This window comes from Peromyscus californicus, unplaced genomic scaffold (genome assembly GCF_007827085.1).
Source record: "Peromyscus californicus insignis strain IS unplaced genomic scaffold, ASM782708v3 Scaffold_8__1_contigs__length_139910024, whole genome shotgun sequence".
In the NCBI taxonomy this organism is placed as follows: Eukaryota; Metazoa; Chordata; class Mammalia; order Rodentia; family Cricetidae; genus Peromyscus; species Peromyscus californicus.
Window position 1 is genome coordinate 137,044,437 of NW_026294606.1, and position 72,089 is coordinate 137,116,525.

The 72,089-nt window shown below is 38.8% G+C and overlaps 1 non-coding gene across 1 annotated transcript; it reads right to left on the reverse strand.

Moving 5' to 3' along the window:
- Positions 1–24,326: 24,326 nt before the first annotated feature.
- LOC128104844 (small nucleolar RNA SNORA24) lies at positions 24,327–24,451 on the reverse strand. The gene has a single exon (XR_008216139.1). It is a non-coding gene; the product is annotated as a small nucleolar RNA SNORA24 (small nucleolar RNA).
- Positions 24,452–72,089: the final 47,638 nt, after the last annotated feature.

Here is a 72,089-nt window from a genome sequence, read left to right on the forward strand (position 1 = left end):
ATAGGGCTGGTGGTAATTGTCTATTTTTTTCTCCAGTAACTTGCTCCTTCTCTGCTTCCTCCAGGAATGGATTCATAAGGTCTCCTGGGTGGTGGTTAACCAAATGCTTCATTACCCATATCTCCTGCTGAGCACAAATCTGACTCCTGGTGGCTACAGCAGCTTCCCCCTGACCACCAGAAGTTGCCAGCCACCCAAGTCCCTGCCTGAAGTGTTCAGCTTTTTTTTTTTGGGGGGGGGGGGGGTTTCAAGACAGGATCTCTCTATGTAGGACTGGCATCCTGGAAATCACTCCATAGACCAGACTGTCCTTGAACTCACAGAGATCTGCCTACATCTGCCTCCCAAGTGCTGAGATTAAAAGCATGTGCCACTACCACCTAACAAACTACTTAGCTTTTGACCATACGTGGTCACAAACCCAGATTGTGGTGAATACATCATTGTAGGTAGAGGTTTCTATCCCCAAAGCCATTTCCCAAATAACCAATATAGATACTTAATATTAATTATAAATGCTCAGCTGTTAGCTCAGGCTTGTTACTAGCTAACTGTTAACATTTAAATTAATCTATATTTCTTATCTATCCTCTGCCATGTGGTTCATGGATCTTTACCTCATTTTCTACACATCCTGCTTCCTGGGCGTCTGGCTGGTATCTCTCCTGACTCTTCCCTTGTTCTTCCCATCATTCTCTCTGACTCCAAAATCTTAGCTATTGGCCAGATTTTTGTTAAACAAATTCAAATGACAAATCTTTACAGTATACAAAGGATTAGTCCAGAGCACATCAACATGCTTTACCTACATCTTAAAAAGTCTCCCTGTTTTCATTTGTAGGCATGGCTTCTCTGGCCTCAATCTCTGGGACTGGAGAACCCACCTAGGAGTTGCTTTGCTCAAATAAATCTGTTGTTATGCTTTTTCAATTTGACTTGATCTGGCTTACTGTGTTGGCCAAGAAACCTATTAATGGGCAAGGCAGAAAACTTATTAAAGTTCTTGGAAACTAACAGCAAAGCCTCATGAAAAAGTCTGATGGCCTATGGGTTTTGCTCATATAAGCTCCACCATTTTTCTAGGTGATGGTCCTGACCAACATTCCATCTTGGTCAGTATTTAATATTTTTAATAAAAGCTTGCTTAAATTCAGAAGGGAAAAGGAAAGTATTTTTAGCTCAATAGTGTAAATATGTTATAAAATGGCATAGTGAAGAACAAAACATGCATAACAGAAAAAATTAACTTGAAAAAGCAAAGATCCTACACTGGAGAAACTTCAGCTGCCACTGCAATTCAGTGCTGTAAATAATTGCTTTAAATGCCTAAGAACAATAAGTGCATACACATGTTACATGGCATGAGCTCTCATTACTCACTTGTTGACTTAATATTTTTGTAATAACTATAGAGTGAAATCCACCATTGTAGATGAAGTTTTTCTGTGTCCCACCTGGCCTGCTGTGAGGACAAATCTCTCTCATCCTCCAGTCCCACAGTCACTCAGACCCAAGTAAACACACAGAGAATTACATTATTTTTAAACTATGGCCATGGCAGGCTTCTTGCTAGCTAGCTCTTTCATATCTTAAATTAACCCATTTCTATAAATCTATACTTTGCCATGTGGTTCATGGCTTACCAGTATCTTTACATCTTGCTTCTCCTGGTGGTGGCTAGCAGCATCTCCTCTGTTCTGCCTTTCTCCTTCCTTTCTTTCTAGTTGGAATGTCCCACCTAACCTTGTTCTGCCTCACCATTGGCCAATCAGCTTTATTTATCAACCAATCAGAGCAACACATATTCACAGCATACAGAATGATATCACCCATCACACCATCATCCAAATATATGTTCTCAAAAACAACAGTTACAAACCACTTGATATTTGGCACAGCTACAGAGGTTGTAAAACATTTTAGCAGGACAGTGTCCCATAAAGAAAAGTTCACTTATAGCCTAGGGTGGGTAGATGATACTAACACTGATTATGGTAATGGCAATGCTGATGGTATAGGATAGCAAAACAACTACAATTGTTAATGCTGAATGCTTAGCAACTCTGGAATAATTAAGATGCAAGCTTTATTATACCAGTTTCAATTCAAGATGAAAGTGAAGTGATTTCTTTATGGTCAATTAAAGTAATAAATATGAATGAGCTAGAACCCAAGTCTTTGGATTGTCTAGTGCTGAGCCTAGTCTCAGTACCAATATATAAAGATCTAAAGGCAATCACATAAGCTTTATCTTTCCATTTTCTAATATTACATTGGAAAGTTAGTCAATAATGATTAAAACTGCCATCTGGGGCCTACTCTACTTTATTCCTATTCTTTGTCTAAAAGAATATAAATGGAGGGAGCTAGAGAGAGTGGGGGGAGGCTGAATACTCTTCCAGAAGACCCAGACTCAATTTTCAGCACCCAACATGGCAGCTAATAACCAGTTAACTCTAGTTCTAGGGGATCTGATGCCCTCTTCTGGCCTCTGTAGGCACTGTATGAATGTAGTGCACAGACAAAAATGCAGGCAAACACTCAAACACATTTAAAAATTTAAAAAAAAAAAACTCACAAAAAAACTTCTTAAAAAGAAAATATATGGAATTCTATTGTCTTTTGAGATTATGTATAGCATTAATACTCCAGCATTTTCTAACTCAATGACAAAATATCACAGCAAATAACACAATTGTCTGTGAGCTTTCTATAAATACAGAAAGCTGGCCTTCATCTCACACATTCTGAGTCGGAATAAATGAGACTGTTTGCTCTGGATAAAAACAACCTAGAAAGCAGCAAAATGAACCACAGGAGCACTAATATTTAATTATCAAACTTGGGAAGAGCTGCTTCTACCAGTTCCAATTCCCCCAATCTTATCCCCTGAATCAGAAATGAATAAATTCCTTAAAGAAATCAAGGAAGACGCCCTGCCCCCACACCCATCTGCCTGAGACCCCCACCACTTCCTGAGGCTTGGAGACCAACCACCAGCTCCCATCCAGCCCAGAGCTCCCATCCAGCCCAGAGCTCCCATCCAGCCCAGAGCTCCCATCTGGCCCAGAGGTAAGTGACTCAGTTCATACCCAGGGAGGTCTGCCCCTAGATCCCATCCCTGAGCCCCAGCCATTTCCAGGGAAGACCCACCCAACTCAGCCCCAGTTGCCGGCCAGTGGGCAGGGCTCCTGCAGGAAGGTTCCCCTTCTCCAAGACCCCCTCCAGTGGACCCTGCAATCTACATGCCCTGCCCCAACACCCATCCACCCAAGACCCCTGCCATTTCCTGAGGTTTGGAGCCCAATCCTCAGCTCCCATCCCGCCCAGAGCTCCCATCTGGCCCAGAGAGCTCCCATCTGGTCCAGAGAAAAAGAGAGCTCTCATTGGACAAAGAGCCGTCATTGAACCAAGAGTAAACTCAGGAGACAGAGAATCTGCCAGCCCTCATTAGACCAGGAGTAGCTTTCTCAGAAGTAGAATCTGCCACCTTTCATTGGACCACCTCTCAGTGGACCAAGAGAGGCTTCCTGAAATGCAGAGTCTGTCAGCTCTGACTGGACCAAGAGCCCTGATAAGACCAAGAATGAATCTGTGAGTCGCAAAATCAACTAGCTTGGGTTGACCCAAGAGCAGCTTGCTGGGACACAGAAGCTGCCTACTCCAATCAAACCAAGAGCTAAGATTAGACCCAGAAGGGCCCCCTGAGATACAGGCACAACAAGCACAGAGTGGACCAACAGCAACTCGCTCAGATACAGGCACCTCTTATACTATTAGATGAGGAGATGGGCAGATGTCAAGGCAGAAATACATACAACAACATAAAGAGAAATACATCATCACCAGAATCTAGCCCTCCTCCAACAGCAAGACCTGAACATCACAAGGTGGAAGAAGCAGAAGAAAGCAACCTTAAGAATAGCATCATGAAGATGCTAGAGGTCTTTCAAGAAAAATGAAAAATGAAATGGAGGAAAAGATAAAAAAAAAAGTAGAGGAAATCAATAAAGAAAATGAGAAAAAGTCAAACAAAAAATGGGGGAAAAATCAATAAAGAACTAGAGGAAAAGACAAATAAAGAAGTGGAAAAAAGCAATAAATCCCTTAAAGAAAACCATGAAAACACAATGAAACAGGTGAGGGAAACAGTTCAAGACCTGAAAAGGGAAATAGAAAAAATGAAGAAGACACAAACAGAGGGAATGCTGGAAATAGAAAATCTGAGTAAACAAATGGGAAAAACAGTTGCAAGCATAACCAACAGAATACAAGAGATGGAAGAGAGGATCTCTGGTGTAGAGGATACAATAGAGGAAATGGATTCATCACTCAAAGAAAATACCAATGCCAAAATAGTCATAACACAAAATGTCCAAGCAATCTGGGACACCATGAAAAGACCAAACCTAAGAATAATAGGGAGAGAGGAAGGAGAAGAATAACAACTCAAAGGCACAGAAAATATATTCAGCAAGATCATAGAAGAAAACTTTTCCAACTTAAAGAAGGAAATGCCTATGAAGATACAAGAAGCCTATAGAACACCAGACAGACTAGACCCCCCCATGAAAGTCCCCTCACCACATAATAATTAAACAACTAAATGTACAGAATAAAGAAAGAATATTAAGAGCAGCAAAGGAAAAAGGCCAAGTGACTTATAAAGGCAAACCCATGAGAATAACACCCGATCTCTCAATGGAGACTTTGAAAGCTAGAAGGACCTGGACAGATGTAATGCAGACGCTAAGAGACTATGGATGCCAGCCTAGACTAATATACCCAGCAAAACTTTCAATCATCATAGATGGAGTGAACAAGGCATTCCAAGACAAAACCAGATTTAAACAATACTTATCCACAAACCCAGCCCTACAGAAAGCACTAGAAGGAAAATTCCAACCAAAGGAAGTCAAATTCACCCACAAAAACACAGGCAATAGATAACACCACATCAGTAAACCCCAAAGAAGAGAAGTACACACACACTATCACCAAAAGATAACAGGAATGAACAATCACTGGTCATTAATGTCCTTAATATCAATGGACTTAATTCACCTATAAAAAGACACAGGCTAACAGAATGGATACAAAAGCAGGACCCATATTTCTGCTGCATACTAGAAACACACCTCAAATTCAAAGATAGATGCTACTAAGAATAAAAGCCTGGGAAAAGTCTTTCCAGTCAAATGGTCTTAAGAATCAAGCTGGTGTAGCCATCCTAATATCCAGCAAAATAGACTTCAGACTAAAATCAATCAAAAGAGATCAAGAAGGGCATTACATACTCATCACAGGAAAGATCCACCAAGATGAAGTTTCAATTCTGAACATTTATGCCCCAAGCACAAGGGTACCCACGTATGTAAAAGAAATATTACTAAAGCTTAAATCACATATAAAACCCCACACATTAATAGTGGAAGACTTCAACACCCCACTCTCACCACTGGACAGATCAGCCAAATCAAAACTTAACAGAGAAATAAAGGACTTAACTGATGGTATGACTCAAATGGACTTAATTGATATCTACAGAACATTCCATCCTAACACAAAAGAATATACCTTCTTCTCAGCACCCCATGGAACTATCTCTAAAATTGACCACATACTTGGCCACAAAGCAAATCTCAACAGATACAAAAAAATTGGAATAACCTCCTGTGTTCTATCAGACCACCATGGTTTAAAGTTAGATTTCCACAACAACAAAAACTATAGAAAACCTACAATCTCATGGAAACTGAGTAATGCTCAACTGAATCACCACTAGGTCAAAGAAGAAATAAAGAAAGAAATTAAAGACTTCCTAGAGATCAATGAAAATGAATATACAACATACCCAAACTTATGGGACACTATGAAAGCAGTACTACAAGGAAAGTTCATAACACTAAATACCCACATAAAGAAGTTGGAGAAATCTCACACTAGTGACTTAACAGCACAACTGAAAGCTCTAGAACAAAAAGAATCAAACTCACCCAGGAGGAATAGATGCCAGGAAATAATCAAATTGAGGGCTGAAATCAAAAATATAAAATCAAAAAGAACAATACAACGAACGAATTAATAAAACAAAGACTTGGTTGTTTGAGAAAATCGACAACATAGACAAACCTTAGCCAAACTAACCAAAAGGCAGAGAGAGAATATCAAAATTAACAAAATCAGTAACAAAGAGGGAGATATAACAGCAGACAACAAGCAAATCCAGGGAATCCATCAGGTCATACTTCAAAAACCTGTACTCCACAAAATTGGAAAATCTAAATGAAATGGACAATTTTCTGGATAGATACCAATACCAAAATTAAGTAAAGACCAGATAAACAATTTAAATAGACCTATAACCCCTAAGGAAATAGAAATAGTCATTAAAAGTCTCCCAACCAAAAAAAAGTCCAGGACCAGATGGTTTCATTGCAGAATTCTACCAGAATTCAAAGAATAGAATACCAATACTCCTCTAATTCTTCTACACAATAGAAACAGAAAGAATATTGCCAAACTCTTTTTATGAGGCTACAGTTACCCTGATATGCTAGCCACACAAAGATGTAACAAAGAAAGAGAATTATAGACCAATCTCCCTCATGAACATTGATGCAAAAATACTCAATAAAATACTAGCAAACTAAATCCAAGAACACATCAAAAAAATCATCCACTGCTCTGTCTCCTCTCCTTTCCACTCCTTCCTCCCATTGGCCCCCCTCCCCCTCCATCTTCCCCCCTCTCTCTCCCCCTCCCAATAAAGCTAAAAAAAATCATCCACCATGATCAAGTAGGCTTCATACCAGAGATGCATAGATGGTTCAATATATGAAAATCTGTCAATGTAATCCACCATATAAACAAACTGAAAGAAAAAAACCACATGATCATCTCATTAGATGCTGAAAAAGCCTTCTACAAAATCCAACAGCCCTTCAAGGTAAAGGTATTAGAGAGATCAGGAATACAAAGAACATACCTAAACACAACAAAGGCAATTTACAGCAATCCCACAGCCAACATCAAATTATATGGTGAGAAACTAAAAACAATTCCAATAAACTCAGGAACAAGACAAAGCTATCCACTGTTCCCATGTCTATTCAATATAGTACTCAAAGTTCCAGCTAGAGCAATAAGACAACAAAAGAAGATCACAGGGATGTAAATTGGAAAGGAAGAAGTCAAACTTTTGCTATTTGCAGATGATTATACATAAGTGACCCGAAACATTTTACCAAGGAACTCCTACAGCTGATAAACATCTTTAGTAATGTGGCAGGATACAAAATTAACTCAAAAAAATTAGTAGCTCTCCTATATACAAATGATAAACAGGCTGAGAAAGAAATCAGAGAAACATCACCCATTACAAATAGCCACAAATAATATAAAATACCTTGGAGTGACTCTAACCAAGCAAGTGAAAGACCTGTATGACAAGAACTTTAAGTCTTTGAAGAAAGAAATTGAAGAAGATATCAGAAAATAGAAACATCTCTCATGCTCATGGATAGGTAGAAACAACATAATAAAAATGGCAATCTTACCAAAAGTAATCTACAGATTCAATGCAATCCCCATCAAAATCCCAACACAATTCTTCACAGATCTTGAAAGAACAATACTCAACATCATATGAAAAAACAAAATAGCCCAGGACAGCTAAAACAATTCTTTACAATAAAGCAACTTCTGTAGGCATCACCACCCCTGACTTAAAGCTCTACTATAGAGCTATAGTAATAAAAACAGCTTGGTATTGGCATAAAATCTAACATATGGATCAATAGAATTGAATTGAAGACCCTGGCAATCCACACACCTATGAACACCTGATTTTGACAAAGAAGCCAAAACTGTACAAAAGAAAAAAGAAAGCATCTTCAACAAATGGTGCTGCTATAACTGGATGTCAACATGTAGAAGACTGCACATAGATTCATATCTATCACCATGCACAAAACTCAAGTCCAAATGGATCAAAGACCTCAACATAAATCCAATTATACTGAACCTGATAAAAGAGAAAGTAGGAAGTAACCTTGAACACATTGACACAGGATACCACTTCCTAAATATAACACCAGTAGCACAGACAACTGAAAGCAACAATTAATAAGCGGGACCTCCTCAAACTGATAAGCTTTTATGGGGCAAAGGACATGGTCAATAAGAGAAAACAACAGCCACGGGATGGGAAAAGATCTTCACCAACACCACGTCTGACAGAGGGCTGATCTCCAAAATATATAAAGAATTCAAGAAACTAGATATCAAAATATTGAACAATACAATTTAAAAAAAATGGGTTACAGAGCTAAACAGAAATTCTCAAGAGAAGAATTTCAAATGGCCAAAAGACATCTAAGGAATTGCTCAACATCTTTAGTCATCAGGGAAATGCAAATCAAAATGACTCTGAGATACCATCTTACACCTGACAGAATGGCTATGATCAAAATCATTGATGACACTTTATGTTGGAGAAGATGCAGAGCAAGGGGAACACTCCTCCACTGTTGGTGGGTGTGCAAACTTGTACAGTCACTTTGGAAGTCAGTATAGCATTTCTCAGAAAATTGTGGATCAATCTACCTCAAGACCCAGTTATACCACTCTTGGGCATATACCCAAGGAATGCTCAGTCTTACCACAAGGACACATGGTCAACTATGTTCATAGCAGCATTATTCATAATAGCCAGAACCTGGAAACAACCTAGATGCCCCTCAACTGAAGAATGGATAAAGAAAATGTGACACAGATACACAATTGATTGCTACTCAGCAGTAAAAAACAATGACATGATGAAATTTGCAGGCAAATGGATGGAACTAGAAAACATCATCCTGAGTGAGGTAACCCAGACTCAGAAGGACAAACATGGTATGTATTCAGTCATAAGTGTGTATTAGATGTAAAGCAAATGATAACCAGACTACAACCCACAGCTCCAGAGAAGCAAGCTAACAAGGAGGACCCTAAGAGGGACATATGGATTGCCCTGCTAAGGAGAAACAGGTGAGATCTCCATGAGCAAACTGGGGAGCATTCATCTAGTAATTGATGGAAGCAGATGCAGAGATCCACAACCAAGCACCAGGCCGAGCTCTAGGAGTCCAGTCGATGAGAAAGAAGAGGGATTCTATGAGTAAGGGACATCAAGATCATGATGGGGAAACATACAGAGACAACCAAATCAAACTTGTGGAAACTAATGAACTGTGGACCAATATCTGTGGAGCCCCCCATGAAACTCATCTAGACCCTCTGCATAGGTGAGACAATTGTTTAGTTTGAACTGTTTAAGGGGCTCCCTGGCAGTGGGATCAGTATCCATTCCTGGTGCATGATCAGGTTTTTTGGAGCCCAGTGCCTATGGCAGGACACCTTACACAGCCTTACTGTGGTGGGGGGCTTAGACCTGCCTGAACTGACTGTACCAGGCTCTGCTGACTCCCCATGGGAGACCTTGCCTTGGAGGAAATGGGAATGGTGGGTGGGTTGAGACAGAAGGTTGGGGGCAGCAGGAGGGAGGAGAGGGAGATCTGTGGTTGGTATGTAAAATGAATAGAAAATTTCTTAATAATAAAAAAAGAAGAAATGAATTGTTTTCTAATGATACAATGGATGGACACCTTTTACAGACCTGATCTCCCACAGTGTCACTTGTATTTTACTCCTGTTTTGTCACAGAAAAGCTTAAAACATTAAAATAGTAATTCATTTATTTAAAAAAAAGAAATGGGTTAAGTTGCAAGAGCTAGTCAGTAACAAGCCTAAGCTATGGCCAAGCTTTCATAATTAATAATAAGTCTCTGTGTCATTATTGGAGAGCTGGAGGTCCAGACATAAAGGTCCAACTACACCCCTTGACACATAATCAATATTCTAAACATACAGAACAAAGAAAAAATATTATAAGCTACAAGGGGAAAATACCAAATAACATATAAAGGCATTTCTATTAGAATTACACCTGACTTCTCAATGGAGACTCTAAAAGCCAAAAGGGCCTGCATGGATGTTCTACAAACTCTAAGAGAACACAAATGTCAGTCTGGAATACTATACCCAGCAAAACTTTCCATCACCATAGATTGAGAAATAAGATATTTTATGATAAAACCAAATTTAAGCAATAGTTTTCTATAAAGCCAACTCTACAGAGGATGCCAGGAGAAAAACTCCAACCTAAGGAAGTCAGCTACAACCATGAAAACACAGAGAATCAATAATCCCAGACCACCAAAACCAAAGGAATACATACACACACACACACACACACACACACACACACACACACACACACACACCATCACCATCACCATCACCATCATCATCACCATCACTACCAATAATAACAATAAAATAATTTTATTTAGTAATCAACAAACATTGGTCATTGATATCTCTCAATATCAATGCTCTCAATTTCCCAATAAAAAGACACAGATTAGCCTGGGGGTCAGGGGAGAGGTGGCATAGGCCTTTAATCCCAGCACTCAGGAGGCAGAGGCAGGCAGGCCTCTGTGAGTTCAAGGCAAACCTGGTTTACAGAGCTAGTTCCAGGACAGCCAAGACTACACAAAGAAACCCTGTCTTGAAAATTAAAAAAAAGAAAAAGAAAAAAAGGACACAGAATAATAGAATGGATATGAAAATAAAACCCATCTGCTTGCTACATCAAGAAAAAAAAACTTCAACATCATTATAGATATAATAGGCAAGATAGATATTACCTCAGGATAAAGGGTTGGGAAAGGATATTCCAAGCAAATGAACATAAGAAACAAGCTGGCAGCCAGGCGGTGGTGGCGCACGCCTTTAATCCCAGCACTTGGGAGGCAGAGCCAGGCGGATCTCTGTGAGTTCGAGGCCAGCCTGGGACTACCAAGTGAGTTCCAGGAAAGGCACAAAGCTACACAGAGAAACCCTGTCTCGAAAAACCAAAAAAAAAAAAAAAAGAAAAAAAAGAAAAAAAAAAAGGAACAAGCTGGTATAATCATTTAAATATCTAACAAAATAAACTTCAAAACAAAACTAATCATCACATATAGGGAAGGACACTACATACTCATAAAAGGAAAAATCTACCAAGATGACATTTCAATTCTTAAAATCTATTCCCCAAACACAAGGGTACACATGTTTGTAAACAATAAAAATAAAAAATACTACTACAGCTTAAATCACATATTAACCCTCATACACTAATAGTGAGAGATTTCAATACCCCACTACCACCAGTAGTCAAGTCATTCAGACAAAAACTAAGCAGAAAAATATAGGAGCTAACAGAAATTATAAACCAAATAAATGTACCTAACAGATATTTACAGAACATTTCACCCAAACACACACACAAAAAAAAAAAACACCTTATTCTCTGCACCTCATGGAACTTTCTCCAAAATCGACAATATACTCAGACAAAAAGCAAATCTCAACAGACATAAGAAGACTAAAATAACTCTCTGCGTCCTATCAGATTACCATGGACAAAAACTGGATTTCAACAACAACAGAAAGCTTACAAACTCATGGAAACTGAAAAACTCTCTATTAAATGGAAAATGGGTCGAGAGAGAGAGAGAGAGAGAGAGAGAGAGAGAGAGAGAGAGAGAGAGAAAGAAAGAAAGAAAGAAAGAAAGAAAGAAAGAAAGAAAGAAAGAAAGAAAGAAATCAAAAACTTTCTAGAAGTGGATGAAAATGAATACACATCATACCCAAATTTAAATGACCAAAAGAAAAAAAAACTGGAGAGATCTCTACTTAATAGCACACCTGAAAGCTCTAGAACAAAAAGGAGAAATCATACCCAAATAGAGTAGATGGCAGGAAATAAACTCAGGACTGAAATAAAAAAAAAAAGACAAAGAGAACAATACAAAGAATCAATGAAACAAAGAATTGGTTCTTTGAGAAAATCAGTAAGATCAACAAACCCTTATCCAAATTAATTAAAAGGTAGAGAGAAAATATTCAAATTAACAAAATTAGAAACAAAAACATGAACATAACAACATGCACCAAGGAAATCCAGAGAATCATAAGGACATAATTTAAAAACCTATACTCTACCAAATTGGAAAATATGAAAGAAATGGATAATTTTCTCAAAAATTATCTCTTACCAAAGCTAAATCAAGATCAGATGATTAATTTAAACATATCTCTAATCCCTAGTGAAATAGAAGCCATCATTTGGTCTCCCAACCAAAGAAAGCCCAAAGCCAGGTGGTTTTAGCACAGAATTCTGCCAGACTTTCAAAAAAGAGTTAATGCCAATACTGCTCAAATTATTCCACAAAATAGAAACAGAAGGAACATTGTCCAATTTGTTTTATGAGCCCACAGTTACCCTAATACCCAAACCACATAAAGACCCAACAAAGAGAATTACAGACCAATTTCTCTTATGAACATATATGCAAAAATACTCAATAAAATACCTGCAAGCCAAATCCAAGAACACATAAAAAAGATGATTCAAAGTGATCAAGTAGGCTGCATCCCAGAAATTCAGGGATGGTTCAGTATACAAAAATCAATAAATATAATCCATTATACAAACAAAAAAGACAAAAACCACATGATTGTCTCATCAGATGTAGAAAATGCCTTTGACAAAATTCAACACCCCTTCATGATAAAAGTCCTAGAAAGATTAGGAACACAAGGGATATACCTAAACAAAACAAAGGCAGTTCACAGCAAGCCCATACCCAGCATCAACTGAAATGGAGAGAAAGTCAAAGCAATTCCACTGAAGTCAGGAACAAGAATAGGTTGTCCACTCTCTCCATATCTATTCAATATAGTACTGGAAATCTTAGCTAGGGCAATAAAACAACTGAAGAAGAACAAGAGGACACAAATTTGAAAGGAAGAAGTCAAAGTTTCTTTGTAGGCAGATGATATGATAGTATACATAAGTGACCCTAAAAAATCCACTAGGAAACTCCTACAGCTGATAAACACTTTCAGCAAAGTAGCTAGATACAAAATTAGCTCACAAAAATCAGTAGCCTTCCTATATACAAATGACAAATGGACTGAGGACGAAATCTTGGAAAGAACACCTTTCACCATAGCATCTAATAATATAAAATATTTTGTGGTAACTATAACCAAAAAAGTGGAAGACTTGTATAATAAAAACTTCAAGCTTTGAAGAAAGAAATTGAAGAAGATATCAGAAAATGGAAAGATATCCCTTGCTCATAGATCAGTGGGATTAACAAAGTAAAAATGGCCATCCTACCATACACAATCTCAGATTCAATGCAAGCCCCATTGAATTGGTGAATTTTGAATCAGAATTGTTCTTTACATATCTTGAAAAGACAATTCTCAACTTCATATGAAAAAATAGGATTGCTAAAACAATCTTGAACAAGAACTGGGCGGGGGGTCTCACCATTCCTGATTTCAAGCTATCAGTGGAATTGAAGACAGACATAAATTCACACACCTATGGACACCTGATTTCAAATAAAGAAGCCAAAATGCACAATGGAAAAAAAAAAGAAAGCATCTTCAACAAATGGCGCTGGTCTAACTGGATGTCAGTATGTATCACCTTGCACAAAATGTCCAAGTGGATCAAAGACCTCAACATAAAACCAGATACACTGAACCTGATAGAAGAGAAAGTGGGGAACAGCCTTGAACTCACTGGCACAGGAGACAACAGTAGTGCAGGCATTAAGATCGACAATTAATAAACAGGAACTCATGAAACTGAAAAGCTTCTGTAAGACAAAGGACACTGTCAATAACACAAAACGACAGCCTGCAGAATGAGAAAATGTTTTTTACCGACTCCACATACAATAGAGGACTAATATCCAAAATATATAAGGAACTCAAGAAACTTGATTTCAAAAAACCAGATAACCCAATTTAAAAATGAGGTACAGATCTAAACAGAGAATTCTCAATAGAGGAAACTCAAATGGCTGAGAAATACTTAAAGAAATGTTCAACATACTTAGCCATCAGAGAAATGCAAATCAAAACTACTTTTAGATTCCATCTTACACCTGTCAGAATGGCTAAGATCAATAATACAAGTGACAGCTCATGCAGGTGAAGATGTAGAGTAAGGGGAACACTCTTCCATTGCTGGTGGGAGTGCATGCTTGTACAGTCACTATGGGAATCAATATGGCAGTTCCTCAGAAAGTTTGTAATCGATCTACCTCAAGATACAACTATACCAGTGTTGGGTGTATACCTAAAGGACATCCCATCCTACCACAAGGACACTTACTCAACTATGTTCATTGCTGCTCTATTCAAAATAGCAAGAAATTAGAAATGACCTAGTTGTCCCTCACACAAAGAATGGATAAATAAATTGTAGTACTTTTACACAATGGAGTAACTCAACTGTTAAAAAATAACATCCAACCATTTCAGGCAAATGGATGGAACTAAAAAAAAATCATCCTAAGTGAAGTAATCCAAACCCAGAAAGATAAATGTGGTATGTATTTGCTTATATCTCGATATTAGCCACTAAATAAATGATAATCAAGCTACAAATCATAGACCCAGAAAGGTTAAGCATAGAGGAAGGAACTAGGGTGGGGATATGAATCTCCCTGGGAAGGGGAAATAGAATATATTTTATGTGTGTACTGGATCTGGGGGAGAGGGACAGGAACAAGAATAAAATGATCAAATGTGAAGGGGAGAGAAGATGGAATTGAGGGAATGAAGGAAGAGACAACTGAAATTGAAGGGCACTTGAGGGGTGGGATAGAAACCCAGTACAGTGAAAACCATATAACATGTGAAGTTGATCCTAATGAAGTTTCCAAATAATCAGGGAGATGGAACTGTCCATCTTATCACCAAACAAAGCTTCCAGTACTGGGACTGGGTTTTATCCAATTAAGTTGTAGGCCAAAAGTGTCCCATGGAAATCCTCAAACAACCCAGGCTATTGCCAAGTCAATAGGTAGCTCTCTACCAACTGACAACAAAGCCCCATTGCTAAAGACAACGCCCACAAAACTCATTGAATATGGAGAGGTCAAGCTGGTAACTCATAGAAGCTTCACCACCATGTCCTAGTGTCTATGACACAGGAAGGCTAGCAGAAGAGAAAAGCAAACACCATCCTAACCACAAAATCTTTGACCTTCGATCTGTCCTTCCTGCAAGAACAGGAAACTTTGTGGGAGTAACCAATCAATATCTGATTTGACTTAAGGCCCACTCCATGAGAGGGAACCCATACCTGATGCTGCTTGGGTGGCCAAGAATCAGTCTAGATAGCCCAGAGACCTATGGTAAAACCAACTACTACTGGTCTATCAAAAAAAGTAACAATAAAATGACTCCTAAGGATATTCTTCTATACTCATAGATATGCAGCTTATTCAGCCATCATCAGAGAGGCTTCCCCCTGCATCAGATGAGAACAAATACAGAGACCCACAGCTCTATACAGAGAAAAACCTTGGAACACACAGCTCTAATTGAGATGTCTCCATCAAATCCCTCTCCTCAGAGCTCAGAGAACTCTGTGAAAGAGGTGGAAGGAGTTGGGGGACACAAAGGGGATAAAGGACACCAGGAGACCATGGCCCACTGAATCAGCTAAGCTGGTCTCACATGGGCTCCCAGAGACTAAAGTTGCAAGCACATGGGTCTGCACTAGGTCCTCTGCACATATACTATAGCTTTCAGTTAGTACTTTTATGGTATGCCTGAACATGTAAATGAGTGAGTCTCTGGTTCTTGGGCATTTTCTTGGGGCACTTTTCTTTTTTTATTGGCTTGCCTTGTCCAACTTTGATATTATGGTTTTTATCTTATTTTATTTTGTCAGGTTTGGTTGCTATCTCTTAGAAGTCTGTTCTTTTCAAATGAGAGACAGAAGGAGAGTGGATCTGATGGGAAAGTAGGTGGGGAGGAACTGGGAGGAGTAGAGGGAGGGGAAACTGTAAAGGAACAAAAAAGAAAAAAAGAAATTTAAAGAATAAATCAACAACTATCAAACTCAGACTCTAACACAGAAATGTTCACCATGCTCAAATACAGATACCATGCTTAAACACTTTACCAGGGAACAGAAACAAAGAGAAACACCAAACAGATTTTCCAAAGCAGAAAAATGCCAAGACAAATGATGACATCAATGAATAAATTTAATTGCAACTTACACAGGAATAAAAAAAAATACTGGCAGGGAAAGAACTGATTTCCAAGTCCCAAGAATTGTCTTCCGACCTCACATGTCTATTCATCATTATATGTGCTATGGTACATGAGGCCTGCACTTGCTCCTACATACACATAGATAAACACATTTTAAAATATGTTAACAGATGAAACTACATAGAGTGAAGTGTGGAGAGACAAATATAGAAAACAAGGAAAGGTAAAAATAAAGAGTATAGAGAAATGGTGAAGAGACCGTGACTAGCAACTGTGTTAAACTAAAGGATAAAACCAACCCATGGATTTAACAAACCCAAACATAGAACAAACAAACCTACCAGTAAACCCAAGACAATATTCCTATAAGAAACAAAAGATAAAAGGGAAAAAATTGAAATAAGCCATCACCTTCAAAGGCTAAAGGACCAATGGCATAATGCAGAAATACATGAAATCTTGAGGAAGACAAGCTAAAATGCTTTTAGAACATTGGATATGCTAGTCTAAAATCACGTTGTAAAAAACCAAGACTGCACACATTTTCCTTTCCCTCTCATTGCTGGGGGAAACAGTGCATAAAGAGACTTGGGAAGGGCTGACTACACTTACTACCTTGAGTGTCAGAGGACTTTAGGAGATTAACACTGAAACTCATTGTATTAACCTCCCTTCTATAAAACTGGTTCAGAAGAAAGTATGGGATGCAATAACCATGATTCAGAGCAAAGTTACAGGGACAGGGACATAGCTCAGGGGCACAGCTTAGTGTGAGTGAGGCTCTGGGTTCAAATCCCAGCACCATAAAAAGTTATAATTCTAAAAATATATGTCAAGAATGTTTCCCATGTTCTAAAGTGATCATGACTTGAAAAGCAAAACCAGAGGAAACAGGGACCTGTTTTGTTTACTAGAGATGAAATCAATACGCAGTTTATATTTGTTGTTTTAAGATTTATAAAGAAAGTATCTCGGTGTTTCTTTCTAGTGTGTGCTGAAGATCAGAAGATAACGAAACACAGTACATTGACAGGTGTGGCCCCTAGTGGATGTTCAGAAGATGGGACCTTCATTATCCATTCATCTGATTATTCCAGACCACTGGACTACATACAAAAGGTCATAGTGAGAAATATTTACTGAAGGGTTCCGGGATGTAGTTCAGTGGCACAGCACTATGTGTGTGTGAGGGTCCTCAGCTTAGTTCCCAGCACTGGGTGTGGGGGGGGTGATATTTACTGATGAACCAATGTTATAAAGTTAATAATGACCCAAAACTTTCTGTATGTTCAGCATCAGCTGCAATCTCTGCCTCCTTTCTCAGTCTTTCAGTGAAGGCATGTGAGCAAACTGAAATCACAATTCTAACAAAGAATACTATAAGACTTTCTGATGTTGACAAAAAGGATGTCTATGAATCAAAGCAGGGGTTCTCAACCTGTGGGTTTCGACCCCTAAGGGGGTCTCCTAAGACCATGGGAAAATAAATATTTCCGTTGGTCTTAGAAACCGAGGTGCCACTCCTCTATCTGTCTCCAGGCAGGCTACCCACATTTAGATACGCCCACATACAAGTACTCTGAGTAATGACATCATCATGCCAAACCCATTACATATACCCCCAACAAATATGTGACAGGGCTGGCACCATAATTTACTTATGTAGACCAGTCACGTGTAGAGAGCAGCTACTATGTTGAAAGCAGCAGTATTGGAGATTTTTGTGAGAGAGCACTTGCACATGCTTACAGATGAAATTTCATCATATTTCAAAATCTTTCTGATACCCCATTTACACCCCATTTGCCAAAATATCACTCACAGTCAAAGTTGAAGATGTTTCTGAGACAGCACAAGAAGAGTTTGTTAAACTTGTTAACAGTGATGCAGTGTAGGCAGAGGTTTCCCATCCCAGTGGCTGCTTCCCAAATAAACACAAAAGAGTCTTATATTAATTATAAATGCTCAGTCAATAGCTCAGGCTTATTACTAACTAGCTCTTATATCTTAAGTTAACCCATATTCCTTATTTACACTCTGCCACATGGTGGTACCTTTATTAGCATGACACATTCATTTCCTGCTCCCTCTGCATCTGGTTGGCAACTCCAGACTCCACCCTTCTTCCTCCCAGCATTCTCCCAGTCTGGCTCTCCTGCCAAACCTTATTCTGCTCAGCTATTGGCCAGTTAGCTTCTTCATTAAACCAATCAGATCGACATATATTCATTCACACAGTGTAAAGGAATATTCCACAGCATTTCCCCCTTTTTGTCTAAATAATAAAGGAGGCTTTAACTTTAACATAGTAAAATTATATACAACAAAAATAGTTATTGAGTAAGAGTTACAGTTACAGTATCCAGCCTATTTGTATTTGGCAAAATTAGAGAAAATATTCAGTTATCTATTTTATCTTTGTGAATCTAAAGTCTTTGGGGGTTTTTTTTTTGCTGTTTTTTGTTTGTTTGTTTGTTTGTTTTTGTTTTTGTTTTTTGAGACAGGGTTTCTCTGTGTAGCTTTGCACCTTTCCTGGATCTCACTCTGTAGACCAGGCTGGCCTCAAACTCACAAAGTGGTGGTGGCACACGCCTTTAATCCCAGCACTTGGGAGGTAGAGGTAGGTGAGTCTAAAGTTTTATACCTAATTTATCTTTTTATCATAACTAAGGAAAACTATAATTAAAACTATCTAGTCTTCAACTCCATCAAAGACCCCAGAAAATTAAAATGTTACCTAATGACAAGGACATCTGGATGCCTGAACAACCACCCTAGGTTCTTTGGAACATTGGGGCATCCATCTTCGGCCTGCAGGCTTAGAATATCTAACAGACTTTTCTGAGAAGCAGGGAACTTTGATGGATTGTCCTACTTTGTCTTGGCAAAGTTTGGCAGTTGCCTTTTTTTATGTTCTGCTGGTCCAATTTAGACAGTATACTGTTAGCAAATGAGGCAAGGGCAGTTTCTTTGGCCACATGGCTAGCTTTTGCAGTAAAGAAAACAAACTACATACTGAGTTTCTTTGATGCCCACCATCTTCTCTGAAGTAGATTGGTGCTGCCAGGAGCAGACTTGTCTCACTGTCATGAAAAGCCTTAGGTTATTAAATATATTAAATGGATATTCTATAGGTCTTTAAGTGTTTGAAGACCATCTACCTATCTAAATATATCTGTGTATGACCTAGAAAACATACCTAACATGACTACAAGTTTGACTATTATAGATGACTATTAATTTGTATTGCTTAATTATATATTATATTTTTAATGAGTTGCATAAGCACAATACCACAAACAAGAGTAGAAACATACACACAATAAAAAAGAAATAACTTAAACTTTGTAACAATAAACTAAAATCCATACCGATGTAAAATATTTTGAGATTAAAAGGTGTTTTTTAGAATAAAGTAGATTCAATAATCTACCCTTTTATCCTATCATTTCTATATCCTACCCCCCTTTTTTCCTTTAGGAAGAAATATTTGAATTTAACTCCTTTGTTTAGCTTTTTTCTTGACTATGACCAATAACAATTTATAACCAACCACCTCCTTAAATGATAATAAATATCCATAACCCATCTTTTGGGAATGTGGATGAAAGACCCTAGCCCTTCAGACTTACACCCCCAAGCCTCAGGAAAAGAGAAACTTCAAGCACCAGGAAATGAGAAACTAAAAATCTAGTTCCAAGGGCCACCTGACTCAGTCACTACTCAATCACCCCTGTAACAACATAACAATGTAAAAAGATTTCTATTAAGAGATGTGCTCAACTGTGACTGGGATAGTTGCAGGTGTTTTAGGAAGGACCACTGTGACCTTTGTGTAAACTCCACTCCTGCCCTGATACCCCCCTTGAGGTTTCAGGGAAAATGTACATGTGGACATGACTGTACCCACTCTGTGATCAGACGATGTTCTTGTGAAACGAAATTGTATGGGAATTGTAATCTTATGGCTTTTGTGGGTTTTTCCTTTAAAAACCCCCATGTGACTGCAGTAAGACGCGACTCTTGCTCTTGGGAGCAGAGGAGCTCTCCTATATAGAAGCTTAATAAATCCTCGTGCTGTTGCATCAACTGGACTGGAGTCTGGGTTCTTGGGGCGCCCACTTGAGACCCTAAACTTTGGGGTCCAACAGTGGGTATAGTTCTCTAAACTGCTTCCTGTTGTTTTTTGGGTGCTTTTATCTTTGGGGGGCCCTGAGAAAATTTAGGGATTATGCTCAAGTCCTAACTGGAGTATTCTGTGAGGCTGTATCATTTCAGCCAACAGCCTTGGAGCTGTTCTGGATGCAAAATTCTGAGGAGATTGTAACAGAGGCATTTTGAAATGCTGGATTGCCTGGGCCATCAATTTTCATTGGTGTTTGGTCTCCTTATTTTGAAAAATATATAAACTTTTAAAGGTAGCATATATTTTATTAATACAAGTATAGACTGTACATTGTACACAAGTCAGGCAAAGATGATTTTTTGTTTTATGTTTGAGCAGGTAAAATATACATCATGTGTTTGTAGGTTTATTTCTTTATGTTTGTAGTCAGAATTTTCAGGGGGTCTTCTTTGATCAAACCTGATTTTCTTTAACCCAGAATGAATCCACAGCTTCTCATTTCCTGTGGAAATAAAAGCAAAACCTCTCCCCCAAAGTAGCACACCTTTTGACTTAAATTTTGAAGTCAAGATATTTTTTAAATATATAGGCTGGTTTAATCTATCAGTTTTCATAATCCAGTGTCTCTTAGCAGCCAAAAAAATTAAAGATAACACAATAACATATAGGATCTGGACTCTGTATATTTTTCATCTTTGTATGGCTTTTTTTCTTTTATATTACTTTACTCTCTTTTTAAAGATTTCATTTTATTATTTTAAAACTACATATTTGTTTTTTATGACTGTCTATACCTTCTCTTTTCTCTCCCAAGCCTATGTATACTTTTAAACTCACTGTAACCCATTTAGAGGCTTTTCCATATGAATCTATCTTTACTGCATATCTGTAACCTTTTTTGTCTGCATTAGCAAAACCCTAAACCTGTCACAAAATGTGCAGCTGGGAGACACCTCTCTCCACCATGGCCCATGTGAGAGACTGTGGGAAGCCTCCTTGTGACTTAGCTCATGGCATATTGGCAGCTGCCAGGAGATGTGTCTCTGTACCACAGCTAGCGTAAGAGACAGCAGAGTAGGAAATTGAGTCTGGCTCCATTTTTGTGTGTTTAGAACCTTTTTTGTCAAGCTTTTTCAGGCTTTATGTGGATGTACATTGCCATGGACAATGACTACCATTTGCAGTCAGAGTTTTCCTGTCCTGGCAGTTGCTTCCCAAATAACCACAAGAGAGTCATATTAATTATAAATGCTCAGTCAATAGCTCAAGCTTACTACTAACTAGCTCTTATGTTTTAAGTTAACCCATATTTTTTATTTACACTCTGCCATGTGGCAGTGCCTTTATTAACATGGCACGTTCATCTCCTGCTCCCTCTGCATCTGGCTGGCAACTCCAGATCCCATCCTTCTTGCTCCCAAGCATTCTCCCAGTCTGGCTCTCCTGCATAACCTTATTCTGTTCAGCTATTGGCCAGTCAGCTTCCTTTTTTTTTTTTTTTTTTTTTTTTGGTTTTTCGAGACAGGGTTTCTCTGTGTAGCTTTGCACCTTTCCTGGAACTCACTCTGTAGCCCAGGCTGGCCTCAAACTCACAGAGATCCACCTGCCTCTACCTCCCGAGTGCTGGGATTAAAGGCGTGCACCACCACCGCCCAGCTTCAGCTTCTTTATTAAGCCAATCACAGTAGCATATATTCACACAGTGTAAAGGACTATTCCACAGCAATGCAGTGAGAACTTATTTCTCTACGATGCCAGTTAGAAGATCCTGAATCAAGTGTTAGCAGTCATACCCCGTTCTGTCCGAGGCTGTGTTGGGCCTTCTCTTCCTCTTCCAACAACATACCTTGGTGAAACAGGGTTATTCAGCTTGCTGGTTATCGAGTCTAATACAAAGGTAGACTTGTTGTAGAAGAGGATCTTTGCTTTGCTCTTGCAAAGACTGCCCTTAGAATTTCTGATCGGGTAAGAAAGAAGCAAGCTCAGCCTCCACAGTGACTTTTGCTTTTTACCCATACTGTCACAACATGTAGCTATGTAGTTTGCTGTTGTTATATGAAGACTGTTACCCATTGCGACACCAATGCTGCAAGAAAAAAGTTAATTTATTTGTAATTAGAAATAAATATTTCACAATATATAATTACATATTGTTTTGTGATTAATCTCTATGTTTTAATTATGTTCACTTTGTAACAATGAAAATACATCCTGCATATCAGACATTTAAATTATGATTCGTAACAGTAGCAAAGTTACAGTTATGAAGTAGCAACAAAAACAATTTTACGGTTGAGGGTCACCATAACATGAAGAACTGTATTACAGTGTTGCAGCATTAGAAAGGTTGAGAACCACTGATTTCAACCATCAGCAACACCACTTCATATCTGAAAATCTAGAAATCAGAACTTCGACAAGGAAGAGAAAATAACATGACCACAAAACACAATTAGAGCTTCTAAATGTGATATAAACATCAGAGAGCTAGATCGGCTCCTGGAAAGCCAGTTGTGCTGGCTCACACCTGTAATCCAAGCACTCAGGAAGCTGAGGCAAGTGGGTTACCACAAACTCAAAGCCAGCCTGGGCTACAGTGTAAGACCTTACCCCAACAAACAAAAAACTATAAAAGTTTCAATAATTTGTGTGGGCACAATCAAGCTATAAAAGTCATATAAAGGATTTCTTTTTACTATACCATCATATTTTATCAGAAAAACAATATCAAAACAAAGCGCAAAACAAAGTCCATATAACTCATTGTTTTAAAATTAATAATTATATCATAAATTAAATATTATTGAGAGGAAAAAACAGCAATCTTCATAATTTTTAATTTAATTTAATTTAATTTAATTCCCTGGTCAATTTTTTTTAATTTATAATAAAAAATTTAGTACATATTTTGCACATTAGATGGTGGCTGTCACCCTCAGCCCACAGAGTCCCTATGGCCTTTGCTGAAGTGATTACCTGCCCACATTACTGGCTCATTATCACAAGAGGAGGTTTATGTTAAGGACATCTACAACACACCTGACCAGAAAAAGACAGTCTGAAACTTCTAACAGAACAAACCTATTGGTGATGGAGCATTTAAACAAAACGTTAAGCAACTATTCTCACATGTCCTGATGTGTCCTACCCCTTGCTGATACTAAGATAGACCTTAGGTAGTGGACCTGAACTAGCCCTTAATAAACATCTTGTTATCTGAATTATCTACTTAGTCTACTATGTAATCATTTTTTCTTATGGCTAAAAGTATGTTCACATGAATACATATTGAAAAATATATGCATACATATTTGAGGCACTTTTGGAGGCACAAATATATTTAAGGCAACCACAATTTAACTGTAGATGCAAAACAAATACATCTTTTAAAAAGCAAGACTATTTTGGCTCCCTATAAAATTTCATTACTGTTTTGTTTTGCTTTAGGTTTGGTTTGGTTTGTAACAGAGTTTCACTATACAGCCCAGGCTGGCCTCAAATTCATGGCAAACTCATGACTCAGAATAAAGAGAACCTCACAGGAACACCTTGAGTTAGAACATTTAAGCATTAAAAGCAATATCAAGAATTTCCCAGGAAATGGGGGAAAGTAATATAATTATAACCTCTCAGATTTCAGGTGGGGAAAAACAAGGCCAAACAAAGCAAAACATTGATGCCACTAAAAAAATTATCCCAATGGAAGGAGATGCTGATATAGACACTGTACTCTGTTCTATAGGCAGCTGTGCATTATACTATATATAGGCAGCTATATACTATATATATATATATAGCACTGAAACAGCTTCATGATAGTTTAGAGAAGCATGCCCAATAACCTGACATCGTGTAGCTTCATCACAGTTAAAAAGGTTACTTGTGCAAGTTAAAATTCAATACCAAGCCTGGTGGTGGTGGTGCATGCCTTTAATCGCACCATTTGGAAGGCAGAAGCAGGTGGATCTCTGAGTTCTAGGACAGCCAAATCACAGAGAAATCCCGTCGCAAAAAAACACAGAAAAAAAAAAACAGTATCAATTAAATGGTGACAGCTTTGCCAATAAACAAGAATCTGCTCTTCACTGGCTAGAACGGGAAGTTGCCACAGCAGGCAAGTCCCAAAGGTACATGGAAATATCTTAAAACGGAGGATGTCAAGGAGGAAAGAGAACCTACTTCCAGGCCATGGGGACAAGGACTTCCCTTCTGTCCTTCCCTTCAAGCAAGGACCCCCAGTAGACAAGCCCTCCTGAGCCTTTATTTATATGGATGGCTCCAAGTCAACCATTTTCACAAGATTAACTCATTTCAGGCCCATCATAGTACTTTGGAAAGTGATGTTATTAATCCCACTTGGTAGATGAAATAAAAGCTCAGCTTTAGAACCCTATTTTAAATACCACGATAATCTGAAATGTCAGTTCTGAAACTTTCAAAATCTCAACAGTTTATGTGCCCTCAAACCATCTTTTAAACCTATTCCTGCCATAACTATAACATACATGCTTTCTAGCTATTACAAAGAATGCTTAACCAAAAACACTCATTCCTCTGGAAGCTGAAAACCACATCTCCAGAGACAACAAATTGAAATAATTATTGATCAGATTTCAGTTCAATGAAAGTGCAGGATTTCCCTGCCTTACAACATTTAATTAAAACCTCAAATAACTTCATAGGTGTTGGGAGGATACCAGGTCCTTCCTTTTTCATACTTCCTGGGGAGGAAAGCAAATTTCTCTAGGAGAAGCAGGAACTATACTCTGGGCTTTTACCTACCCCTTGCTTACAGCTTCCTAGACCAGCAGCAAAGCTGACTGACCCATTACCCTGCAGCCAGGCTGACTGTCTCTGCCATTTTCCTCAATCTTTTTCAGAACCAGCCCCCTTGGAGGATCTAATGCGCTCTTCCAGGTCCTATGTCACAGGGCAGCCCCTTTCTCTCAGCAGAAAGTCTGTGCTGGAACAGGACACTGTTTTCTGTAACTCAGAGGTGAAGTGTGAAATGTCCACTTGGTCACAGACCTATAGAGAGGCCTGTCATAACTTTTCTCAGTAGGAAATTGAAGACAAGCTGATCTTTACTTATCTATTTTCTCATTTCTCAACTACTTACAAGGTTGGGAAGAAAAGTCAAGGATGTTACTCACTGGTCCCCTAAAACTACAAGCAAGAATCAACAACATGGAAAAAGAACTTTCATTTTTTCTCCCATGCTCATTATTTATGAAACCCCTCTACTAAAAATCCATACATGTAAATGATAAGATTGCTTTACTGCACCAAACAAATAGTGTTGGTTCTTTAACCACAGCATCAAGAGGCTCACATGAATACAGCAAAGGTTAAGAAGCCAGAGTGCTTAAGCTATAAAGATGGTTACTATATAGATAGAGGGGAAGAGAGAAAAGAGGAAGAAGAGAAGAGGAGGAGAAGAGGAGAGGGAGAGACAAATAGTATTTGCCTCCAGGAGAGACGTCAGATTTTGAAGCAACCTCTAGTTAGATCAGATGACCTCAATATTTCAAGAATTATTCTGGATTTACATTTTTTATTTCTGTCTAAAAGCCCATGTGCAGCTGGACTGTGGTGGCTCATGCCTTTAATCCCAGCACTTGGGAGGCAGAGGCAGGCTGATTTCACTGAGTTTGGGGCCAGCCTGGTCTACAGAGTGAAGTCCAGGACAGCCAGGGCTGTTTCACAGAGAAACCCTGTCTCAAAAAAAAAAAAGTGTAATTTGCATATCCTGCTACAAGCCACAAAAATATATAAAGTAGGATTTCAGTTGATTATGACTAATACCTGGAAGAAGCCAAAGGCCTTCCAGAGGTCAAGCTGATGCTCAAGGAGCCATGGTGATATTTGGCATTTGATTATTAGCTGTTTCCTGCTATGAGTTTCTCATGTGCTATTGTAACTTTTCCATCATTTATTGGGCACCATTTCTTCTCCACTAATGGAATAGTCAGATAATCTTCTGCGCTAACAGCTATGCACAGTCAGAACCCCAGTTCAAGCCTCCCTGCAATTACTGTCATTAGCAGCATCTGGCCAGGACCATCCCTGGAGGGATGAAAGTATCTTATCAGAGATACCTCTGTACTCTCTAAGAACAGACTTAAGTATCCAAGGCCAAATGAAACAGCACCTGTCTCCTAGGTCAGGCAGATGGCTTTATTTCTTGTGCAATTTAGGGTGAGACTCTCCTTTCTTATACAGCCTTACTAACATTATAGACTCCTAACTTCTTACCTAACCACCCCTAGGAATATAGATTGAGCACATAAATTCCCTTCTTGATATACTAACTGATATTAGCTGTCAGCTGACCTCCTGCCTTAACCACTCCATTTTCAAGTTGTAAAAGAAAGCCTGATGGTCACTGCCTGAGGAAAATTCTTACCTGCCTTTATGACCTTGCAGGAATTCAGGCCTGGTGACCTGGCTGGAGGGGAAGGATTGTGATTGTTTGGGTGTATAACTGTAAAGCTAGAGACTGAGAGAGGATTAAAGTAAATGGACTAAAGAGCTTGGTGTGCTGAGATTCTTTACCCGAAAATAAATCTCGCCATTCGTAGTTTCTCTTCTGAGCCCGTGGGAAGGATATTATTAAGGCTGGTCTTTTAGTGGTACACAAGAATATCCCACTTTAAATCATGATTCTACATGTTTAACAGCTCAAGCAAAGTGCAAGTAGAGAAACTAATCCCTGAATAAACATGGGCCTCTCCTTCACCTGGAGGTGCAGACAGGATCCTCTGCTAAAGTTCCTGAAAGGTCTGACTCAAGTTACCTAAGTGAAAAGGTCGTCAAAACTCCAGGCATGTGGCCTGCTGTGGCGACACATGCCTTTAGTCCCAGCACTCAGGAGGCAGAGGAAGTCCTGGTCTACAAAGCAAACTCAAGGCCAGAGAGAAAACGTCTTTAAAAAATTAAATAAATGACTGAATTGAGTTCCCAGGCATGTGTATTTCGGTTGTCGTTACCCTACTTCCTGCAGCTACCATGTTCACCACCAGGTGGCAGTGCTGCGAAGGTAGTCAACAGTTTGCCAAACTGAACCAGAGAAAAATCTGGACTTCACCTAACTGCTAATATGTAAATAAATGCATAGATTTTTCCTAGCATATGATGGACTACAAGGTAAAACTTCAGACATCTAAAAAGAGAGGCTGAGAAAACTTCCCACTCTGGAACAAATTAAGATGCTAATAATGTCCTTTTTGTTTAAAATCTTAATTCATTTTCATTTAAATATGGATAGTCCCATGAAAAAGGCACTGTGCAAAGTAAAACATCCTGAAAGCTGATTTTTTTTAAAGTGCTTCAACACTTATCCTCTGACCTCAAACTGAGAGACAGGATCTCATCCTCAAAAGTGGAATGTGTCGATACGGGTGGGCTTTCCTGAGACAGAACACATGACAACATCACTTCATCATCCGTTGTAGATTTAGAGTATGCATGCACATAGTCTCACATAATTACAGTGAAAAGACTGTTGGTTCTTAAGAAGGTCCTATAATCTTAGTTAAAGGGAAACAGAATGAATATGACTCAACAAAATTAAATCTAAACCAGAATATCTTGACTTAAAGTTAAAACGACATCGAGACTTGATATAAAATCAAGGCTTAGCGGGACCTGTCCTTGGTGCATGGGCCGGCTTTTTGGAGCCTGGGGCCTATGCTGGGACACTTTGCTCAGCCTTGGTGTAGGGAGGAGGGGACTGGACCAGCTGAGTCTACCAGGATGGGCTGACTCCCCAGGGGAAACCTTGCCTTGGAGGAGGTGGGAATTGGGGGGGGGGGGGGTTGGGGGGAAGGTATGGGGGGAGGGAGGATGGGGGAATCTGTGGCTGATATGTGAAATTAAGTTAATTATAAAATATATGTGTGTGTGTGTTAATATCACATATTTCTAAATAATTACTTGATTATTGTTATAAAAAATCAAGGCTTATGAGACACTGCTTAAATAGAACACTTTCCATTTACAACCTACGAGGACAACGTAGAAAACAAATACAAGTCTTTTTTTCTTTAAACACTGAGATTCTCAAGAACATGGAGAGCAGAGACCATGTGTAAAGACTAAATGTATTAATAATTAAGACACAGCTTCTTCCATTCATTGATCTGGTAAATGAGCAACCATTGGTAAAGAAACTGTAACTCAGAGAAAAGATACAAAAAAGAAAGATACATCCTTCTCAAGGATGTATAGACCAGTGGAAAGCCAGACAGGAAAATACACAGTTCAAAAACGATGTGGGCACAGCAGCACACACCTGCAGTCACAGCACTTACTGTGTGGGCACAGCAACACGCATCTACAGTCCTAACCCTGGTGGACCTGGGACAGGTGCAGCTCAAGTTTGAGTCTATCTGGCTACACAGTAAGGCCCAGCATTGGGAGCTGCGATTGTAGCACAGTGACAGGGCTCGTGTCTAGCAGGTACTTGGCCTTAAGTATAATCCTCAGCACCACAATAAAAGTAAAATAAAACATAGCATGATAAAGACAAGAGGGAAAACTTCTGCTATTGCCATAAATAAAATCCTAAAAAAAAGGCTGGGCAGTGGTGGCACACACCTTTAATCCCAGCACTCAGGAAGCAGAGGCAGATGGATCTCTGAGTTCAAGACCAGCCTGGTCTACACAGTGAGTTCTAGGACAGCCGGAGTTTCACAGAGAAATGCTGTCTCAAAAAACCAAAAATAAAAAAACAACCATTTGCTACAAATTTTAGATGAAATGTGGCTAGTAAGTGCAGGAAACTGATCTATACTTAAGTTTTTTTTTTTTTTTTTTTTTTTTTTTTTTGGTTTTTTCGAGACAGGGTTTCTCTGTGTAGCTTTTGCGCCTCTCCTGGAACTCACTTGGTAGCCCAGGCTGGCCTCGAACTCACAGAGATCCGCCTGGCTCTGCCTCCCGAGTGCTGGGATTAAAGGCGTGCGCCACCACCGCCCGGCGCTATACTTAAGATTTTTAACTGGCATGTGCCCCTAGAATTATCTTTCATATTCGAAAACAGAAGAGTGAAAAAAAATCATCCAACCAATTAGTCTTTGTCCCTTCTGTGAATTATTTGCATCTTCCATTACACATCTGTTGTTTTCCAAGCTGCCATCTCCCTCACTAACATGTTGAGAGAGGAACAAAAACAAACAAAAACCACAAACAGCAATTTATGTCCATTTAATCACACTGTGTAATGGAAGTTCCTCGAGGGATTGAGGCACAGGCTGCAAGTGATTGCAAGTGGTGGTTAAAAAAACATACAAATATTAAAGACAAACAATGCAGCCTAAGAAACAGCTGGAACTAAAGAAGATTAAGATAATTTTTTTAAAAAACACTAAACTTTAACTTTTCATCTCCAAAGGTTACATAACCTTCTTAATTCTGAAACACACAACTGGGATTTTTTAAAAAGAAACATCTGGAGCTGGAGAGATGTCTCAGTGGTTAAGAGTACTAACTGCTCTTTCAGAGGACCCAGGTTCAGTTCCCAACACCCACATGTCAGCTCACAGCCCTCCGTAACTCCAGGGGATCTGTCACCCTCTTCTGACCTCCAAGGGCACTAGAGACATATGTGATTCACAGACATGCATGCGAGCAAAACATTCATACACAAAAGAGAATAAATACTCTAAAAAGAAAAAAAATGTTTTTAAAAAAGAAACCCCGACCATGTCCAGGCTCATACTGATTTATGGTCAAATGACCAGGCTTATGTTTAATGTAACCTTCTTTCAACAATTTCTCCAACAGCACTATGACAGTGATCAGTTTAGTATCACAATCAAAGCAAATAAAAATGACAAACCCACAGGCAAAGCAAGTTAAAAAATAAACTTGTAAGAATCCTTTAAAATTATACCACTGATTCTATAAAATAAAAAGCTTAAAATAATAATTTTACTAATAACAACTTTGCCATTTCATAAAAGATAACAAAACTTAATATACATTGAATTGCCCTATTCAAATTCACTAATGTTTCATGTATGCCTTACACCACAGGCTGAGGGTCATTCTGTACCATATTTGTGGTGTGCTTGTGTTCTGACTGACTCATCACATGGGCTTAGATGCGGACACTTCCCACTTGTTGCATCATGTCGGCTCTCAAACACCTTCAGATTTAGAAGATATTTGAATTTTGGACTTTCAGATTAGGGAGGCTCAACCTGTAGATTTTATGTTAGAAATAAATTTGAATACTTTCAGAAAATTTTAAAAATATTCCAATTACTTCAAATATTTTACGTTTTTTTTTTTAAAAAACACCTTTCAAAGTGGAATGTAGACGAATTTCTAAACAGTCTTATTAAATAAGGAGCACAGAGCCAAATACAGAGTTAATAGCCAAAGAGATCAGAGCAAGAGCCACGACAAGCCTTAGCTTACCACCGTGTAGCTTCCCCCGAGACAGAGATCTCTTCCTGCCTAACCTTCTCTTTTATTGTCTTCCTGTTCTGCCTTCTCATTGGCTCTAAGCTTAACCACATGACTTCCTCGTCACTGCCTGTCTATATAGACCTCCAGGTCTCTATGGTTGGTACTGGGATTAAAGGCTTGTGTCACCACGCTTGGCTGTTTCCTTGACCACACAGAGACTCTGCCTGCCATGTGATCAGATTAAGTGCCTGACTCTGCTTATGGCTCGCTTTGACCTCTGATCTCCAGGCAACTTTATTTATTAACACACAAATAAAATCACATTTCAGCACAAGTAAAATATCACCATATTTCCTCTTTCTATCCTAATAAAAAGAAAAAAGAAAAAAGAAAAGGTTACACCTAATATAAGAAAAACTATATACAATATATATAAGCAATAAATACTTAAACAATGTCTAGTCCATTTGCATTTGACAAACTCAAGGAAAGTATTCCATTATCTATCCTATTTTGGTAAGTCTAAAATATACCTGATATACTTTCCATCCTATTTTATATCACTAACAGAGAATTATCTTATAATGTCTTTCAAATTTATACACTTACACCCCTTTAGTGAGTTTCATTTCTGAAATTCTTAACAAGGGAATCTATAACTATAACTATTAATTTTCAACTAACTAACTATACCATAACTATCTAATCTTCAACTCCCTCAGAGACCCAAGAAGGAAATAATATTACCTAATAAAACAGGAAGTGCAAGCAAGCAGCTTCCAAAAAAAAATGGAGTTGACAGAAACAGCCAGCTGCTTACAGTCACCCGAGGTTTCTCCGCAATGTTGGGGTATCATCTTCAGCCTATAGGCTTAGCATATCTGACAGACTTATTTTTGAAGTAGGATGTACACAAGGCCTACAGGTCAACCTCACATTCAGTGAGAGCAGTCCATGTATCAGATAAACCTGAATTCCACCAGTATCCTGTCATGATTCAAGATTTTAAGTTCTGGAAATTGTTGGTGTTTTTGGAATTCAGCTGTCCATTTTTCTTGGCTTGTGGGTGGCTTCATCTCAGCATCTCGTTCTTCTCCACATCCCATTCTTCTCAGCTTGTGGGTGGCTTCATCTACTTTACTAAATGCCAGTCTACCATTGAGAGGTTAAACTCTGTTAGCCTAGTTACTCTTTCAAGAATAACTGTTTCAGCTGCTGTTCCACTGCACACCAGAAGCCATCGGCCCACTGCCTGTTCAGCTGCCTTCGAAGAAAGGGGCACTGTACCTTTTCCAGATTGCAAATCACTTCAGCAATGGTACCATATTGTCCTGGCCTCAGAGGATACCTGTTGCCAAAGCTGCAACCACACTTGTCTTGGCAAGGATTGGTAGTCCTTGTTTTGTGTCCTGTCTGTCCATTTTGTCCTGTTTGTCAGTAGTCGATTTGAGGACACTTTGTTGTCCAGTGGCTAACTTTTGTCACAGTGAAAGTTAACTCCATATGCAGTTTCTTCAATGCCCATATCTTCTCTGAAGTAGATTGGTGCTGCCAGGAGCCAACATGTCCCATAGTCATAAAAAAAAAGAAAAAAATTCTAAGTTATTAAAACATTTTAAGTGCCATATTCTGTAGATCTCTGAAGCATTTAAGATGACCTGTCTATCTAAAATATATCTGCTCGACCTTGAAAACATACCTAATATGACTACAATTTCGATTGTAATGTCTAACTAACTACTAACTTTCATTTCTTTATATCCTAATAATTGGTAATAATAACATTCAAGGATTAGCAAATTGCATTACATTGTTAAATGAACTGTATAAGTACAGTATCTTGAACAAGATTAGAAATATATGTATAGCATTTTCTAACAATCTCAATCTCAATATATATAATTTGTATACAGTATACAAAAATCCAATCCAATGTGAAGTATTTAAAACTAGTAATTGTCTTTTCAAAGTAGATTCAATAATCTATCTTTTTATCTATATTGTATCTATATCTTCTCTTTACTTTTCAGAGTAGATTCAATAATCTACCCTTTATTCTATCATTTCTATATATCTTTTTTTTCAAACAAAAACCTTAAATCTAATCTCCTTTGCTTAGCCCTTTTCTTAACCATTAACAACAACAACTTGTAACCAACCCTCCTAAACAATGAAAATTATCCCAGACCCAAAACCCATTGAAAGATCAAAAACCACCTTCCCCCACACCACCTCTTTGGGAATGTGGGCGTTGTGTTTTTAAAATTGCTTCCTGCTGGTTGTGGGCAAAGGCATCTTTATTCTGAAAAGAAAAATTCGGGGTTAATTGTCAAGTTCTAGGAAAGGTGGCTATATCATTTGTTGTCCAGTCTCTGCATAATGCCAAAGTTCAGGGCTTATCTCAAGTCCTTGTTCAAGTAGTCTGTGAAACTGGATCATCTCAGCTATCCATCTCAAAATTGCTCTGAGCAGTTTGTAGTCCAAAGCTGATCTGTAGGTGATGTTTGTCAGCTTAGTGGTATTATTATTGTCTACATGGAATTGTTGTTGTGGGGCCCCATCATCTTTCTGGAGACTTCAAATTTGATGTTAGGCCTGGTTGTGATTTCCTGCAGAAAATGATAGAGACTCGAACACAAAAACATGTATAGGCAGATAATTGAAGCCTTTTTTCTAGATTTAGTTAGTGCTCTATATGACCACTAATATCTTAACAAAGTTTATATATATATATATATATATATATATATATATATATATATATATATATCTTGTAAATTTTGATATAAAATTCATACTTTAAGAAAAGTTTAAAGAATCAGAATAGAATCAAAGAATTGAAATTAGTAGCAATGGAATAGTCGCTTAATGTTTTTGTTTCCTCCTGTCCCATATCAGAAGATGGCTCTTTCTTCTGGCATGATACAGGGAGTTTGCATTTTCCTTTTAACAACATGTTTGGGTTTAAAGAAGGAGAGAGCCATTCTCCAACTCCAAAGCCAGCTTTAATTTTTAATTGAACTGGGACTACAAAAAGACCATTTGTGTTAAAAAGTCTTTAGAGAAGAGCAGAAACAAACTTTTAGGAAGATATGAAATTGTATAGATGATATACCAATGAGCCATTCTACTCTTTTTCTTGGGACATTTTTTTTTAGGTGATTTGTCCTTTTTCTTCAGATGTCTCATTTGTCCAGTGTTCTTCAGATTTCTTAGCCTTCATTCTCCTGAAAGACAAAAACAAAAATCTTTCTCCAAGACTAACTTTGGGGAGGTTCCCTTTTGGCAAGTTATATCTGATTAAATGAAAAGGCATGTGTTAATGGTATAAGTTAGTTTAAATTGGATGGTCACGCTGTTTGATGAACTATCACCTCTTCTAATTAAGAGGTCTCTCTTGTTCAAATCGAACCTTTATCAATTTTGGTGGTATCCACATCTTATCTTCTCCTGTAGAAACAAAAGCAAAACCTTGTCCCCAATGTAACACATATCCTGGTTTTCATTCTGAAGTCAGCACATCCTTAAAGTATATAGGCTGATTTAATTCTGTAGTTTTTTTTGTTATCCAATGTCTCTCTGCAGCTGTTGTTCCTTTCTCATTAGCACTGAGAAAATTCAAAGTTAACAGAGCATTAAGTAATCTATTTCTGGGGGGTTTTGTTACCCCTTTCTGTTTATTTAGCATATCCTTTAGAGTTTGATTTGATCTTTCTATAACTGCTTGGCCTGTAGGATTATGTGGTATATCTGTAATATGCTTTATAGTGTAATAAGCAAAAAAACTGTTTCATTTTAACAGAGATATTTGATGGAGCATTGTCAGTTTTAATTTGTGCAGGTATGCCTATGATGGCCATAACTTCTAGCAAATGAGTGATTACAGAATCAGCTTTTTCAGAACTCAAAGCAGTTTTCCATTGAAATCTTGAATAGGTATCAATGGTGTGGTGTACATATTTCAATTTTTGAAATTCTACAATGTGAAACACATCCATCTGCCAGATTTCATTCCTCTGAGCACCCTTTAGGTTACATCCTGCTGGTAATGGCATCTGATTGTAAAAAGAACAAGTAGGACATTTCCTTATAATTTTCTTGGCTTGTTGCCAGGTTATGGAAAAATCCTTTTTTAAACCTTTACTATTGACATGATTTTTTTTATGAAATTCTGAGGCCTCCAGCACATTTCCTATCAATAATGTATCAATCTCATCATTACCTTGTGCTAGAGGGCCTGGCAGACCCATATGGGATTGGATGTGAGTTATATATATGGGATGCTTTCTATTCCTGATTATATCTTGTAACTAAATAAATAGCAAAGTTAATTCTGACTCATCAGGGATAAATTTTGCAGTCTCAATATGTAATACCACTCTTTCAGCATACTGAGAGTCAGTAACTATGTTGAGAGGTTCTGAAAAATCCACTAATACCAACAGAATAGCATACCATTCCGATTTTTGAACTGAATTATAAGGACTTTGAACCACTTTACTTAAATTTTCTGATTTGTAACCTGCCTTTCCTTGTTTGTTTGCATCTGTATAAAATGTATGAGCTCCAGATATGGGTGTTTCCCATACAATGTGAGGCAGAATCCAACCAGCTCTCTTTATGAGTTGAATTCTATCACTTTTGGGATATTTGCTGCTAATTTCTCCCAAAAAATTACTGCAAGCTCTTTGCCAAGGTTCAGTTTCTACCTATGATTTGTGAATTTCATCCTTTGTTAAAGGTACTACAATTTCTTCTGGGTCTAATCCTGCTAATTGATGAAGTCTCAATTTTCCTTTTAAAATCAAGTTAGAGATCTTTTCCACATAAGTTTTTAATTTTTTTATTCTGTTCATTTTGTAGAAATATCCATTCCAATATAATAGCTTCCCTCTGCATTAAAATTCCTGTTGGAGAATACCTAGAGGGTAAGATAACCAAAATGCAATCCAGCTTTGGATCAATGGAAATCACAGCCAGGCCTAACATCAAATTTGAAGTCTCCAGAAAGATGATGGGGCCCCACAACAAAAACAATTACAAGTGGACAATAATAATACTGCTGTTCTCTACACGCATATAAGACAAATGGTCTTTTTCTAGTCCCAATTCAATTGAAAATTAAATCTGGCTTTGGATTTGGAGCATAGCTCTCCCCTTCTGTAAACCTAAGCATGCTTGTTAAAGGGAAATTCAAAATCTGTCTCATGTCAGAAGAGTCACCTGTTATGGAACAGAAGAAAAAACAAAATTAAAGGACTATTCTATTATTACTAATCTCATAATCCTTTGATTTTATTTTTACTCTTTAAATTTTTTCTTAAGATATAAATATTATATCATTTTATAAGATTATTATATATGTATATATGAACTTTTTGTCATGGTATTAATGGTCATATAGAGTACTAACTAATTCTAGAAATAAGCTTTACCTAGCTTCCTATAGGTGGCTTTGGGTTTGAGTCTGAAACAGGTACCTAGGAATTAAGTTTGTGTACCCTGGAAGTACTTTTAACAAACTGTGGTCTTTTAATCTCTCTAAGATCTGCTGAATATGGCATCTAAAATGTTTAAGTTTTCTGCAGTGAACCATAACCATTCCTAACAGCAACCTTTGAAGTCTCCAAAAAGATGACGGGGCCCCACAAGGATGATTCCACTGTATTGTGGTAACACTGTTAAGCTGAAAACACAACCCAAAGACCAGTTTTGTACTACAAACTGCTCAAGACAGCGTTGAAGCTGCTAGCTGAGAGGGTCCAGCCTCATACACTACTCCAGTCAGAACTTCAGATAAGCCCTGTACTTTCCCATGACACAGAGGCTGGACAGCAAATGTTACATCTAGCTTCCCCAAGACTTGATCATTATCTCAATTTTCTCACAGTCCCCTATAGATGCTGTCACCCCTCAGACACCAGGAAGCAGTCTAGAAAACATGATGCTCATATTCCCAAGAGGTGGGGTGGTGGTTTTGGGTCATTCTGTGGATTATGAAAGTTTGTCATCATTTAGGGAGGTTAGTTGTTGCTGGTCATAGTCAGGGAGGAAACTAAGCAACAGAGATTAGATTCAGAAATCTCATTCTGAGAAGAAAATGGGGAATATAGGAATGATAGGGTAAAAGGGTAGATTATTAGATCTATTTTTAAACTATAAAAGCAACTACTAGTCTTAAATATTTTACATTGGTATAGATTTTCATATATTGATACAAATTTAAGGTTATTTTTGTTATACTGTATACATATTTCTACACTTGTTTGAAGTATTATACCTATACTGATTTGGCAATGTAATGTAAATTTCTAGTCCTTGAAAATTATTATTGCAAACTATTTAGGATAATTAAGAAATACAGGCTAGCTGTTAGTCATCTAATATCAAATTGTGGCCATGTTGGGTATGTTTTAAGGTCAAAGATATATTTTACATAGATGGTCTTCAAACACTTTAGAGATCTACAGAATATGGCATTTAAGATGTTTTAATAACATAAGCTTTTCATGACAGTGAAACACATCTGCTCCTGACAGCACCAATTTACTTTAAAAAAAAAGATGATGGGCATTGAAGAACCTCCACATGGAGTTTGCTTTCTTCATGGTAGGAAACTTCCCTTGCCTTAACTGCTGAGAGTATGCTGTCCAAATTTGAAAAGCAGAACACAAAAGAAAATGACTGCCAAACTTTGCCAAAACAAAGTAGGCCAGTCTGTCAAAATTCCTGCTTCACAGAAAAGTATGTCAGAAATTTTAGGTCTGTAGGCCAAAGATGGATGCCCCAGTGTTGTAGAGGAACCTTGGGTGACTTTCCAGACAGCCAAATGTCTCTGTTATTTCTTAGTTTTGGAAGTTGCTTGCTTTGTACTTTCTGCTTACTCATGTAATATATTTTCCTCAGGTCTCTGATGGTCACTAACTATAAGTATATAGTTAAAGTTATAGTTTTCCTTGTTACCAAATTCAGAAAAGAAACTCACAAAAGAGGTGACAATAATATAAGGTTGAAAGGCATAAAAGCTTAAATTGTTTATCTAAGAAAAATGTTTTGAGGTCTAAAAAGAGAGTGGTGGGTTGGTAAAACAAGTTAGGATAGAAAGTAAATTAGGGCCGGGCAGTGGTGGTGCACGCCTTTAATCCCAGTACTCAGGAGGCAGAGGCAGGTGGATCTCTATGAGTTTGAGGCCAACCTGGGCTACAGAGTGAGTTCTAGGAAAGGTGCAAAGCTACACAGAGAAACCCTGTCTTGAAAAACCAAAAAAAAAAAAAAAAAAAAGTAAGTAAATTAGGTACAAAACATTGGGCTCACCAAGATAGGATAGATAATGGAGCAGTTTTCTGAATTTGCCAAATGTAAATGGACTGGATATTGTGAATGTAATTCTTACCTAGTAATTGTTCTGATTGTATATAGTTTACTGCACTAGAGTTAAAACTTTCCCTTTTTATTTACACAAAAAAAGGAAAAAGGTTGTAGGATATTTTGATCACACTCTGACATTCCTGAGACTGGCAATAAAGTTAATTCTGAATCAGAGGGTGGAGCTAACAACTAGCTGACCAAAACTAGCCATAGAGACTTTGGAGGAACAAGGACATATTGAGAGACACAGGAAGTAGTAGGGTGAGATTTATAAAGATTCTCAACCCTTTTTGGATGGAGGAAGGAGAGAGAGTGAGCAGGTTAGTGGTTACTTCTCTGCTGCTTCTCTAATCATTCAGGTTTTTACCCTGATATCTGACTCTATTGATAAAGAATAATTAGATAAACAGTTCACCCTCCTCTGGCCCTAGAGTAACTGCATTTACATGTACATATTCCCACACAGACACACATGTATATATATAATTAAATACAAATTTTGGAAAGAGATGGGGCAAGTACAAGCTGGAAAAATAAAATCAACCAGGCTGTCTTAGGGTTACTATTGCTGTGATGAAACATCATGGCCAAAGAAACCTAGAGAGGAAAGGATTCATTTGGCTTATGCTTCCACATCATAGATCATCATGACAGGAAGCCAGGACAAGAATTCAAACAGGGTGCTATGAGCTGTAGAAATGTAGTAAGAATTCAGCTGAATATGGTAACGCTGTTGGTTAAATGGCGACTGCTCATGGCTGGCTGCCGCCTGTGGTGGCCATGCTGGCAGAGGAGAGTGCTGGTTGGAAGAATTATAGCCATGGTTACCTTTTAGAGCTTTATTGGGAGAGAGAGGCAAGAGAGAGAGAGAGAGAGAGAGAGGCAGACGGAAGGCAAGAGCGGAAAGGAAAGAGAAGGAGAGGGATACACAGAGGGCCCACCCACTTTTAGGCTGGGATGCCGTCACAGGCTGATGAACACAATTAAGGACCGAATCCTTACAAACGCTATACCTGGAAGAATCAAGGAATTCTTCCAGAGGAAAAACCAAATCTCGAGGAGTATTTGTTATTATTTGACTTTTAATGTATCAGCTGTTTACTGCTATGAATTTCATGTGCACCTTCATAGTTTTCCCAATTGATTCTTTTTCCTAAGAACCACTAAACAGAACCAGGTGATGGTGGCACATACTTTTAATCCCAGGCCTTGAGAGGCAGAGGCAGGCAGATCTCTGTGAGTTCAAGGCCAGCCTGGGCTACAGAGTGAGATCCAAGAAAGGTGCAAGACTACACAGAGAAATCCTGTCTTGAAAAACCAAAAAAGAAAAGAAACTACTAAACAGTGTGGCTTGATCATTCTTTCAGCATATACTATTTAGGTAATTGGATACAGTCGCATAGGCAAGGTTTCCTGCCTCCAGGCTTTCTGCTTTTTTTAGCATTAGAATCAGATATCTCCTTTGGCTAACATCCAAGGACAAAGCATTTCAGACCACGTGGTCTCCTGAATTAAAGTAAATATCCATATGGAGGCACCACCTAGGCCAGGCACTTATTAGGTGCATAGCTTTGTTTCTTATGCAAATTAAGCTTAAACCCTCCAGCAATTGACTTAGAACAAAAGGGATTTTTGCATACCAGGTACAATGAAGCTATAAGGCAGGTTTCCTAGCTCTGGGCAGAGTCATCCTGTCCTGCCAGAAAATAGCAGATTGGAAGCCTTGCATGGTATTATAAGTAAGTTACAGCTTGCAAGATTGGAGACTGGTCATGGGAAGAGGAACAGGAAGGAATGAGGATGGAGAAAAATGAAGATGAAGATGAGGATGCAAATGGAAAAGAACTTAGTTGAGTTAGGAGAGTACAGGAGGAGAGGGGCAGAGAGGAGCTAAGTATGAGTACAGAATTGAAGCTGTATAGATAGAATCTTGTCTCAGAGGAATAAAGTGAATGGAGTGTAGCACTCAGTGTACTTAGATTCATTCCCTCAGATTATTTTCACTGTTGGTACCAACTCTTCTGGACCCCTGGGAAGGAGATTATTGAGACTGGACCCCAATAGTTTCTGTTAGCAGGGTAGGAACCTGGAGGCAGGAGCTGATTCAGAGGCCATGGAGGAATGCTGTTTACTGGTTTGCTTCCCCTGGCTTGCTCAGCCTGCTTTCTCATAGAACCCAGAACTAATAGCCCATGAATGGCCACACCGATGATGTTTTGGACCCTCCTCAATCAATCCCTAATTTAAAAAATGCCCTACAAGCCTGCATACAGCCAATCTTATGGAGGCATTTTCTCGGTTGAGGTTTCCTCCTCTCAGATGACTTTAGCTTGAGTCAAGTTGGCATTAAAACTAGAAGTACACAGATATGGTGATATTTTATTTGTACTGAAATGTGATTTTATTTGTATGTGTTGTGCCCAGATCGTGACCCCCAGAGAGACCACCAAAGACGAGCATGCTGGAATGCAAAAGCAAGGCTTAATTCTGGATATCCAAAAGCAATACAAGCCTAGGCAGGGACTTCGTCCAATACATCCAATGCAGTGGAGGCTGGTGGAAGTGCCCGCCTGTCTGCAAGCTCAGCTTTTAAAGGGAAAAATCACAAGGTTACATCATTTAGGGGTGCTAGTATGGGTACAATTCTGATTGGCTCGCTTCTAGGGACTTCTAGAAATTACTTCTAAGGGAGTGGTTGCCTGCCACCATTTCTCATTGGCTGCCCTCAGGTGGGGGCATTTCTGTGGTCAGTTACCCTGGAAACCAGGGAGAGAACATTCCATAGTCTGACAGGCATTACCTCGTGACTGTCTTGTGACTCTGTACTTTTACACTTGCTGGTTTCTGGAATCTGAACTGACTGGTTTCAGTAACTAATGGCCTATTCCCAAAAGGAGAAATCTTAGGCCTTAATTTTAGGGTGAAAGCATTTTGGTCTTATTTTAAGATGGCTCATTTTGGTCTCACAGTATGTTAATAAATAAAATTGCCTGGGGGTCAGAGCTATTAGCAAGCCATAGCGTGCATGCCTTTAATCCCAGCAGTTGGTAGGCAGAGCTAGGTAGATCTCTGTGTGTTCAAGGATACAGCCAGCATTGGAGACACACGCCTTTAATCTCAATACCAACCATAGAAGACCTGGAGGTCTGTACAGACAGGCAGTGACAAGGCAGTCATGTGGTTGGGTTTACAACCAATGAGAAGGCTGAACAGAAAGTCTTTATAAAGATAAACACACAGGAAGCAGCTCTCTTTCGGAGAGGTAGGACCACCACAAGAGCAAGGGTAAGGTTTTTAGCTCTTAGCTCTGACCTCTTGACTTTCTTCTTTGCATTGGTTCTGTGTTTCTTATTGAATAAGATGGTTACTTCTACACATGATCATTGCAAGGGAAGTGTGCGGGGAACATGAGGGTTCCACCATCCGCATTATTGGTGCTTCCAAAACCATCTCCCAACAACACTCTCTGCAAACATGGAATGTTTCACACTTTGAGCTGTTGAATGTGGTGGACTCTAGTAAAATATGGCTTTTGAGCAATTTCAATGGAACTAATACAATTATAAAGGAATCCTAAACTGTAAATGTTTTATTTACTCTTAATTAAAACACCCATGCATAACTATTGACTACCAAATTGAACAAAACTGTAAAAGAGCCATTTGTTTCCTGCTATCCCAGTCCAATTCTCTCATCTTGTAAGTTTCCAAAAGTTCTAAGCCCTCATGAAGGTATTCTCTTTTATTTGTCTCTATACATTCTGATCCTGACTTTCAGAGTTTGCCATTCCTCCTTCAGGCTTCATGTTTGACCATCTTCTCTTCACTGTAGCCTCTTCTAGTCTGCCATCACCAGTTACAAAGATATTTCTAAGTAATTTCAGCCCTGACTTATGGTAGGAATTTTATGCAGCTGTACCCCCAGATGCAGCAGCAGGCTGGCAGGCAGCCTAGCCCATGTGGGCATGGTGGCTGGGCAGTGGGTGGAGATACACAACCCAGATGCTGCATCTGCATGAAAATGGTTTATTATAATAGTGAGATTAAAAGGCAGAAAGACAGAAAGAGGGAGACAGGGAGGGGGGAAAGAGGAAGAGAGAGGGATGGGGGGCGAGGGGTTTGATTGGTGCACACCTCATGGGTGGAAAGCAGAAGGGAGAAGAGAGAGGAGGGGGCAGAGTTTTCCCTTAAGAATAGGCTTCTCTGTCAGGGCATAGGGTAGTGCCATGGGGCGGGATCAGAATATTAACATTTTCCCTGTAAGAAGCATATGGCTGGAGTATAACATCAAGTAGAAGCTACAAAACAGCATCTACCTTTGGGGACGATAAATAAATAAACTACATTATAGAAAGTGGTTGTTGCATGTTCATTCCTTTCTCCTCTACTCTTGAATTCCAAGAACACATTTCCAACTATCTACTAACCAACCCTCCCTAGAAAAAGGTAGATACATGTAAAAATTTAAGTGCTGGCTCCATATTTCAGTGACATAGCACTTGCTTGGTATGCTAGAGACTCTGGGCTCCATCTCTAATACCACAAACACACATGCATGTATACAATCTTATGTATACAGGCCCTCATCTTTCAGTGATATGTTGCAATGGATAGATGACTCCCTGAGTAGTTTCCAACTGTACTGAGACCCTGTCTCACTCATACCATGACCCCAGTAACTTTCAAAACCTTTTAACAATACAATGAAATAAACTGAACTACAATGAAAGGGGATTGGACTTAGAGATAAAATTCATGTTCCTCTACAGGAAAAGCTTTACAAGGCCACCTATAATAAATTTCAAAAGCATTAAACACTGACCTAAATGCCCTTTCCTTAGTAAAACCTTTATCTCAATTTTCCTAAGATGGCATCACTTTGTGATTATATGCAAGAGTTGGCAAGATTTTTCTGTAAATGACAAGATAAATATTTTCACATGGTCATTTATTTATTCATTTATTAATTCATTCATTTATTCATTTATTTAATTAGCAAAACCTCTTAAGGTGGTAAATGGTGTTACTAAGTGGCAGAATATCTGCCTAACCTGCACAAGGCCTTGGGGTCAAACCACAGCAACACATGCACACACACATGCACTTAAAAGCATAAAAATGTTTTTTTAGTTCTTCCTACTTGCTCTGGCCAATGAGCTATTGTTACAGGGAGTCCACCAGAAATGACCACTCAGAAAAAGTTTATACCCATTTGAAAGTCTTTAATCCATCTGGCTGGAACTACACTCAAGTATTCAGGGACCCAGGTGTAGCCCCAGTGTCTAAGGCATGTGGTTTTTAAAGGCAAAATCTACATCCTGGCATCTTGCTCATCAGATGCAGGGGGATTTACAGGAGCAGAGAATTTAGCAGAAGCTAAGTTAGCTGGGGCACCAGTGTTAGTTGCCAGTAACATAAAACAAACTTATTTTTCACAGTGTTAAGCCACCAGACAAAGGGAATTGCATGGTCTCTGCTGCTCAATAATGTCAAGAACCCAGACATAAGTCTACCATCCCTAGTGTATTGATTTTTATTCTCTTTTTTTAAAGTGGAATTTCCATCTCTTTTTATGATTTATTTATTTTTATTTTATATGAATTGGTGTTTTTCCTGCACATATTTCTGTGTAAGGGTGTTGAATCCCCTAGAGCTAGAGTTATAGACATTTGTGAGGTGCCATGTGGGTGATAGGAAATGAACCCTGGTCCTCCTAAGTGCTCAGTCATTTCTCCAGCTCCTCTTTTTTAATTTTTCAAACATTTATTTAATTAATTTGAGTGAGGCATACATGTGGTGCTCAGAGGACAACAGTTCTCTCCTACAGTGTGTACTCAGATCATCAGGTTTGTCAGCAAGTGATTTTACCCATAGTCACCTCACTTCACAGGCCCATTTATATTAGTTCTTTTTTTTTTTTTGAGATAGTATCTCACTGTGTAGCCCTGGCTATCCTGGAACTCACTCTGTAGGTCAGGCTCACCTTGAACTCACAGAGATCTGCCTGCCTCTGCCTCCTGAGTGTTAGGATTAAAGGTGTGCTCCATCATGCTCAGCTTATGTTAATTCTTAATGTCCTCTGATTACAAGATACTGCTGCAGCTGTAGATATTTTGTCCCCATTCTGCCATCAATAACTGAAAAAGAAAGAAAGAAGTAAGAAAGAAAGAAAGAAAGAAAGAAAGAAAGAAAGAAAGAAAGGAAAGAAGGAAGGAAGGAAGGAAGGAAGGAAGGAAGGAAGGAAGAAAGAAAGAAAGAAAGAAAGAAAGAAAGAAAGAAAGAAAGAAAGAAAGAAGTATCTCCAACTTTACATCAAAGAAATAAAATAAAAGCACCTAGGGGGCTTCCCTTCATTGTTGTTGTTGTTTAAGTACAGTCATGGTTGGCTTTAAGTGTCAACTTGACACATTCTAGAGTCACGAGGGAAGAGAGTCCCAGTGAAGCCAGTTAAAAAGGAGATTTTTTTTGAGCAGATATAAAGGAGCAAAACACATTTCTTTTTTTTTTATTTAATGCTGAATGCTGTTTATTGAAGGAGGGAAGAGGTCTTAAATACAGGCTTACAGCACAATGGGAGAACCCCAGAGGGCAGAAGTTCACTACTGATGTTTTACAATCTTGCATCTAAGTTGTTAACGCCCATTATGCAGGATACACAGACAAGGAACTTCCCTTAAGGATTCAGGAGGGTGGAACCCAGCAGGGAATTAGCATAGGGAGGATATCAAAGTCAAGGTCAGCAAGCAAGGCAACAGTTACCCAAAACAGGGGCCAGGACCCTACAGGTCCCCCTTTTACTAAAAATTGAGCTTCTGACTTAGGTTGCATGGGACGTCATCAGGTCACCTTACCTGTCATGGAGACACCTGCCCAGGCCACACAGGCTCTCTGTCTTAGGTTGGTGAGCGCCCCCCAGGCATTACCTGTCTCTGAATACTCATTATCATACAGGCTCAATCGTGTGTGAGCTGCAGAGTTAACTGCTGCCAAAGATCTCAAAGTGGCACTGGGTTTACAATCTGTGTGTTTGACACAGAAAAGACCAACAGAGATTCTATCCCACCCATATCCAGTAGGCTAAAGACAACTGGGCCATTCCCTTCCTTAATGAGCCTTACTGCAAATTGGAGTCCTTGTAAGATGGTATCCCAAAAGTAAATGGAACTTGAGTTTATAAATTTATAATTTTCAAAGCCAATGGAAATGTATATAACTATTGAATTAAATTTATCATGCCCAATAGAATGAAAGATTAACTAACTGTGGTAGCTACTTTTGCTGCCAGGGTCTCCACTGTGGTAGCTGTAGTAAGCAATTATGAAATGATAATCCCAGAAACAGTAGCAGCAGTTGGCGCCACTGTTATAACAGCAACAATGGCAGCAGCAATGTAAAATTCTCTTCTGGAGTGTGTGGACATCCACTGGCATGGATACAACTCCAGGAACACAAACTGCCAAGGCCCATTTTTCTTGATCCCAGCACAACTTAAGCTGGCAGCTCTGCAAAAGAACAACTAAGAACCATAAAGAAAAAACAGGCAGCTCATAAGGAGCATAACTAATGGTCTTATAATGGCTACATTCAGGCTTATAAATTTTAAGGTATCTTCAAAGGGGGGCTAAATGAATTTCAGGAGGCTAATAAATGTTGCTCAGAGCCACTCCTGAAAAGTAGGTACTACACCAGCTTGAGGAGGATTGTGAAAATGAAAAGGCTAAGCTGGCATGCTACTCAAAACACTTATTTCTAAGCAGCTTATCTTAATATGGCCTGTCTCAAGACCTAGAGAAAGGGTTATTCGCATGTGCACTCTCTACATGGGGTATAGTGGCACAGACCTTTAATCCCAGCACCCAAATGGTGGAGGCAGGAGGATTTCTGTGAGTTAGAGGTCTGTGAGTTTTGGGTTATTTGTGACACATGGAATTTTAACTGTGAAGCATTGACCTTCCAAAATCATTTGCTTATTATTGGGGCTGAAGACCTATTTACTTTGCAGGATGATCTTTTCTCCCTGCAATTTACTTTTCAAATAAAAAAGAATAAAGAAATGTGATCTGGAGCAGGCGGCAGTGGCGCACACCTTTAATCCCAGCACTTGGGAGGCAGAGGCAGGCGGATCTCTGTGAGTTCAAGGCCAGCATGGTCTACAGAGCAAGATCCAGGACAGGCTCCAAAACTACACAGAGAAACCCTGTCTCGAAAAAAAAAAACAAAAAACAAAAAAAAAAAGAAAAAGAAAAAGAAAGAAAAGAAAAAGGAAATGTGACTGGAGTGCATAAAAATATTTGAGTTGGCTAATGGAATGTGGTGTGTGATATTTAATGGACTGTAATACAACAATCTTTTAAAACTGCTTCCCTTAACTTCACAGGAAAAAAACTTTTTAAAAAAATTTCATTTTAAAATGATTTGCTATTTGATGGTTTCATGTTGTGAATCTATGAAAGACCAAAAGATACTTCCCCAAAACAGATAGGCTACATATAAATTCAATTTCACATCACCTTTATAATCGCTCTGTGTGTGTGTGTGTGTGTGTGTTTTGGCAGACACATATGTGAACATGTATGAGGTGCACATGCACACAAAAGTGGAGAAAGAGATCAGGTCTTGCTTTATCATTTTCTGTCTTATTCCTATGAGACAGGATCTCTCACAGAACCTAACTAAGCTGATATCCAGTAAGCCCCAGAGATCCTGTTCCATTTGCCCCTCCCAACATATGTGGGCTAAACATAGCACATTCCCATGCCCAGCTTTTTAAGAGATTCTGAAAAAGAGATTTTTTAGAGACTCATATCCTTACCCTTGCACAGCATTGCTTTACCCTAGAGCCCTGTCTCCAGTCCATTTGTGGTCACTTTTACTTTAGGGAATAGACTTCCTGTCAGATCTGAGTAGATAGTCTGAGCTTTTACTTAAATTGTGGCCAACTAAGACAGAATCTAGCAGAATCAGTTTTCTCATCCATGGTTGGTTACTGGGGCTTGAATTATTATCTTTAAGTAGTTTTGGGGATCATATAATAAAAAACCATTTACCAGACACAAAACATCTCACTGAAAGACAAAAAGTGATCCCAGCAACTACCCTGCCCTGCCCATGAGCACCTACCACCACTTCTCACTGCACTGTCTACACATCAGACAAGCAGACCCAGTGAAGACTGCTGTCTATTCAGTCTGTTTGACATGAGTGGAAATTTAGCCTACATAAATATAAGTGGCATTTTCAATACACTCTTCCAGATCCCCTAACCATATACACTTTAAAGTGCACTGGGATGCTTATCTCAGAGGATAATCCTTAGGTAAATGCATCACTGAGTGACCAATATTTGATAAAAATAAAAATTGTAATTCCTGAGCAAAATAGATTTTTTTAACATATGTTTTACCCACACATATGTGTGGTGATGCTTTGTTTGTGTTCTAACAAATAAAGCTTGCCTAGAGATCAGAGTGTGGAGCTAACCACTAGAGGCCAAGCAGTGGTGGCACACACCTTTAATGCCAGCACTTGGGATCTCATGCCTTTGACCAAAGTTCTTGGGAGGCACATACCTTTAATCCTAGCACTTGGGAGGAGGAAACAGGAAGTGATATGGCTGGGCAGAGAGAGGAAGTGATAAGGCAAGGTGGAGACAGGAGTTCGGGCCTTTCAGTCTGAGGAATCCCAGAGGTAAGAAGTCTTTCTAGGGCTGGCTGCTCTGCTTCTCTGATCTTTCAGCTCTCACCCTGATATCTGACTCCAGGTTTTTATCATTAAGAGCAATGATAAGAATTCGCACTACATCTGACATCTAACTTTCGAAGCATGAATTGACAAAAAAGCTACTTGCCTGTGGCTTTGCAGCCACCGGCACAGGCCAGAGCTGCACAAGGCCAGAGTCACTACCCCACCAGCTAAGTTTTCCTTTCTTTGGAGATTTTTCTGTTACAGCCTCTCTGCAGCAAATTCTATAGGCGTTTGGGCTCCAAATGCGATAGGAGTTAGCTGCTTTTGCACATTCCCCTTATCAGACAGCTGGCTCTTTGGCTTCTCTCCCAGTGGGTTATGGGCTTCTCCTAGACCCCCTCCTTGGACTGCTGCCACACTAGGTAGCTGCCTTGAAAACCACTTGGGCTTCTACTGTTCTATGCAGAGCAGTCAGCCCCACACTTCACCATTATCTGAATTGTCATCGTTGGCAGATTTGGTGAGACAATTGAGAATTATTAAAGGGAGAAATTAGTTAAAAGAGAGTTTTTCCCACATTAAAAAAGTGGGAAACACTCTTACAATGGAGAGAGTTAGGCCTCCATATGATAATATGCTGGATGGAATGAAAATGGAACAATTAAATGAGAGGATAATTAATTTAGATGGGATTTATGTAATGTCAATTATAAATATTATCAGTTTTATCATTTTTGTATTATCACTAAAAAAGTTGGTTAATATGAGTGCCAAGATACAAGTTTTAAAAAAACTTATTAAAACAGATCATAGAGATATTCAGGCCCAGACAAAGGAATTTAAAGGAGAACCAACCTCAGCATTGCATTATAAGGTTAGAGAGGAACAGCCTAATGTGGTAGTACTTTATTTATGCTTAATAAATAAAGCTTGCCAGGAGATCAGAGGAATATGAACAGCCATTATAAGTAAACAAAGAAGTCAGGCAATGGTAGCACATGCCTTTAATCCTATCACTTGACAGGAAGGAATCTGCCTGGATCTCTGTGAGTTCAAGGCTACACCAGAAACAACCAGGTGTAATGGCACATGCCTTAAATTCCAACACTAGTTAACCATGGAGGTCTGGAGGTCTATACAGACAGACAGGAAGTGACAGAGCTTGGCAGGAAGAGGAAATGATGTAGCTGGACAGAGAGAGCAAATCAGATGGCAGAACAGCAAGGCATATAGGAATGGATAGACAGGAAGTAACTCGCATTTGGAAGCTGCAGAGTTGGTGAGGTAAGGTTAACTGAGGCTTTCCCTATTTCCCTGATCTCTCAGGTTTTCACCCCTATATCTGATTCCATGTTTTTTTATTTAATAAGACAGTTTAGAAATTCATCTACAATTGGCATTCAACCTGGCAAGAATTCATTAAAAAGCTGCTTGTGGGCTTATAGGGCCCCTGGCTCAGGCCTGGTTGCACAGCTCAGGCTGGAGAACATGGCCAGACTTTCTTTGGCTTTTTCTCTCCTGTTGGGTGGTGGGCTCTCTCTGGATTCCCATCTCAGACTGCCACCACACTAGGTAGCTGCTTTGAAGTTCCCTTGGACTTCTACTATTCTATACAGTGGACAAAATTGGTAAGTCAAGTAAGATATCTTAAAGGGTGAAATTAGTAAAAGAGAATTTTTTCCCATGTTAAAAAATATGAAACATTTTTACTATGGAAGGAATTTGGTCTCTGTTTGATAACACATTAGGCAGTCTGAAAGTGGAACAATTAAATTGGAGGATAATTAATGCTGATGAGATGTATGTAACAGCAATTATGAATATTATTTGTTTGATCATTTTTATTTTCGCATTGAAAAGGTTGGTCAATTTGAGTGCCAAGATAGAAGCTTTAGAAAAACCTGTTAAAATGAATTATAGAGAAATTCAGACGCAGACAGAAGAATTTAAATGTGAAATTATCTCAGGATTGAATTATACCATTACAAAGAAACAGCCTCAGGTTACCAGACAACAAACTTTTATTTACCTGGTAACCTTACAGGAACTGCCAAATGCTCAAGGGCATGTACAAGCTAATTGGAATCCAGTGGAAATGTAAGATTTAAGGAGATTTAACGAAGCTATAGTATCATATGGCATGCATTCTCCATTTGTAAAGCAGATGTTAAACTCATGATCAACTTGTAATAGAATTATCCCTCAGGACTAGAAAGAGTTAATTACAGCTGTCCTAGAGGTTGGCCCATAGTTACAGTGAAGAAACTGGTTTAAAGAGGAGACCCAAACAATAGAACAACAATGTAGGACTGGAGGTGTGGAAATTTCACAGGATCAGCTTCTTGGAGAAGGTGATTATGCTGATATACAAAGACAGTGTTTATATGATAACCAAACCCTAATTCTATGCCGCATGTCACCCATAAATGCATGGAACAGAATTGAGGAAGCAGGAGAAAACTAAATCATTTACAAAAGTTATACAAGGCCCTAAAGAATCCTTCACAGATTTCTTACAAAGGCTATCTTCAGCATTAAATAGAATGATACCAAATTCAGAAACTAGACAGATAATAATTGGATCTTTGGCTTTTGAGAATGTGAATACAGCATGCAAAAGAATAATCAGGCCATTAAAGTCAAGATCAGCACCCTTGAAGGATTGGATCAGGGACAAAATTAATATTGAGTCTAATGACCATGATGATATGTGGATAGGAGAAGCGATATCAAAAGCTTTGAGAAAAAATAATAATATCCAATGTTTTAATTGTGGTAAACAAGGTCATTTGAAAAGAGAGTGTAAAAGGGCCTTCCTAGAAACAATGTTTATTCAAGGAACAATGGCAACAGAATGCCCCTGCCTTCTGGATTATGCAGAAAGTGTGGTAAGGGTAAACATTGGACCAACAAAGGTAGATCAACAAGGGACAGAGAAGGTAATCCTTTGCTTCTGCAGTCAGGAAAATCCTGGAGGGGGCTCACACAGGCCCCCATAGCAAATTCAGTTCAGACTTTTCCTGCCATTGTTAAAAAAAAAAAACACCTTCTCAGAGCAAATGCCTATTGGAATAAACCAGGCTACTCAAGGAGATAGATTCTCCTACAGTGATCTTAATGCAGAGGCAGAGAGAAGCTATTATATTGGAATGGATATTTCTACAAAATGAACAGAGTAAAAAAAATAAAAACTTATGTGGAAAAGATCTCTAACTTGATTTTAAAAGGAAAATTGAGACTTCATCAATTAGCAGGATTAGACCCAGAAGAAATTGTAGTACCTTTAACAAAGGATGAAATTCACAAATTATGGGTAGAAACTGAACCTTGGCAAAGAGTTTGCAGTAATTTTTTGGGAGAAATTAGCAGCAAATATCCCAAAAGTGATAGACTTCAACTTATAAAGAGAGCTGATTAGATTCTGCCTCACATTGTATGGGAAACACCCATATCTGGAGCTCATACATTTTATACAGATGCAAACAAACAAGGAAAGGCAGGTTACAAATCAGAAAATTTAAGTAAAGTGGTTCAAAGTCCTTATAATTCAGTTCAAAAATCAGAATGGTATGCTATTCTGTTGGTATTAGTGGATTTTTCAGAACCTCTCAACATAGTTACTGACTCTCAGTATGCTGAAAGAGTGGTATTACATATTGAGACTGCAAAATTTATCCCTGATGAGTCAGAATTAACTTTGCTATTTATTTAGTTACAAGATATAATCAGGAATAGAAAGCATCCCATATATATAACTCACATCCAATCCCATATGGGTCTGCCAGGCCCTCTAGCACAAGGTAATGATGAGATTGATACATTATTGATAGGAAATGTGCTGGAGGCCTCAGAATTTCATAAAAAAAATCATGTCAATAGTAAAGGTTTAAAAAAGGATTTTTCCATAACCTGGCAACAAGCCAAGAAAATTATAAGGAAATGTCCTACTTGTTCTTTTTACAATCAGATGCCATTACCAGCAGGATGTAACCCAAAGGATGCTCAGAGGAATGAAATCTGGCAGATGGATGTGTTTCACATTGTAGAATTTCAAAAATTGAAATATGTACACCACACCATTGATACCTATTCAAGATTTCAATGGAAAACTGCTTTGAGTTCTGAAAAAGCTGATTCTGTAATCACTCATTTGCTAGAAGTTATGGCCATCATAGGCATACCTGCACAAATTAAAACTGACAATGCTCCATCATATGTCTCTGTTAAAATGAAACAGGTTTTTTGCTTATTACACTATAAAGCATATTACAGATATACCACATAATCCTATAGGCCAAGCAGTTATAGAAAGATCAAATCAAACTCTAAAGGATATGCTAAATAAACAGAAAGGGGTAATAAAACCCCCCAGAAATAGATTACTTAATGCTCTGTTAACTTTGAATTTTCTCAGTGCTAATGAGAAAGGAACAACAGCTGCAGAGAGACATTGGATAACAAAAAAAACTACAGAATTAAATCAGCATATATATGTAGCTAGAGTTTTCCTGCCTGGCCCACAGTCAGGACAAATCTCTGTCACCTGCCAGTCCCACAGCAGCTCAGACCAAACCAAGTAAACACAGAGACTTATATTGCATACAAACTGTACGGCCATGCCAGGCTTCTTGCTAACTGTTCTTATATCTTAATTTAACCCATTTCTATAAATCTATCCCTTGCCATGTGGCTTGTAGCTTACCAGCATCTTCACATGCTGCTTGTCATGGTGGCGGCTGGCAGTGTCTCTCTGACTCAGTCTTCCACTTCCCAGAATTCTTCTCCTCCTTGTCCCACCTATACTTCCTCCTGCCTGGCTACTGGCCAATCAGTGTTTTATTTTTTAACCAATCAGAGCAACACATTTGACATACAGACAATCCCACAGCACTTCCCCTTTTCTTTTTTTGAAAAAAAAAAGGAAGGTTTTAACCTTAACATAGCAAAATTACATATAATTTGGGAATTTGGGCATAGCTTCTCTTACTACTTCCTGTTGGAGGGGGGCTGTATCTTATGAGGACACAAAGAAAATTTTAGGATTATGGAGTAGTCCATGAGGCTGTATTGTCTGAGCCAGTTGCCTTCAAACCATTCTGGATGTTGGATCATCTGGGCCATGGTGTCATCGGAGACCTTTCAGGGGGTCTTGGCAGTCAAACCTGATATATCTGAATCTGGAACAAATCCATAGCCTCTGGTTTTCTGTGGAAACAAAAGCAGAGCCTCCTTTCCAAAGCAACATATCCTTACATCCAAATTTTGAAGTCAAGGTACCTTTAAAATATACATTTTGGCATAACTCAACAGCTTTTGCAATCAAATGTTTTACTTCAATTACGAATATCAAAGAGAACATAATTCCGATTGTCTGTGTGGTAGCCATCTTTACGTGGCTTATTTTTTATATTACCTTGAGCCTATCACTTTAAAGTGCAGCATTTTAAGACTGAAACAGTGCTGTGGCTGCTGGCTCCACTCACTTCAGCTTCCCAACATGGCGGTGGTACATTTCCACCAGCACTGGGAGCCATCAACTCTCAGAAATAGTGGGTCTATGCTTCTATCAAAGCAGCATGTAGCCCATAAACCTCTTTTTGTTTTGTACTAGCAAAGGCTAAATCCACCACGCAGCTTAATGTGCCACTTGCAGAGGCCTCATTCCTGCCATACTGTAGGTCAAGTGCCCACTCCAGGAACCTGCCATAGTAGATAGTAGATCAAACACGCAGGCTGCCGCTAACTTGAAAGAGACAACTAGGAGCTATTTTTAGCTCCATTTTTGTATCTTTTTAATCAGGTTTTAGGTGGAAACTCTTGCCAACACGTTGGGCAGCATTTGTAGCTAGAGTTTTCCTGCCTGGCCCACAGTCAGGACAAATCTCTGTCACCTGCCAGTCCCACAGACCATCCCATAGCATATATACCTTAAAGATGTGCTAACCTCAAAATGGAAACCAGGATATGTGTTACATTGGTCATGAGGGTTTGCTTTTATTTCTATAGGACAACAAAAGCTGTGGATATCACCAAAACTGATAAAGGTTTATTTGAACAAGAGAGACCTATTAATTAGAAGAGGTGATAGTTCATCAAACAGCATGATCATCCAATTTAAATTAACTTATACAACTAACAAATGCTTTTCATTTAATCAGATATAACTTGCCAAAAGGGAATCTCCCCAAAGTTAAGCTTGGAGAAGGGTTTTTGTTTTTGTCTTTCAGGAGAATGAAGACTAAGGAATCTGAAGAACACTGGACAAATGAGACATCTGAAGAAAAGAGATGAATCATCCAGGAAAAAAATGTCCCAAGAAAAAGAGTAAATTGGCCTATTGGTATATGACATATAAAATTTCATAAGTCTTCCTAAATGTTTGTTTCTGTTCTTCTCTACAGATTCTTAACACAAAAGGGTGTTTTTTTTTTTTTTTGTAGCCTCAGTTCAATTAAAAATTAGCTGGGCAGTGGTGGTGCATGCCTTTAATCCCAGCACTTGGGAGGCAGAGGGAGGCAGATCTCTGTGAGTTTGAGGCCAGCCTGGGCTGCCAAGTGAGTTCCAGGAAAGGCGCAAAGCTACACAGAGAAACCCTGTCTCGAAAAACGAAACAAAAAAATTAAAGCTGGCTTTGGAGTTGGAGAATGGATCTCTCCTTCTCTAAACCCAAGCATGCTTGTTAAAAGAAAATGCAAAATCTCTATATCTTGTCAGCAGAAGGAGCCATCTGATATGGGACAGAAGAAAACCAAAATTAAGGGACTATTCTATTGCCACTAATCTCAATTCTTTGGTTCTATTTTGATTCTTTAAACTTTTCTTTTTTTTTTTCATTTTCTTTATTAAGAAATTTTCTACTCACTCCACATGCTTTCCATGGACCCCCCCTCATCCCTCCTCCCACCCCCAGCCCACTTTCCCAAGCCACCCCGCATCCCCACATCCCCCAAATCAAGGTCTCCCATGGGGAGTCAGCAGAACCCAGCACACTGAACCTAGGCAGGTCGAAGCCCCTTCCCACTTGCACCAAGGTTGTACAAGATGTCACACCACAGGCACCAGATTCCAGAAGCCTGCCCATAGACCAGGGACAGATCCCAATCCCCCTGCCTGGGTGCCCCCCAAACAGTTCGAGCCAAACAACTCTCTTCCGTGTCCAGAGGACCTAGTCCAGTCCCATGGGGGCTCCACAGCCACCAGTCCACAGTTCATGGGCTTCCACTAGTATGGCCAGTCATCTCTGCACATCCTCCCATCATGATCTCGATGTCCCTCACCTGCAGTATTTCTCCTCTCTCTCATCAATTGGATTCCCAGAGCTCAGCCTGGAGACTGGCTGTGGATCTCTGTATCTGCCCCCATCTGTCATTGGACAAAGGCTCTATGATGACAGCTAGGTTATTTACTAGGCTGGTCACCAGTGGTCCAGGCACCCTCTGGACCACTGCCAGCAGACCAACGTGGGGTCAACCTTGTGGATTCCTGAGAGCCTCCCCAGCACCTTGCCTCTTCCTATTCCCATGATGTCCTCATCTATCATGGTATTTTCCACCCTGCCCTCCCACTCTGTCCCTGTTCCAGCTTGATCCTCCCATTTCCCTATGTTCTTACCACACCCAGTCCACTCATGTAGATCTCATCCACTTCTCCTTCACAGGGTCATCTATGTGTCCCTCCTAGGGTCTTTTCCTTTTAGCTAGTCTCTCTGGAGTTGTGGGTTGCAGTCTGTCCATCCCTTCCCTCCCATTTAGTATCCACTTATGAGTGAGTACATACTATGTTTGTCCTTCTGAGTCTGGGTTACCTCACTCAAGATGATATTTTCTAGATCCAAACATTTGCCTGCAAATTTCATGATATCATTGTTTTTTACTGCTTAGTACTCCATTGTGTATATGTGCCATATTTTCTTTATCAGTTCTTCAGTTGAGGGGCATCTAGGTTGTTTCCAGGTTCTTGCTATTATGAATAATGCTGATATGAACATAGTTGAGCATGTGTCCTTGTGGTAAGATTGAGCATTCCTTGGGTATATGCCCAAGAGTGGTATAACTGGGTCTTGAGGAAGACTTATTCCCAATTTTCTGAGAAACTGCCATACTGATTTCCAGAGTGGCTGTACCAGTTTGCATTCCCACCAACAGTAGAGGAGTGTTCCCCTTGCTCCACATCCTCTCCAACATAAACTGTCTTCAGTGTTGTTGAGCTTAAGCATTCTGACATGTGTAAGATGGTGTCTCCCAGAGTTTTGATTTGCATTTCCCTGATGACTAAGGATATTGAGCAATTCCTTAAATGCCTTTCAGCCATTTGAGATTCTTCTGTTGAGAATTCTCTGTTAAGCTCTGTAGGCCATTTTTTAATTGGATTGTTCAGTATTTTGATGTCTAGCTTTCTGAGTTCTTTATATATTTTGGAGATCAGCCCTCTGTCAGATGTGGGGTGGGTGAAGATCTTTTCCCATTCTGTAGGCTGCCGTTTGGTCTTATTGACCGTGTCCTTTGCTCTACAAAAGCTTCTCAGTTTCAGGAGGTCCCATTTATTAATTGTCACTCTCTATGTCTGTGCTACTGGTCTTATATTTAGGAAGTGGTCTCCTGTGCCAATTCGTTCCAGACTACTTCCTACTTTCTCTTCTATCAAGTTCAGTGTAACTGGATTTATGTTGAGGTCTTTGATCCACTTGGACTTGAGTTTTGTGCATGGCGACAGATATGGATCTATTTGCAATCTTCTGCATGTTGACATCCAGTTATGCCAGCACCACTTGTTGAAGATGCTTTCTTTTTTCCATGGTACAGTTTTGGCTTCTTTGTAAAAAAATCATATGTTCGTAGGTGTGTGGATTAATGTCAGGGTCTTCAATTTGATTCCATTGGTCCACATGTTGGTTTTTATGCCAATACCAAGCTGTTTTTATTACTATAGCTCTATAGTAGAGCTTGAGGTCAGGGATCGTGATGCCTCCAGAGGTTGCTTTATTATACAGGATTCTTTTAGCTATCCTAGGTTTTTTGTTTTTTCATATAAAGTTAAGTATTGTTCTTTCCAAGTCTGTGAAGAATTGTGCTGGTATTTTGATGGGGATTGCATTGAATCTGTATATTGCTTTTGGTAAGATTGCCATTTTTACTATGTTGATTCTACCTATCCATGAGCATGGGAGAGCTTTCCATTTTCTGATATCTTGTTCAATTTCTTTCTTCAGAGACTTAAAGTTCCTATCGTACAAGTCTTTCACTTGCTTAGTTAGAGTTACCCCAGGTATTTTATATTATTTGTGGCTATTGTAAAGGGTGATGTTTCTCTGATTTCTTTCTCAGCCCCTTTTTCATTTGTATATAGGAGGGCTACTGATTTTTTTGAGTTAATCTTGTATTCTGCCACCTTACTGAAGGAGTTAATCAGCAGTAGGAGTTCCCTGGTAGAATTTTTGGGGTCACTTATGTATACTATAATATCATCTGCAAATAATAATCATTTGACTTCTTCCTTTCCAATTTGTATCCCCTTGATCTCTTCTTGTTGTCTTATTGCTCTAGCTAGAACTTCAAGTACTATATTGAATAAGTGTGGGGAAAGTGTACAGCCTTGTCTTGTTCCTGATTTTAGTGGAATCATTTTGAGTTTCTCTCCATTTAATTTGATGTTGGCTGTTGACTTGCTGTAAATTGCCTTTATTATGTTTAGGTATGTTCCTTGTATTCCTGATCTCTCTTGAACCTTTATCATGAAGGGGTGTTGGATTTTGTAGAAGGCTTTTTCAGCATCCAATGAGATGATCATGTGGTTTTTTTCTTTCAGTTTGTTTATATGGTGTATTACACTGACAGATTTTCTTATGTTGAACCATCCTTGCATCCCTGGGGTGAAACCTACTTGGCCATGGTGGATAATTTTTTTGATGTGTTCCTGGATTCGGTTAGCCAGTATTTTTTGAGTATTTTTGCATCAATGTTCATGAGGGAGATTGGTCTGTAATTCTCTTTCTTTGCTGCATCTTTGTGTGGTTTGGGTATCAGGGTAACTGTAGCCTCATATAAAGAATTTGGTAATGTTCCTTCTGTTTCTATTGTGTGGAACAATTTGAAGAGTATTGGTATTATCTCTTCTTTGAAGATCTGGTAGAATTCTGCACTGAAACCATCCGGTCCTGGGCTTTGGGGGGGGGGTGTTGGGAGACTTTTAATGATCATTTCTATTTCCTTGGGGGTTATTGGTCTATTTAAATAGTTTATCTGGTCTTGATTTAACTTTGGTATGGGGTGCCTATCCAGAAAATTGTCCATTTATTTCAGATTTTCAAATTTTGTGGAGTGCAGGTTTTTGAAGTATGACCTGATGATTCTCTGGATTTCCTCATTGTCTGTTGTTATGTCACCCTTTTCATTTCTGATCTTGTTAATTTGGATGCTCTCTCTCTGCTTTTTGGTTAATTTTGATAAGGGTTTATCTACCTTGTTGATTTTCTCAAAGAACCAACTCTTTGTTTCACTGATTCTTTGTATTGTTCTCTTTGTTTCTATTTTATTGATTTCAGCCCTCAGTTTGATTATTTCCTGGTGTCTGTTTCTCCTGGGTGAGTTTGCTTCTTCTTGTTCTAGAGCTTTCAGTTGTGCTGTTAAGTCACTAGTTTGAGATTTCTCTAACTTCTTCATGTGGGCATTTAGAACTATGAATTTTCCTCTTAGCACTGCTTTCACAGTGTCCCATAAGTTTGGGTATGTTGTACATTCGTTTTCATTGAATTTTAGGAAATCTTTAATTTCTTTCTTTATTTCTTCCTTGACCCATTGGTGATTCAATTGGGCATTATTCAGTTTCCATGAGATTGTAGGCTTTCTGTAATGTTTGTTGCTGTTAAAGTCTAACTTTAAGCCATGGTGTGATAAGACACAGGAGATTATTTAAATTTTTTTGTATCTGTTGAGATTTGCTTTGTGACCAAGCATGTGGTCAATTTTGGAGAAGGTTCTATGGGGTGCTGAAAAGAAGGTATATTCTTTTGTGTTAGGGTGGAATATTCTGTAGATATCTATTAAGTCTATTTGGGCCATAATGTCTGTTAGTTCCCTTATTTCTCTGTTAAGTTTCTGTCTCTTTAAACTTTTCTTAAGATATGAATTTTATTTCAAAATTTATGTGTGTGTATATATATATATACATATAAACTTTTGTCATGATATTAATGGTCATATAGAGTACTAGCTAATTCTAGAAAAAAGGCTTCATTTAGCTGCCTATACATGTTTTTGTGTTGGAGTCTCTATCAGTTTTCTGCAGGGAATCATGACCAGGCCTAACAGTGAATTTGAAGTCTCCAGAAGGATGATGGGGCCCCACAATGATGATTCCACATGGACAATAATAATACCACTAAGCTGACAAACATCACCCAAATATCAGCTTAAGACTACAAACTGCTCAGAACAATTTTGAGATGGCTAGCTGAAATGATCCAGCCTCACAGACTGCTTGAACAAAGACTTGAGATAAGCCCTGCACTTTCACATTATACAGAAATTGAACAACAAATGATATAGCTACCTCTCCTAGAACATGACAATTAACCCAAAATTTTTCTTTTCAGGATCCCTTAAAGATGCCTTTGCCGCCAAACAGAAGGAAGTAATTATAAGAACACGATGCCCACATTCCCAAGAGGTGGGGCAGGTGGTTCTTTGGTCTTTCAGTGGGTTTTGGGTTTGGGGATAATTGTCATTATTTAGGATGGTTGGTTACAAGTTGTTATTGTTAAGGTCAGGAAAAAGGCTAAACAAAGGATTTAAGGTTCTTGTTTGAAAAAAAGAAAAAGAAAAAAAGAGGATATAGATAAGAGGTAGATTATTGAATCTACTCTGAAAAAAAAGATATAGAAATGATAGAATAAAGGGTAGATTATTGAATCTACTCTGAAAAGAAAAAGGAGAGGATACAGATATGATACAGATAAAAAGGAAGATTATTGAATCTACTTTTTAGAAAGCAACTACTAGTTTTAAATATTTTACAATGAATTTGATTTTTGTATATTAAATATAAATTATGTATATTGATACCAATTTGAGATTGATATACTGTACATATATTTCTAATCTTGTTCAAGATATTGTACTTATACAGTTCATTTAAAAATGTAATGCAATTTGCTAATCCTTGAAAGTTATTATTACCAACTAGTTAGGATATAAAGAAATGAAAGTTAGTAGTTAGACATTACAATCAAACTTGTAGTCATATTAGGTATGTTTCCAAGGTCAAGCAGAGATCTATTTTACATAGACAGAGGTCATCTTCAAACCCTTCAGAGATCTACAGAATATGACATTTAAAATATTTTAATAACAGTTTTTTTTCTTTTTTTATGACTATGAGACATGTCTGGTCCTGGCAGCACCAATCTACTTCAGAGAAGATATGGACATTGAAGACCCTCCACATGGAGTTAACTTTCACTGTGCCAAAAGTTAGCCACTGGGCAAGAAAGTGCCCTTGCACTGGGCAATGGTGGCGCACGCCTTTAATCCCAGCACTTGGGAGGCAGAGCCAGGCAGATCTCTGTGAGTTCATGACCAACCTGGTCTACAGAGTGAGATCCAGGACAGGCACCAAAACTATACAAAGAAACCTTGTCTCAAAAAAAATTTTTTTTAAACAATTTTATTTATTAATTATGTATACAGTGTTCTGTCTGCATGTATCCCTGCAGGCCAGAAGAGGGCACCAGATCTCACCACAGATGGTTGTGAGCCAACATGTGGTTGCTGGGAATTGAACTCAGGACCTTTGGAAGAGCAGCCAGTGCTCTTAACCTCTGAGCCATTTCTCCAGCCCTCAAAAAAAAAATTTTTTTTAAGTGCCCTTGCATCAACTGCTGACAGTATGCTGTCCAAAATGGACAAGTAGGACACACACACACACACAGCAGATCCTTGACAAGACAAGTGTGGTTGCAGTTTTGGCAACAGGTGTTCTCTGAGGCCAGGACAATATGGTGCCATTGGTGAAGTGGCTTTGCAGTCCAGAAAAGGTACAGTGCCCCTTCCTTTGAAGGCAGCTGAGCAGGCAGTGGGTCAATGGCTCCTGGTATGCAGTGGAATGGTAGCTGGAAGTTATTGTTGGAGGAGTAACTAGGCTGACTGAGTCTGGCCTCTCAATAGTAGACTGGCATTTAATAAAGGAGATAAGGCCACCCACAAGCCAAGAAGAATAGAAAGCTGAATTCCAAAAACACCAACAATTCCCAAAATTTAAAATCCTGAATCATAACATGACACTGGTGAAATTCAAGTTCCTCTGGTAAATGGAATACTTGCACTGAATGTGGAGTTGAGCTGTAGGCCTTGCATATATCCTACTTCACAAATGAATCTATCAGATATGCTAAGCCTGTAGGCCAAAGATGATGTCCCAATGGTACAGAGAAACCTCGAGTGTGTGTCCAGGCAGCTGGCTGTTTCTGTCATAACTCACATTTTTTTGGAAGCTGCTTGTTTGCATTTCCTGTTTTACTAGGTAGTATTATTTCCTTCTTAGGTCTCTGAGGGAGTTGAAAATTAGATAGTTTTATCTATAGTTTTCCTTGTTAAGAAATTCAGGGGAGCTGGAGAGATGGCTCAGAGGTTAAGAGCACTGGCTGCTCTTCCAGAGGTCCCGAGTTCGATTCCCAGCAACCACATGGTGGCTTACAACCATCTGTAATGAGATCTGGTGCCCTCTTCTGCCCTGCAGGCATACATGCAGGCAGGACACTGTATACATAATAAATAAATAAACCTTTTAAAAAATTACTTTCTAAAAAAAAAAAGAAATTCAGAAAAGAAACTCACTAAGAGATCTTAAGTGTGTAAGTTTAAAAGACATCATAAGATAGTTTTCTGTTGGTAATACAAGATAGGATAAAAAGTGAATTAGGTACATTTTGGACTCAGCAAAATAGGATAGATAATGGAATATTTTCTCTGAATTTGTCAAATGCAAATGGACTAGATATTGTTGATGTATTTATTGCTTGTATATATTATACATAGTTATTGTACTTATTGTATTTAGTTTTTCTTATATTAGTTATAACTTTTTTATTTGTTATTAGACAAAAAAAGGGGAAACGTGGTGACATTTTATTTGTGCTGAAATGTGGTGATATTTTATTTGTGCTTTAATAAATAAAGCTTGCCAGGAGATCAGAGGAATAGGAACAGCCATTATAAGTAAACAAAGGTAGCACATGCCTTTAATCCTATCATTTGGCAGGAGGGAATCTGCCTGTATCTCTGTGAGTTCAAGGCTACACTGGAAACAGCCAGGTGTAGTGGCACATGTCTTAAATTCCAACACTAGTTAACCATGGAGGTCTGGAGGTCTATACAGACAGACAGGAAGTGACAGAGCTTGGCAGGAAGAGGAAGTGATGTAGCTGGACAGAGAGAGCAAATCAGATGGCAGAACAGCAAGGCATATAGGCGTGGATAGACAGGAAGTAACTCGCATTTGGAAGCTGCAGAGTTGGTGAGGTAAGGTTAGCTGTGGCTTTCCCTATTTCCCTGATCTCTCAGGTTTTCACCCCTATATCTGACTCTGTGCTTTTTTATTTAGTAAGACCATTTAGAAATTCATCTACAGCCTAAGGTTTTCAAACAACCAAGTTTAATTTATCCAGTAACCTTACAGGAACTGCCAAATGATACATATCCCCAAGGCTGTATAAGAATTGATTGGACTCTTGTGCCAATGTTTGATTTGAGGAAGTGATCATCACATATGGTATGCATTCACCTTTTTTGAAGGAGATGTTAAACCTGTGGTCAACTTGTAATAGAATTATCCCTAAAGACTGGAGAGATTTGGTTACAGCAATCTTGGAGCCTGGTCCTCAATTATAGTGGAGAACCTGGTGAAAAGATGAGGCTAAGGCCATTGAACAACAAAGTAGGAATAGAGGTATGGAAATCTCCCAAGACCAAGTTCTTGGAGAGGGAGAGTATGCTAATGTACAAATGCAATCTCTATATGATGACCATACCCTGGCTTTATGCCATGCAGCAGCCTTGAATGCTTGGGACAGAACTGAAAAAGTGAGAAAGAAAACTGAGTCATTTACTAAAGTTATACAGGGCCCAAAGGAAACCTTCACTGATTTCTTACAAGATTGACTTCAGCTGTAAATAGAATGGCACCAAATTCAGAAGCTAGGCAAATAATAATTGAATCTTTGGCTTTTGAAAATTATAATGCACAATGAAAAAGGGTAATTAGTCCATTAAAGACAAGATCAGCACCCTTAGAGGAATGGATCCGACACACAGTCAATATTGAATCTCATAAGCATGGTGATGGTTGGATAGGAGAGGTGATTTCCAGAGGTTTGAAGAAAACTTGAAATGTCAGGTGTTTCAATTGTGGCAAACATGATCACCTAAAAAGGGATTGTAAACAGAGCATTCCTATAAACAATGTTTTTTTCTATGAATAATCCCAACAGAATGTTCCTCCTTTTTGGAGTATGCAGAAGGTATGGCAAAGGCAGACACTGGACTAATGAGCGTAGATCAACAAGGAACAGACAAGGTAACCCTTTGCAATTGGGAAACATCTTGAGGGTCCTCTCACACATCCCCATGTCAAATTTTGTTCAGTCATTTCCTGTCATCATGGAGGAAACTCCTTCCCAGAGCAATTAAAGAACCTAATGCCTATTATAACAAACCATACTGCTCTGGATGATAGAACAGCTACAGAGGAAAGAACAAAAAATTCAGGAAAAACCATAAAGCCATCCAGCTAAGGAATCTGAAGACCACTGGACAAATGAGACACGAAGAAAAAGGACAAATCATCCAGAAAAAAAAAGTCACAAGAAAAAGAGTAAATTGGCATATTGATATATCACATTTCAACAGGATAAAATTTCATAAATGTTCCCAAATGTTTGTTTCTACTGTTCTCTACAGACATGCAATGCAAATGGTCATTTTGTAGACCCAGTTCAATTGAAAATTGAAGCTGGCTTTGGAGTTGGTATGTGGCTCTCTCCTTCTCCAACCCAGGCATGCTTGTTAACACAAAATCCAAAATCTCTGTTTCATTTCAAAGAGCCATCCAATATGGGACAGAAGAAAAAACAAAATTTAGGGACTATTTTATTGCCACTGACCTCATATTCCTTTGATTTTATTTTGACTCTTTAACATTTTTCTTATGGTATAAATATTATCTCAACACTTATAAGATATATACATGTGTGTGTGTGTGTGTGTGTGTGTGTTACAATTTTTCATGATATTAATGGTCACATAGAGTACTAACTAATTCTAGAAAAAGGCTTCATCTAGCTTCCTGTAAATGATTTCAGGTTTGAGTCTCTTTGAGGTAACTAGGAATTAAGTTTTGTACTCTGAAATTAAAACATAGTACATAACAAATATTGATTCCTTAACCTCTTTGAGATCTGCTGCATATGACATTTAAAATGTTTAAGTTTTCTGCAATGAACCATGACCACACCTAACAGCAACCTTTGAAGTCTCTAAAAGGAGGATGGGGCCCCATAATGACAATTCCACCAGGACTATGATAATGCCTCTAAGCTGACAAACACACCCAAAGATCAGCTTTGGACTACAAACTGCTCAGAACAATTTTGAGTTAGCTAGATGAAATGATCCAGCTTCACAGACTACTCTAGCCAGGACTTGAGACAAGCCCTGCACTTTCCCATTACACAGAGACTGGACAACAAATGATACAGCTACCTCTCCCAGGACTTCACAATTAACCCAAATTTTTCTTTTCAGGATCCCCTAAAGATGCCATCACCCTCAGAGAGCAGGAAGTAAATTTAAGAACATGACACCCACATTCCTAAGAGGTGGGGTGAATGGTTTTTGGTCATTCAATGTGTTATGGATATTTGTCATTGTTTAGGAGGTTGGTTACAAGTTGTTGTTGGTAGTGGTCAGGAAAAAATGCTGAACAAAGGAGATTAGATTTAGGAGGATATAGAAATGATAGGATGAAGGGGTAGATTATTGAATCTCCTCTGAGGAAAAAAAAGGGAGTATAGATATAATAGGATAAACTAAAAAAGGCAACTAATAGTCTTAAATATTTTACATATGATATGTTATCAATATGTATATTGATACAACGCTGACATTATTTTTCTTAGAACATGCTGTACATACATTTCTAATCTTGTTCAAGGTATTGTACTTATACATCTCATTTAACAATGTAATACAAATTGCTAGTCCTTGAAAGTTATTATTACCAACTACTTAGGAAATAAAGAAATGCAAGTTAGTAGTTAGTCATTACAATCAAACTTGTGGTCATGTTAGGTGTGTTATCAAGGTCAAACAGCTATATTTTAGATAGATAGGTCATCTTCAAATACTTCAGTGATCTACAGAATATGAAATTTAAGGTGTTTAATAATGTATGTTCTTTTTTTTTTGACAATGAGACATGTCTGCTCCTGCAGCACCAATCTACTTCAGAGAAGATGATGGGCATTGAAGTAACTCCATATGGAGCTTACTTTCTTTGTGGCAAAAATTAGCAACTGGGCAAGACAATGCCCTTGCCTCAACTACTGAGAGTATGCTGTTCAAACAAGACAAGCAGGACACAAAAGAAAGGAATGCTGAACTTTGTCAAGACAAGGTAGGACAGCCCTTCAGAAATTCTGCTTCACAGATAAGTCTGTCAGATATTCTAGGCCTGTAGGCCAAAAATAGATGCCCCAACTTTGCAAAGGAGCCTTGAGTGACTGTCCCGGTAGCCAGCTGTTTCTGTCATTTCTCACATTTTTTGGAAGTCACTTGGAGTTGAAAACTTTATAGTTATAGTTATAGTTTTCCTTGTTACCAGATTCAGAAAAAAAATTCACTAAAGAGGTGTAGAGTGTGTAAGGTTGAGAGATATTAAAAGATAGTTTTGGTAATTCAAGTTAGGATAGAAAGTGAATTAGGTACAATATTTTGGGCTCACCAAGATAGGATAGATATGGAATATTTTATGTTAATTTGTCAATTGTTAATGGACTAGACATTGTTGATTTATTTATTGACTGTACATATTGTATATAGTTATTGTACTTATTTTTTTGTTTTTCTTGTATTAGTTTTAACCTTTTTTATTTTAGACAAAAAGGGGGAAATGTGGTGATATTTTGTTTGTGCTCTAAAAAACAAAGCTTGGCTGGAGATCAGAGTGCAGAACTAGCTACTAGAGACCAGGTAGTGGTCACACACACCTTTAATCCCGGCACTTGGGATCTCATGCCTTTGATCCCAGCACTTGGGAGAAAGAATAGGAAGTGATATGGATGGGTGGAGAAAAGATGTGATAAGGCAGGGTTCAGACAAATGACCCAAAATTCACAATATTAAATTTTAAAATCCATAAACTATGTGTCAAATAAATCTAATTACTAGAATCACCACATTCTATTTTACAGTTATAACAACTAAGACTCAAAGTGCCTAAGTTAAGCAGGAGTGACTTATATTCATGCCTTTGTTTTCACATGGATAAAAGGACTCAGGTAAAGCTAATTTTCTCTAACTATCTTTTACTGAAGTATTAAATACTAAATGCTAAATGCACACAATTATTGAATTCTTAAAAACTTCCAACTTAATTCTCTAGTTTTAATTATTTAAAAATTATGTGTACATATGCCATAGGGGCAAGAGGTGTCAGAACTCCTGGAGTTAGAGTTACAGGCCATTTTGAGCCACTTGACACTGGTACTGGGAATTGAACTCAGGTCCTCTGGAAGAGCAATACATGCTCATACGTTAGGCTGAGTCATCTCTCCAGCCCTTAATTCTCCCAATGTTACAATTGACAAGGATGTAGCCATTAGGAGAGCACTTGTCTAGAATGTGAGGACCTCAGTTAACTCCCCAGGACAATAAATCAATAATAAAACAGCACCAGTTGTCTGATTTTATACCCCACTTTGGTTTTTTATTTTGTTTTTGTTTTTATCTTCATTTTTCAAGATAGGGTTTCTCTGCGTAGCCTTGGCTATCCTGGAACTCTCTATGTAAACCAGGCTAGCCTCAAACTCACAGAGATCTACCTGATTCTGCTTCTTGGGTGCTGGGATTAAAGGCGTGTGCCACACACATAGCTTTCATTCCACATTTTTAAAGCCTAAAATAATACTTGATGTTTTCAGTTTGTCACCTATTTAATAGATATCTTAGGGAATGATGCAATCATAAAGAAGTGAGTCAAACCTAGATTTACTTTTCAAAACCAATAGGCAGTATGTTGACGCCCTCAGGGTGGGCTCACTTTTTCACACTACTAATAGACTGTTATGACCTGAATGGTGACATCACAACCCAAACTCACAATAGTAACAGCTTTTAGTAAGTCTTGACTGTCAGACTTTCATGATGGTATCAAGGCCCTTCTAAAAGGATGGAGGGAGTGTGCTTGCTCATTCTTCTCTTCTACAACATGAGGACATACCACAAAGGAATAGATGCTCACCTGCACTTCAAAATGACTTGAAGCTTCAACTGGTCACACAAAAGGGATTTTGTTACAGCCCCAGGAACAGGATAAAATAAATACAAATTAGAAACAGGTAGCTTTGGAGAATTATTTGAAATGCAGCTTGGTAAGGTTGAATTATTGACATGGTAACATAGGTAGATAGAGACCTTATACTAACATGCTTCTCAAGTCTCTCTCTCTTCTTTATTTATTGAAATTCACAAGTCTCTGACTTATTTTTATAGAATTTTTCATGTTACAGATTCCTCCACAGTTTTGTTTTCCCCACCATAAATTTAAACATCCCTTCGACCCAACTCATGTAAACACTGAGGTCACAGCCCCTACTCACTACTTGGCTATAATCTCACACAAAGAGTTTGAGATGAGGCAAGGTGACAGTCAGACAGGTGTTGGCTAAGAGCTCAAAAGGCACTTGGAGTAAATTATTAAAGATATAAAGACCTAAAAATACCAGACAAAACAAAAGAAACAAAAAACCCTGGATCCTCAACATGCTTTCCAGTGCAACTGGCACCTTTGACCAGGAGGTGGCAGCAACCTAAACAGGAACTTCCAGATAAGGAATCCTAGAACAAACACACCAGGACGTCAGGATCCTTCGGGACTCTGCAAGTGACAGAGCCTTCTAGTAGGCCAGGAGGCCGTCTGAGGACACTTCTTTGCTGAAGGGATCCCAGGGTTCTCCCGCTGAGACTCCAGAAAGGATGTGACAAAAGGTTTCTGGAATGTCTGCCCAATCGACAAGCAGGGAAGGCCAATGAGAAGGAGCAAAGCCAAATCCCTGTAAGAAAGGGGGTTACAATAAATAGGGGTTTAAGCCACAAGTCACAGAACAGGGCAAGACACAAATGTGACTTGAAATCAAAATAGTTGACAAGCTGCCAGTGTTGATGAGTTAGGCTGGGCTTCTGGGTCGTGCCAATTATTAAAGTAATGGTGACTCGCACCGCTCAGCAGGGACAAGCACTGGTTCTTGCAAGCCTGACAACCTGAATTTGGTCCCCAAAACCACTGGTTCTCAACCTTCCTAACGCTGCGACCCTTTAATACAGTTCCTCATGTTGTGGTGATCCCCAACCATTAAATTATTTTTGTTGCTACTTCATAACTGTAATTTTGCTACTGTATGAATCATAATGTAAATATCTGTGTTTTCTGAGAGCCTTAGGTGACCCCTGTGAAAGAGTCATTAGCCCCCAAAGGGGTTGTGACACACAGGTTGAGAATGACTGCCCTAAGCCCATGTAAGGATGGAAAGAGAGAACAGGTTCCACAATGTTGTCCTCCACAGATGTGCTTAGGCATGATCATGCATGTGCACACACATACACACACACACACACACACACACACACACACACACACACACACACACACACACATACACACATTATAAAAAATAATAATAATATAAAAATTTAAAAATTATAACAGCTAACCCAGATGGAGAAATTTTGTTTGTTTGTTTTTCAAGACAGGGTTTCTCTTTATAGCTCTAGCTGTCCTGGAACTAGCTCTGTAGACCTAGGTGGGCTTGAACTCTGAGATCTTCCTCCCTCTGCCTTCCAAGTGCTGGAATTAAAGCCATGTGCCACCATCGCCCTGCTGGAGAATATTAATAACAAAGTAGTGGTAGGAGCATAGGACAGGTCTTACTAGAGAATGAGGATCTAGATAAAGGTATTTTGGTGACAGAGAGCCATCACATATTTAGGGGAATTCAGTTTTTTGGATCACACTACGTTTCTCTGAGAGGAACTAATAAAATCTAATAAGAGCTTTGTCAGTTACCTATTAAATTAAGTAGTGATGAGGGATAAAAAGAAGATTAACTAATTGGATAAAAGAAAGCCAATGAGAGTTGGCTGTTTGAAACCTGGGACCTATGCAGGATCGCTTGGCTCGGCCTGGGAGGAGGGGACTGGACCTACCTGCACTGAGTCTACCAGGTTGATCTCAGTCCGCCAGGAAGGCTTTGCCCTGGAGGAGGTGGGAATGGGGGGTGGGCTGGGAGGAAGGTGAAAGGGGTGGGAGGGGGAAGAACAAGGGAATCCGTGGCTGATATGTAGAACTGAATTGTATTGCAAAATAAAAATTTTAAAAATTTTAAAAAAAAAAAAAAAGCCAATGAGTGATGTCCTAGTCAGGGTTACTATTCTATAATGAAACACCATGACCAAAGCAACTTGAGGAGGGAAGGCTTTATTTTGTTTACAGTTAAAACATCACTGTTCACTATATAAGTCAGGACAGGAATTCAAATAAGACAGGAACCTGGAGGCAGGAGCTGATGCAGACGCCATGGAGGGGAGTTGCTTACTGGCTTGTTCTTCATGGCTTGCCCAATCTGCTTTCTTATAGAACCCAGGACCACCCTCCCAGAAATAGCACCACCCACAATGGGCTGGTCCCGCCACCATCAATCACTAATTAAGAAATGCCTTACAGCAGGATCTTACAGAGGCATTTTCTCAGTTGAGGTTCCTGCCTTTCAGATAACTCTAGCTTGTGTAAAGATTGACATAAAACTAGTCAGCACAAGTGATTTTTCTCTATACCTCAAAAAGGTGGTTAGGAATGGGGGGGATCAAACCTAATACCACAAGAAAGGGAAAGTCATCCTAAACTTACTGGAGAGTTTTTGTAGGCGCTGGGTATCTATCCTACAGTAAAAAGCTCACTTCCAATTCACTGCCTTGATTTCCTAGTTGTTTTGTTTTATAAAGCATGATTCTGGCTCAGGGCCATCTAAAACTGCCCATGCTTCTAGGCAAATCTACAAAAATGGTGAAGATTGGAGCAGTAAGTCTCTAAGGACAAGGGAAGTGGAGAAATAGGACCAAAATGTAAGAAAGAAGGAAGAACTGAAAAAATGTGTTTGTTGTTCTAAACAGATACTTGCAGTTGAGAAACTCACTGACAATTTCTATGGAGAAGGGTTTCAGGATTGTGACTTCATTAGCCATACTGTTTAGGTTCTGAGCAAGACTGAGACCTGCCTATGTTTACTGGGTTGTTCACCTGAGTCAGAAACCAGGATGAAATAAAAAACAGCTATCCACATTATAGGAAACTGTGGACAACATGAGATACACAACAAAGCCTTGGGGCGGTCCTTCAAGGCTCATTGGGTGCTCTCCCATATCAGGAATCCAAACTCATATTCTGCTATCTAGGTCATGCTGAGACTGAGGCAAGATTAAAAAACAAAAAACAAACAAAAAAAAAAAACAGAAAACTGATAGGAACATGGGAAAGGAAAGAGACCCTTCATCCTGGGATCTAGTTTGACTTTCCTTCTCAAAGAATCAAGAAACTTGATTCACTAATGAAACCAAAATTGGCTGCAGGAATAATGCATGCATTCCTAAACATATCTCAAACAAGGATGTTAAAAATGACAACTATACTTACTTAGGGACAAAATGTGTATAAATTTGAGTTTTCCCATGTCAGTAATCCTCTCTCATCCCTAAACCTAAACAATACACTTTGTAAATCCACTTTATAGTTTACTTACAGAAGGAAATTCTTTAAGATAAAAGCAATATATAGACCAGTTTGTATTGTCTTACTTAATCTTTAAACTTATATTTTAAACTTTGCTTCATCTTTAAATCTTGTTGGGAATTTCACCTTTTAATCAATGTAACTTTTAATCTACACTATCCTACATATCATTTGCAAAGACTCCTAACAATCACACTCGGGGATATCTTATTTTCCCTGAATTCCTGTTTGTTTCTTAACCCTCATGCTTAAACTCTATTTTAAAATCTCTCTTCTAACTCTGCTTCTCACAGGTTCATTCTGGAATTCTTTTCTGTAATGAAGTCAGGAATCTGGATATCCCTGAAAGATGGAAGGGTACTCCTCAGGCTGCCAACAGTAGCTTCTGCCCCTGCCTCCGCTGTTAGATTATTACGCGCAGATTAACAGAGACAGAAAGGGCAGAGAGAGGCGAGTGTTACCTTCAGGCAGGACTGTGTTTGACATGGCAAGGTAGTCATCTCAGACCTTACCCACGTGGATGGAAAGGCATACACTACATGCTAAACTGGTGGAGGAGAGAAATTCCGCACTGGAAGAAGTTGACTGCAACCTGTATTCCCTCCCATAGTCCCTCCTCCCTTCCTTGCCTAGCTGCAAGGGAAGCTGGGAAGTGTAGTCTTTCAGCAGGAAACTATCACATACTGACTAGAGAAGTACTTGGGAGAGATGGTCCTGAATTATAGGATAGCAGATAAGCTCTATCATCACACTCCTTAGCTAGACATGGGACAAGAGAGCCCTCAATGGAGTCTGATCAACAGAAATTCTTGAAGGAATTAGATTTTAGACTGGGATCACCCTGAGCTAGGCCCTCGGGACATGAAATGGGTAGAGAGATCAATAGTTGCCCCAAAACACTAAGAGGAAGGTTTGTGGGGACTGTCAGCTATTCGCAGGGTGTGATCTCCCCCCTGAAAGACCAGAATATGGTGATTATAGGCTTCAAGGGAATACCCAGCTCTCATGCTGGAATTGGACTATCCCAAGACACATGGGTACACTAAGAATAGTCAGAGTCAGATAGGCAAGTGGCTCTATAGGGATGTGGATTTAGGTTGCCCTCCACAATCTGTCACCAAAGACACAGCCAAGGAAGACGAAGATCTGGTCCTACTGAAGAGGGCATAAAAGCTGCAACCTCCATCCCTCCCATCAAGGTACCTTCCAGACCACGCAGAAAGGGGGGACTTGTGCCTTTAGCATGGAGCTGAGCCATACAT